The sequence below is a fragment of the Alosa pseudoharengus genome, unplaced genomic scaffold, assembly GCF_046254945.1.
Source record: "Alosa pseudoharengus isolate Yale_2024_CS ecotype anadromous, Long Island Sound unplaced genomic scaffold, YU_APseudo_1.1 YU_APseudo_1.1_scf_14, whole genome shotgun sequence".
NCBI classification, from domain to species: domain Eukaryota; kingdom Metazoa; phylum Chordata; class Actinopteri; order Clupeiformes; family Clupeidae; genus Alosa; species Alosa pseudoharengus.
Window position 1 is genome coordinate 33,090,948 of NW_027468609.1, and position 70,644 is coordinate 33,161,591.

The window sequence follows — 70,644 nt, forward strand, 5'->3', positions numbered from 1 at the left end:
GCTATCGGCATTATGGACACAGAATCTGCTCATTTAGGGAAAATGGACACAGAGCTATGCTATTTTGAGAATATGTGAATGTGCACCGCACACTGTGTGTGTGTGTGTTTGTGTGTGTGTGTGTTGGTGTGTTGATATGTGTGTGCGTGTGTGTGTGTGTGTGTGTGTGTGTGTGTGTGTGTGTGTGTGTGTGTGTGTGTGTGTGTACGAGGGTGTGTCAATGGGGACTATCATGCAGCTGGAATGCTAATCTGAGAGTCATCCTTTTCTCTTCCTGGTATGCATATCTTGGTATGTTCCCACTCCATTTCCCAGTTACCTCCCTATGTGCTGTGCATGGTCCTGTTCCAGTGTACACTGTGTGTAATTAACAATCCTCTTCAGCCAACAAAGTTTTGTTTTCTATTGGTAATAGTAATTTGTTTTAATAGTGATATTTAATCAGTCATTTGTGTATAAGCAAGGAAACATGATGTGTCAACTTATACTTATTTTTGAAATGTTTTTTTAAAACTATTTTTGGTATAATTTCCAAATTAATTTCAATGGGATATAGTCATTGGAAGGACTACATGTGACCCAATCTGACAAACTGAGTAACAAGTCGAAGTCGCACATTCTAATTTTGAGACAATTTAGAGGTTTTTGAGTTTATAAAGATGGTGGGGGGCCATAATTCAAAATGCTGTATTTTGACAACAATTCAAGATAGGACTTTGACCAAGATATCATTTTAAAGCTCACTGTGACTCATTTTGCCAGAACAGGTCACAAATGTTCTTAATGTCTTCATATCACCCATAATATTACCAAAAGATGACAATCTTTTGACAATTTATCTAATGGGCTTGTTGTTATTTCTTGCTTTTAGAGTGCTTGTTAGGCTTAGACCAAACCTGTATAATGCTCCTATAATGTCTAACTTTTGCACAATAGTTCATGAGCTGAATTCAGATTTGTAGTGATTAACCTCCTTAGAAAATGTTCTATGGCTATGTCTAATGAAAGATAAAGATATAGTTGTGTGCTGTTGCAGCTTAAAATCTGAATGGATTTATTTACACATATTGTGTACATTTAGCAAGTTCCAGGACCTATACCTAAATCGTAAACATTTGCAAAGAAATGCAATGCTTTGGAGAGAGCAATTGGGTGAGCTTGCCATTTTCAACATACTCAACAGAACCATGCAGTTTGGTCTGCGGCCTGCAGCGTGATGGTAAAGAGGATATGCTGCATCTGTGTGAACGTCCTCTCATGGCCGGCCTATCAGGGCATTTAGCATCTCTATGGCAGAGGAGACAGGGTGCTCCCGACCCAAACTGCCCCATTAGGGGATCAGAGTGGCCCTAAATGGCTCACCTGTGGTGGGGGTTATCCCAGATCACACACTCCCCCACTGCTGGAGGTACTTCTAACAGGCTGCTAAGTGTTGGGCCTCAGAGACCCCTCTCTCTGCCATAGGGAGTAAGGGCTGACGAGATTAAAGAGACCATCTCCCCCCATTGTCAAGGCTAGACACACAGATATATCCTCCAATACACACAGGGAGAAGTAGGTCCAGCCTTGGGCTATGGGCCATTTAAACAAACAGGGCACTCGGAGAACAAAAGGTGTGTGTGTGTGGGGAGGGGGGGGGGGGGGGGTCATGCATGGAGGAAACCACTGCTGTATTTCCTTTTTAAAAATTCAATTGTATGGCATTGTATGCACACAGCCTATGGCAGTGCCTATTAAATCTGTTCTGAAATATCACATGATCCATAAAGGTAGACTAGATGAAAGATACTGGTTGCTGATTTTCACAAGCATCATAAATGCAGCTTAACCAGAGCATAAAATATGGCTGCATGAAAGCATTGGTATTTGTAAAGGTCAACATGACTGAAACTGATATAGCTTTACCCTGGATTACCATAACATGTATGGCGTCCAAATTTGAGGTATAACCTAAAAAATCAAGTATAAATCAGAAAGATAACTTTTACTGTAACTTGAACTTCTGGCAGTATTTTTGTCTGTTATTGGTGTAAAAACATATACCCAGGATTACAAAGCATGAATTGCATGTAAAACAGTGAGACAAATGTGTTAAATCCTTTACTGATTCCACAGATGGTGGCGGAAGGCCTACATAAAACTACATTAGAATTTTCCCTTTGTATGGATTGTGTGCATAAGTCCAACCTCGCAATTCCTACCATTCATTTGCAATAACAATGACACCATTGGGCCTTCCTGTTGGAGACAGTGATCAGGAGACATGTGCCCATCCCTATACTAATTCCATACCATGGCAGACATGGACCCCTCCTCCCTAATTCCACTAGCCATATACACAAATGGGATGGGGGTGTCAATGGGCCACTTCAAAGGGTGCTTATGGGACTCCTGGTTCCTTTCACTTTTAATGAAATCCACCCCACCCACCGGGCCACAGGCCCCACCTCCTCACAGTTTTTTACCTTGACTTCCTGAAACTGCAGTGAAATTCCAGACCCTTATGTCTCAGACTCAGCCAGGGTCTCAAGTCACCTCAGCTTTCTCAAAGGAGTAGCAGCAAGGACAAGTCAGGAAACGTACCGGTACATCTGTTCACAGAGGGTGGAGAGACATTACTGGACCAAACCAATGGAGTAGCAGTTGAACCTGAACATCACTTCCTCTAGTCCACTTCAACAGGAAATAATCTGCTGAAGAGGTTTTGAACACACACACCTTCTCTTCAGAGTCTGCAGCAAACGCTGTGAATACAACTGAGATCACTGGGCCCAAGGGAATGCAATATATCACTGGTAAGTGACAGTATGTACATGACACATAAAGGTACCAACATACCACGTGTTGCCTGCATTTTGTGGCTATAGTTAAAAGTCTGTGTGCTTAAGATGTGATCACTGGTCTTTATAGGCTGTATTGAACATGACACAAACCCATACTCAAGATATTGTACTTGTAAAATCGTATTGAACCTAACTTAGTTACCTTCCAGTTTAGTTCACATTTTAAACCTGTGTCCCTCTCTCTCTGTTTGTCCAGACCTCAGGCACTCATCCAGCATGACCTCGTCCTCCTCATCCTCCACAGCCAGAGCAGCTGAGCCTTATCACCAAGGCAACATCAGAATGACCCTGGAGAACTCCGACCTGTGGAAGTCCTTCCATAACCTGGGGACGGAGATGATTATTACGAAACCTGGCAGGTGAGGAACAAGAGGCTGAGGGAGAAACACCTCTTTTTCTGACCTTTACACAAAAATGTGGAAAGGGACATTATTGATGAATGTGTGTGTGGATAAGATGCTTAGACTGAGTCATTGTGAAATAAAACAAAATGTAGTCTAGAACAGAGGTTGCTTTTATTAGCACACAGTTAATAGTTAATAGAGTTAATAATCATATAAAATTGATTATCATGTTTGAACCAGTGTTGAGTGCTGTTACATGTTTTAATCATGTTGTTTCTGTTGTTTTAGGAGAATGTTCCCACACTGCAACATTAGTGTATCAGGATTGTCTCCTTACACAAACTATTTAATTATAGTGGATATGGTTCCTGTGGACAACTTTAGGTATAAGGTAAGTTCATCAGAGTTAATTGGTTTCTTCAGAATGGGCCTTTTTTTTGGGGGGGGGGGGCAGAGGCTACTTCTCCCAAGTCCTGTCCAGGCAGACAATGCATATCAAAGGCAATTATCACTTCCTGTTTTTCTGCCAGGGGTCTTTATCACACACAACCCCCATATGCTAACCCCCCTCCAACAAAAGCAACTGCTGGGAAATCACTGTAGATCACTCGACTGCCCCAGCCCATGGCAGACGCTTGTATTTCAGCCATATGTTCTGTTCCAAAGGAAGGTCTTGAGATAAAACAGAATTTAATTTCATTGAGGGAGAGAAAAAAATCTTTCTTGAAATCACAAAATTCTGCTGCATAAAAAGAATATACGAATCCATGTGATATACACGGAACCTTAATCATCTGGACTCTCTTTCTCTCTGCAGTGGAATAAAGATCAGTGGGAGGTGGCAGGTAAGGCAGAGCCGCAGCCCCCCTGCAGGACTTATGTGCACCCAGACTCCCCTGCACCAGGAAGCCACTGGATGAAGCAGTCCATCTCCCTCCTCAAGCTCAAGCTTACCAACAACACACTGGACCCTAATGGCCATGTAAGCCCCCTTTTCATTTTTTGTTTGTTCCTAATTATGATCTTCCCCGAAGCAACTCATCAACTCATTGGGTCTCCACAGTTATTTTCAATTTTATTTTAAACACTTGGTGCAATAACCGTAGGCTGTACTTTTGAGAAGGATGTTATTGGATACAGCTGTACGGTTTTAAATAATTATGACCATGCTGGTATTAAAATATGTAGCCCAGTGTCCACTATACTGTATCCCACAGATTTTGTGTATGGATTTAACAACACCACATGGGGCAAGTCAAACCAGGTCTCAGAGGCTATTTCATGCCATGAAGCTGGAGTTAATTTTATCCAGACACGGGCTAGACCTACTTCAGAGAAGTTATATATGACCTAGATTTATGTTTTCTTTCCCATGCACAGTTGAAGTAACATTTCTCACTGTCTGTTTCTCCTCAGATTATCTTGCACTCCATGCATCAGTACCAGCCACGCTTCCACGTGGTGCAGGCAGATGACCTGTACAGTGTCCACTGGGCGCCGTTCCAGACCTTCAGCTTCACAGAGACCTGCTTCACTGCCGTCACTGCCTACCAGAATAGCAAGGTCAGTCACTGCAGACGTTCTCAAACACGAACCACCATGTTTTCCAACAATATGTGTCATTTCTGTCCCAGTGAAACAGTAGGGTAATGGCCTTTTTGCTGGTATTTATTTACAGATCACAAAGCTGAAGATCGACCATAACCCCTTTGCCAAAGGATTCAGAGAGGAGGGGACCCATGGAAAAAGGTGATTAAAGACATGAAGGCAAAGACGGATGTATGATGAAAGACATGCAGGAATGATTGTGTGTGTTTTCTAAAGGGGGTTAAAGTGAGGCTCACCTTTTTGGTTTTCTTCCTCTTTTCAATGTGCAGATTCCGTGCTCACAAGGGTCAAACCTGTCCAGAGAATCCAGCCAAGAAACTGAGAACTGAAGCAGAGAAGGATCCGGAATACCAAAGCTGCACAGGTAAGGACCCCTTCTCCCTAAGTTTATGCCCTGTTATGTGTGAACACACTTGGGCAATAAAACCTGATTCTGATTCTGTTCAGTTGTCACCAAGTCACCAGAGGCCTGTCGTGGTCTGAGGTCTGAGGTCTGTTCTGTGCCCTCTGTTCACACTGACACACCTTTATGTTATTCTACAGACTTCCCACGCCTGCCATACGATCCCCAGAGAGAGGATGATGAGGTACCCATGGGGCTCAAGCATGGTCCAGGCCTTCAGGACGGCCACATGTCCCCCTGGGACTCGGAGCAGGACCCAAGCCACAGCCTTCATGGGGACGCCCCCATGGACTTCAGCAGCTCAGAGCAGCTTGTGCCTGGTCAGGCCACCTACCTCCTCTACAGGTATGAACACCAACCCACACTGTCAACTTTCAAGTTGGAAAACTGAATAATGTGAGATGCTCAAAGAAATTTCTCAGAAGTAGCATTCCAATTTTTTTAAGCATGTTCTTTCAACTTCTCGTTCTAGATCACAAGATTTTAGGCGCTTGCCATCGCCTCCAAGTATAGAGTCCAACGTGGACCGCCGCCATTACGAGTCCTCCGTCGATGTGGCCACAGTTCCTGACAGGGAGGTCACCGGACCCCGTATTTCAACTAACGTGGGAGGCCCTCAGGGTCGGCCTCTGAACGGCTCAGTGTCCACCAGCCACATGCCACTGGCCTCCAAGAACAAGCCTGGACTTGCCACTCCACCTCTGTATGGCCACCACATGGAGCAGCCGTGTGGACAGTGGAATGCACCGATCCCCACACAATACCCCACTTCCAGCTACAACCATCCACATCGTCTGATGGTGGAACATGGCCACAGCCATCACCATGGTAATGTCACAGAGTGGAGCCAGTACCCACTGTTTTCATACTCCTGTTGGTGACACAAGAGATGGATAGGACAATCGACCAATCAAATATGGAGCCAGGATTTAGCCCTCAAGACTCTTTAAGACCCCATTACCTTTTAGGTTTCAAACCGAAATGTTAACTGTAAAGAAGAGACATTGGCCTTAATGGAACCAATAGGCTGGAAAAATAGAAAACGCACATATGGGAAGTTTAATGGTGCTGCTGGTGGGAAGCTCTTGCTGCTTCTCTGAACCACTTCAGAATGGAAAACTGCATATTTCTTTTATCAGTCCTCTTAACAAGAACACTTGAGTGAGATTGTGAGTAGATGGGTACCTAACAATTTGCATGCAGTGCATGAAGTGTCATAGTTAGACAATGTGACTTGACTTCAGTTTTTTTTTTTTTAAAGTTTGCAGTTGTTGATACTAAAAACAAATGATGAAAACATTTACCATCTGTGTAAAAAAAAAATCTAATTAAATATTGCATTTTTAATGCTTGCACTGAAAATCTTTCTATACCTCATAAGACATATTTCAATAAAACAGGAACTTTTGACCTGAAACTAGGTGAAAGTGTATTTGTCCTGCCCATGTTTCTCTGAGTGTGAATTGTGCCTGCCTTGTTAGAGTAATTAGGACTCTGGTGTTAGATCCTTAATAAGCTCTGAAGTCAAGGCTCTCTTTGGGGGGTAATTGTGAGTTTGCCCTGCTCAGTCAAGTTTACCTCCTGTGTATTAGGCACTCCAGGCAGTAAAATCTCTAGTGGTGTTGGATGAAATCATGAAAATGTCAACTTTATTTACTTATAAATATAGCATATGAGGCTGGGGAATGAGCTACTAAAGACAAGAGAGACAGACAGACGAAACCCAGGCCAAGGTACAGAGAATACATGAAACTGGGCAGTGAAGAAGAATAGAGAGCTGATGAGTTAATCCTGCAAATGGATAAAAAAGGAAATCAGAGATGGAGAGAGAGAAAGATGGAGTGTGAGGGCAGATGAGTCAGGCTGCTGGCACTGGTGGGCAGCGAGAGAGAGAGAGAGAGAGAGAGGGAGGTAGGGAGGGAGCAGATGACTCAGGTACAGGTTGGCACCAATGAGCAGAAACATAAAAGTAAAGAGAGAAAGAGAGAGAGAGAGAGAAAGAGAGAGGGGGAGAAAGCAGGAGGGAGGGAGAGATAGAGAGAGAGAAAGGTGAGAGAGAGATGAGGGTCATTGGTTGGTTTCATTCCGTTCCTCCTCTGAGACAGTCTGCTCCTGAACCCGCTCCACACCTGACCCACATCCCAGTGCGAGTGAAGCGGTGCGGTGCGGTGCGGCGGGGATGGGATGGGATGGGATGGGGGGCAAGCGTGCGAGCAAGAGAGCGGGCGACCGTGCCGTGGCCTGGCCTGCTTTCCCCAGCAGAAGGCTGCAGCGTCTGTGCTGTAAATGTTTAATCGTGGGCGCTCACAAATGGGCCATGATGAGGCTGGCTGCAGTGGGAGTGTGCTGAGAGGAGCCATCTCTCCACCAGTGTGAACCCAAGACCCAATCAGCATAATGCGCAAAAAAAATACTCCTCTCACTGAGCAGATGGAGATGACAAATGTAGTGTATGGGGGTCTGCAGATCATGCACGAGTCAGTCACAGAAAGATAGACAACTTGCTGATTGTTGTATGAATAAACTTTTTGTACAATACTGAAGAGCATTTCAACATAAAAATGGAACAAATGCTTAACTCCAAAATGCTGAGTGACATTTGTCTGGTGACTGTGCTGCATGACGACTGTAGTCAGCCAACTCAGCAGCAGGCAAAGTCAGTTACAAAAAGCTCCTTCAGTAATACCTTGGCCAAATGTGGCCTGGGTTCACCTGACCGAAACTAATGAAAACTGGCTAAAAATAGTCATCCATGATTGTGCCTTTATGAGCAAGTAATTGAAGGAGAAAATCAGGGTCTTCTCTAGGGATGAGGGACATGGACAGACTGGCGATGAGGTTGAGTGAGAGGAAAAGAGACGGATGATGAAAAGACTCTGAATGAGATGGAGAGTAGTTTGATTTGTATGGACAACCGGAATAAGTGGTGGTTCAACAAACACTCTTCTATAAGACATAGATAACAAATCAAAGCTAAAATTTGATGTCACTGTCATGAGATATAAATGTGATGATATTGACATGTATTTTCATTTTAAATTACCACTTCTACATAAAAGCACTCAGGATCAGTACTCAGTACTGTATCTCTTCACCTGAATTCAGTGACTAAAATGTATCCTTCCTCCTTCCCATAAAACGGAAAAGGATATGTATCAGTTGAACTAGTCTGGTGACTAGAACATTCATTCAGTTCCATTCACAACTAGCCTGTAGGCACCTCCCCTAATGGAGTGGAAACAACAGGCTGACCTGACTCACTCCATAGTAGTCACTAGCCAGGAGCACAGGCCTTGACCAGATGATTCCATTAATTTCACTAGCTACTAGCAGCTAACATACTCTAATAGAAAGCATTGATGGACATGCATATACTGTATACAGTTAATGAATAGCACACGAGCCCCGAGGAATGACCAGAAAATAAATAGTTTCCACTTTGTAGCAGTTTCCACTAAGATGCCTCTAGAATAATAATAATACCATGCTGAAATAAACCTTTGATCGCGTGATCATATGATGTATTAATCTATAACTATAAACCTGTTTTCACTTTGTATATTCTGTTTTCTTTTTGATCGAACTTAACATCAGCCTAAATCAGACATGAGTTATATGCAATCAATGACCAGAAACATTGAGTTCTACGCGCTGATGAGCAGATTGTGATCTGGTATTAAATGAAATACAAATCTATATCTTCACTGGCTTATATAAGCTAGGATGAGGAGAGGTTAAAGGTTCAAACCCCCCCCCAATCACTATATTAATGTCAAAGCGACTCCACTTACTGGTCCTGAGTACCAAATGGCAAGAAGTGACCAGGGACAATCCAGAAGTCCTGTGGGATCACGTTGGGAGATAGGGGTTGAGAAATGGTCCTCTCACTGGTGGTCTTTTGATCAGACTCAGTCAGACTTCTTCCTGGTCTACGCCACAGCCATTTGGCCACCCCGTCCTGGGGCTACTTTATGAGGCAGTGCACAGGAGGGGAGCTTCTGCAGATCTGATAATGGTCTCTAGGCTTGGCCATGAAACCATTCTACATTTATTTTGGATCAAAATGAAATTCAATTAAAACAAAGTGGACAGATGAAACAAATCAACTAATTTCTCATTTGAAGCTCCATTTCTGTGCAGTGTCGTGGTGTAGTGACTCTGTGGTGTAGAGTGAGTAGGAGATGTCCTCGAAGTGTGAAAAATGGAGTGGAGGTGAGAGAGTGAGTGAGCAGACCGAACTCTCTGAGGGCCAAACTTGAGTGGGAGAGAAAGTCAACCATTTATAACAATGTTGACATTTTTTTTAAAAAAGACAAGAGCTTGTCTGCCATATGGCGAGAACTCAACTTTAGAATGGCTCACTCAGTGAAGAAAGTTCTAGTTTGATGTTACACATCACATATGTCCAGTCATGACTTAACTAGTATAAGCCAAATGCACAGAGGGATCTGGACACCTCAATGATCTTAGTAGCATAAAGAACACAAAGAAGCAGAAGCAGCAGTAGCCTTTGTATGAGATTTTAAGCACCTCTCAAGAATTGAGCAATTGTCTGCCCTCCTCTGGTCAGATCAGAGAACAAGTCTGGCTGAACAGAAGGTGTGAAATACTTGTTGTGGTGGTGTACATTTCTAGAAGGAAACAAGTTATTCCATTACCGAGTCGATGTTTGCCGTTCTCTTGTCAAAATGAAAACAACTGTTCTAATCTGGTTCTTATACACTCTGTGCTGTTACCACTCTATAACACACAACAGAATTGGCAGTGCTATGAAAAACTGGAAAAAAAAACAACCCTAACCTAACCATTGCATAACTGCACAATATTTATAGAGTGACCAAAGCGATTGGTCAGTGCGCCATGAGTCGTTGCGCGCCAGTGGTCTCTGTCCCCGACAGCTCGGCTTTTGATGCTAGCCTGCACCTGTTCACACAGATCACCCACACACATCCATATCACCATCTGCAGGCCATACGTGTGCAAACTATCAACACCCTCAACGCTTCTCCCTCTCTCTCCTTATCCACCTTCTTAGATGCAGCTGAGCAATATACTAGAGATCCTATGAAAACATAAAATAAGCCGCCAGTGACAAGACAGACCACATAAAATGACCGCAACCTGTTAAATCACATTTCCAGTCCACCGGCATTTTTTCTGCTGCAAATTTCTTTCATATCCAGTTGATCTCATACAGAACCATTGATTGGTGAAGTCTCCACCACATCCTGGTCTGAGTTACTTTGCAGTTATTTCAGTTCCCTATTGTGATAGTTCTTCCTTGTTTACTAAAGACAGTGCCAGGAAGGTTTCAGTATGACTATCAGCCTGAGTATTCACAGTATGCAAATGTGACTGTTTGTGTCCACAGAGTATTTCCAACCCAACCATGGGGGACGAGCCAAAAAGCAGTGCCAACATAGCATGTCTCCTTTTCAGGTTTCCAGTTGCTAGTCAAAGTTTTCTCAAGAGGTAGAGATAGGCTGTCTACCTTGTAACCATGCCAAAAAAGCTGAGCACAGAGGCAGAGGGCAGACTGATGCTACCCCTTTCTGTACGTCCCACAAAATATGCCCCATATCACCTTGAGGTTGGATATGTTGACCTCAAATTTGAATCACAAGTCAAAAACAGTTTGAATGTGATATTGCACATTTATACATGGCACTACTGAATTATGAACAACACACAGCTATTAATGAAAAGCCATGCCTCTGACCAGTGGCCTGATTGGCAGATAAGTCAAGCTGTCCACAACACCAAACAAATCAGGCTTTACTGATTTCCTATCAAATATCAGCAATGCATGTGTATAAACCTCCAAAGAAAACAGTAGTTTAACCTTGAGAAGTTTCTGTGTCTGGGTCATGTTCCGTGCATGTGGTTTTCTTTTCTTTTCTTAGCACTTCATTAAGATTCGCTAATTGCTTTCCTCTCTCCTGGGTTCTGTCTCAATCGCAACTTGAGCTACTGGAAATTCATCAAGGGACTCAACAGCTTTCCCCTGCTCCAGATCCACACTACATGACTCAAACCAAACAGACGCACCCCTGTTCTGACCAATAGATGACACCACAGTCACTTACAGATTTGCAAATGGGAGAGAAGCACAATTTGCTGCAATACCATCAACTGTTAACAGAAAGCAAGCCAGGGCCACTTAGAAAGTACTTGTAAATTTTATTTACGTTCTGTACATTATGCATTATACCAGCACGGGTGTTAACCATGAGAATTAATACCACAATGGTATATGAACAAAACATAAAAAGGCACAATTTTTGTTTCAATCTAAGGAAAGATCAAATGGAAAAGGCTTGTCTAGGGAGAGCAAGAGAGAGAGAGAAACAAAAAGCACAGTAATACTGTTAATGCCTTTTGGGGAAATTAAAATGTCACTTTTTAAAATTAAATTAGAGCGTTAGAGCAAAAAGCCTGTGTATTGCTTAATGTGGTGGTGGTGGGGGGGTAATGGAGGTAAGGGTTGTGGGTGCCACATCGTACATTTGGACTGAATCAGCTACTGGGGAAGATGTACAGTTCCACATCACGTCAATAAGGAAAGGATGACATGAAGCAGCATTTGACCAGTGGGAGGATGTGGACCTCCATCACTGGCCAGGAGGTCATGCACAGAGGCCACGAACAGGCATTTGAATCCCTTTTGTGTTTTTTTAAATTTCTTTTTTAGAAAGTCACCTACCGTCAACACAGTTTTTTTTACAACTGTTTTATTTTCAAACACACATTAAATGCTTGATTCAACAGCTGACCGAAGAACGAAAACAAAGAGACAAAAAGTGGAAAGAGAAAACCCCCCCCCCCCCCCCCCCCAATCTTCTGCACAGCGGTGTTACTTAAGCAAATTACAAAAAATAGCTAGCTCCTGGTGGCAAGGACTGCCTTTGTCTTTTTCTCCATCACAGTAAAAAGTTAATTGTGTGTCGTCTGCCAGACAGCTAGCAGCTAGTGGGGACGAAGCACGCAATTAGGCAAGTTCTGGTACTGCAGGAGATGTGGCAAAGTGTGCCTGATCCAGGTCTACGATCCATGATGCAGGGGATCTTGTCCGTGCTAGTAAAGGGAAAGAAGCTGGAAGATTGACCCACATTTCCCCAAGAGTCACAAAGGAGAAGAGAGAGGTTGTCAAAACAACGACTAATCGGAGATAAAGGCATGGATCATGTGATGTGATGGCTGTAAGAGTCCAGTTTTGGCTAACCTACTAGACTACTTTGACTATTTTTGCTACTGTACCGAGTTTCCTGTTCCTGTACTGAGTAGTGCTTGCTCTTCGCTGACCTTAAATTAGAAGCCCTCAAAGTGCATGTGAAATCCATCCAGCTGATCAGCACACCTGCAATTGACAGGCTTTGTGTTATGGCACAAATTAAAAAAAAAAAAAGGCTACAATGGCAGACCAGTTAACACACAAAACTCTACTGAAGCTGGACACATGAATTGGTGACTCCCCACCAAATTGTCTCTTTCCTTCCAACTCCTACCACTGGCAGGTCCATTTCCTCTTTCGCTTGTGTTCCCTCGCTTGTTCAGTAACACACCACTTGAATTCCATTTCTCTATGGAGGCAGCAGGCAGCCGTCTGAGTAAAGTTAATATACAATGTGAATGATTTGGACAGCTTGGGTAAAGGGCTTGGCAAGACGGCCTCAAAACAGGGCAGCTGCTGCTGCTGCTTCTGCATCTTCTGACAATGACTAAGCAATATGCTCTTCCTTCCCTTCTTTCTGTCGTTGTCATTAATCCATTAATGTCCACAAAGGTGCTCACAAATGTACTTTTGGCCTGTGGGTGACCAGTCCATGCTTCAGTTAGATTTCATAAGCCACATTTTTTGTTTCTGGAGGAAAAGGGTGTAAGGAAAAAAGGAATGGGGACATGGAAGATGGGGCACGGGCGCACACACACACACACACACACGCACGCACGCACACACATCACTGTGGGTGCTACAGCACACTTATAGCTCATGTCATTGTCTACAAGATCAATATGTCGAGGCCCTTGAAATATCCAGACAGGGAAAAATAAAAACAAAAACAAAACAAACAAAACAAAAAAATCAACCATACAAATCAACCCAAAAATACTGATTCACTTGTGAGCATGTCGGGGAGGGAGATGGGTTAGGAACCGTACGGAGATGGCTGTAAACAATCAGAAGCCGCACAACGCTTTTAATGTCTCCGAATAGAGGCTCTGCAGGTAGCGCAGGACTAGGGCAGAGGAGGGGGTCAATGCACATGTACTTGGGGAAGGCGGGCGAGCAGAGGGGTGGCTGAAAGGCAGGGCAGGCTGGAGAGGTGCTCCCATGTCATTCGCTTTCGTCCGGGTTCTGGCCGTCCAACAATTTGACATGGGTGAAGGGGAAGAGACCCCTCCGGCCATTTACCTCCCCTTCCCACTGGCCGCTTATGTTCATCCGAGTCACCTTCACAATGTCCCCAACCTAAACAGAACAGAGGGGGGAAGAGAGAGGGGGGGGGGGATTAATCAGATAGATAGGATAAGAACAGTAACAGTTTGACCAATCCAATCTCAAAGAGCAAAAAAGAGGGATATAATCTTTAGCTTTTTTTAAACAAAAGTGGGTCACGCAGAGGCTCTGTAACACTGCACTTCCCTCTTTCCCCCTCAGACACACACAAAAAAAGAATAGCCAGGTGTGTCGTACGCAATACGTAAGTATTTCTGGAAATGAGGAGGCATGTCAAACCTCAGGCAATCTATCGCTCTGACATGACCTTAATCTGTCAGCATTGAGGTCTGGTCCATATTGCACAGACTGACGGCAATATGTCCACACTGTAAAACTGCATATTAACTACATACGCTACAGAAGGTGAGCCAGGGAAACGGTCACAGATGAAATGGAAAAGGAGGAAAAAAAAGAAAATGAGGTTTTAAGGACACGGTCAAGCTGCTTCCCCAACCCCCACCACAGTCCGACTCACCACAATGCTTCAGCTAGTCAGTATGCAGTGTGCTATGCTTTGCACATCACTACTGAAGCAGAGGGGCTTTCATTGGGGATCAAGTACCATTCCAATTCAGAAAATGTTGCAAAATGTCACAACTTTATCCATTGCAAATGGTGCATACTCAGAAGGCAGCGGAAAACTGTTCTTTGCAACTGTGTGTACAATCGTCTATACAATCACAGCAAGAGGGGAGTTTAAATCAGTGAATAGACAAGAGACCCGCAACGTAACTTATGCAGCATTGGAGATGTCCCTTAAGAGCCAGCCTAAGCAGGAATTGGTGGCAGTTGGTACAGCTAGTGATTGATTGACTTAGACAAATGAGGAACAATGTCACCGGCCATTTTGAAGAAGCAGATGCTAATGCATAACTGTAATTTTCATCAGATGGCTATACAATGCTCAGAATCCAATTTGTAGCCAAGAGGCTTCTGAGAGGAGCCAGGTATAACTGGTATCATCAGTAGCTCTGAGATTATGGAAAAAGGAACTGTAATGCCACCGTCTTGAAGCAAACACTTTAGTTTTCTTTTGCTCCAATGCTCAAACACAAAATCCATTATTATACATCAACAATCCTTTGCCCACAGTCTTGTGTTGTTCTTAACTATATTCAAACATCCTTCCTTGATTACAAATCACAGATCTTTCAAGACCAAGCGGATTGAAAATGTAGAAGTGGCACTTTCTTACTTGCTCTGTTAGAGATGGATACTAAAGTGTTATGTTGTGCGGTGCACTGTGTGCGTCTGAATGCGCCTGTAGGTGTGTGTGTGTGTGTGCGTGTGTGTGTGCGTGTGTACACAGGAGCCAGCCGGACGGACAGTTTGATTTACGGCAAGGCATTCCAGTGGGTGTGCTTCGGAGGCCAGCAAGGACCGTCCTGAACCCTATACTGCAGAGAGGCATCACCTTCCTGCGCACGCAAAAATAGAGCTGCACTCTCGCCACAGGCCTAACAACAACTCAGGTCACAGAGCGAGGGACAGGGGACATAATGGCTGGCACAAAGGCCACGGCAAAAAAACAGACACTTCATAAACTCTTGCGTGAATAAAGACACACACATCTACACACACAATAATGAGGAAACTAATTTCTTCCAAAAAAACGTACAACATTGCAAACCATTTGTTTGTTCTTTGCAAACCACAACAGTGCACAACCATGACTATTCTAGAGACTAACTTGGTTTCACAGTGACGAATGTGTCCAAGCGAGTAGGTGTCAAAAGCACCCTTGACGGGAGTCAGCAGCATAGCAATGCAATTAACAATCGGTGACAATCGGTTCTTGGGTTCTCAAAGCAAACCACCGAGCCATCTCCTGTGGATGAGTAGCCTATAGATGTAGGCTGACAATGTCAGAGTGGAGAAAAGAGGAGACAGGAGCACATACACAAAAGCCCCCTCACACACGCACTTATTTACAGAAGGATGCCTGCAGCCTGCCGATGATTAGTCAGGCATGGTGAGTGGGTGTGAGTAATGCTGTGAGGAAAGTCCCTCGGCGACCTCACGCACACAAACTTCTAGGCTACACCGGCTTGGGCAACGTTCTTGCCCAGATGCAGAAGAGCACCACCGTGTAGCGAGACGACTGCGCAGCTCATTGCTCACCCTTCCGCACACCCTTACCATCCCCACCACCACCACCACACTGTGGTCCCTTTAGTGACAAAACCGCTGTCCCATCCTGCATCTACAAAGGCCACATCTTGGGGGTTGAGACGGGAGGGGAGAGGCAGTAGTGGTTGACATCCACCTACTAAGAACTGTGGTTGCTCGCCATTTTGACATGGCGGACAAGAACGCGATACAAAACACACTAAAGTGGCTCTGCTGCTGCCATGGGAAAAGCCAAATACCATGACTACTTTCATGATTAAATTGACATTTCATCCCCCCACTTGACTAAAAATCCAATTTGGTCAAAACATCTTATATGATATTCCAAGGTATTGAGGAAATGGTGTTACTCTAATGGTGTTAGCAGTTAAGGTCCCTTAATCTCACTCTTCTCCCCTCCCTTCTCTTATGAAATTAAAACACATGTGGTGTGTGTGTGTGTGTCATACATAACAATCATAGTCTTACTGTCAACCACTAGTATCAATTTATGTAGCCTGGTGCTTAAAACCAAGTGCTCCAACGCCCATGAAGAGAGGCTTGATTACAATGTAATCTCAGTCAGGATTTGGATTAATTTTACTTTACTGGCCAGGAGAGTTATGCTGGCTGATATAACTCTCTACTTCACCCTAGTGGCCTCTGCAGCAGCGCAGTAGAAAACACACCCCCGGACTTAATAAAGAGGCTCAGTGGACAGATGGGCAAAGTTGTTGGTAAGAGGCCGTGCCACCAAACCCATTTCCACGCCACAGACAGCCAACAACTCAACACGTCCCTGACATAAGTCAACAGAGACAGATGGTTAAAGAACCCCCCCTCCAAAAAAAATACAAACAGCTTACGCTGCCTTCCAGCAGGCTAAGATGATGGATGCGGAGCCACAAGCTTTGGGATGTGTGTGCCTCTGGCCTGGTCAGTCTGAGAAACCCACTCAATGAGGAGAAATCAGAACTTATCAAACGAGGCCACTCCGACCTACATTCTCATTGCTCGCCTGTCGCTATGAATACATGTCCATCAAACATTAATGTGCCGTCAAATTACACTCCCGTTGCTGTCTCTCTGGAAAATAACTCCCTGACCATCGGCAAAAGCAATTAAGTCAGTCAGAGAGAGAGAGACAGAGTTGGGCATAAAAGAATGTTGGCCAAAATATACTGCATATGAGAGAGAGAGAGAGAGAGAGAGAGATAGATAGATAGATAGATAGATAGAGAGAGAGAGAGAGAGAGCCCCTTACTTCTAGTGCCAAGGCGGTCTTGTCGTAGGCGCAGGGCACCCGCTTCTGGATAGCCTTGGCCATGACTGGGCCGTTCTGCATGTTGGGAAGTGGGGTAATGACGGCTCCAGGTGTGCCCGGAGGCAGTGGCGAGGGTGTCTGAGGCTGCGCATAGGCATGTGCGGGCTCTGGGATGCCGTAGCTGTTGGAGTTGCGGGTGGAGTGCCCAGGCTGACCAGGGTGGGGCCGCACCAGCTTCTCCACGTAGGGCACAGGGATCATGCCAACGCGACCCTCCTTGCTCTTAGCGCTCCACCACTGCTCTTCTGGCTTGTCCAGGATGATGAGAATCTCGCCCCTTTTGAAGGGCAGATCCTCCATATCACTCCCTGTGAAGTCATACAGAGTCCGCACATACTCCAGGTTCTCTTCGTCGGGCAGGCCTGGAGGCTGAATGGGGCCACTGCCAAGGACTGTTGTATGGAACCTAGAAGAGGAAAGGAAGACCCGTAACTAATTATGGAACAGCTTTCAACCACCTGGAGGCCTCTGACAAAAGTCATGACAAAAGCTGCACTGACAGGGGGAGCAATATGAATAGGAACTTGACATAGGACATCCTTTAGATACCATGGTTAAACGCACGCAAAGTTCTGTGCATTCCACCAGTGACAGCCCCCTTTGAACAAGCATTCTATTGGGTAAAATCTCAAGTCTTATGCAACCTTCATACATCACCTATGAGGACTTCAGCCTTGAGTCTGCACTTGCAACAGAAAAAGGTTCAACAAGCAAGCTGCTTATGAAACCACAATGTCCATCATGAAAACTGAGTACACATTTTGAATTGAGCGGCATGCGCTGACCACATTACTTAAGCAACGTATAGTCTGTCAAACAGCCGATACACAGGATATATTTTCATTTTGACTAAATATTCTAATATAGTATGTTCTGCAAATTATGTTGTTTGAGCAAGAAGGTGTAACGGAACCATTTCAGCGCTAAATGGTGCATAGCCTATCAAGTTTGAAAAGCGGAAGAAAGCAGTTAGCCTAAGCATTCAAGAAAGACCACACACATCGTAGTCAGTGCCGGGGTCTTACCTGGGGGCAGGTTCTATCAAAGTAGTCGTGTCCAAATAATGGATCTTGTAGAACTCCAAAAGCGCAGGGAGGTGCTCGAACTCCTGATCTCCAATTTTGAACCTCTTGCTTGGTAAAGAATTTATGATATAGTGCGAAACTTTTGAGTTTTCCGATACCGACAACACATAGTCGCCTGGGCAAGTGGATGAATCCCGAACTAAAAACATTCCATGCCTCTGTCCTTGTAACCTATTTTGTGCCTCCTGCCGCGACACCGGCCCAAAATACCAACTGGAACGGTCTGAAGAATCGAACCTTGCAGATGACATGTTTAAAACGATATAAATTAACTATCAAAAATAATGGCTAAAATACAATGTACTACTAAATAATAAATAGGAGATGGAGATTCTACGACAATTTCCCTGTTATTCCAAAGAACAGCTAGAGCTTTCTCCAGTGAATTCTCCAGAACACTGGATTCGCAACCTGACGTCTCACAGACAGGCTGGGACTAGCATGAGCCAACTTTGATGCATTGTGTTGGTTTTTAGCTCTCGCGACTGCTGCAAGATTTGTTCTTTCTGTAAAAAACACCAGTACGTCAGTCGAGTAGAAAAGGCTTCATGCAACAATAACCCATATAGGTTCCCCTTTCCGTTCCCTCTTCCGAAAAAGTAACGTTAGCTAGCTTATGAAACAATATAGCTACTATATCCAGTCACTGTCAGTTCACACTACGGAAAAGGTCGCCTCACTTACAATTGCTAACTGGTCTACATGTCGATTCAACGCAACTGAAGTCTGGCGATTTCGTCCACGATTATTTGATACGACGTTCTTCTTTATATGCTCAAGGCACGGATTGGGGATATTTGTTCTAACCCCTTTTTGACTCCAGACAGACTTTTGAGGCAGTAACAAAAATGGCGGCCTGCAACACGTCTTCAGACAAAAAATACATTCACTATCAAGTGAATGTGCTCCCGGTCGGCATCCTACACCGTATACAATCTTGGAGCCTGGACCCCCCGTTATCGTTTACTTCTGAATTATCTTCTTTCAAAATAAGTTCGTTTAGTATTTCTAAAAAATCGTTCCTCTTAATGGTATACGGCTCCAACCCTCCAGCCGAGTGTGTTACTGAGAAATGGCGTCCAGAGGGCGGGTCTGCGCGCTCCCAGTCTGCCTGAACGTCATTGACGCCTTGAGCGGTTGTTGCTCAAACCTCATGTCAGTGGCTTAAACTAGGGTAAACAAAATTATTAGCCTAATGTTGATTAAGCACGTGATCCATAAACAATACATATTGGACATTTTATGTCCCTCAACCTGAGCCTATTATACTGTTCAGGCTATCAATATGGGGTATAATACGTGTTTAATCAGTTTATTCTTTATTCCTTGTCAGTGTGTTCTTTTATCTATTGTGTTTCATTTTGTTTATATGCATTCAAACATAATTATAGCCTATATCAATGTATGTTTTTGTTGAACATACCTACAGTAGCCTACATTCCATAGGCATACATGGCTATAGCATATATAGGCAGGCTACAGTCTTACTGCCAATTCATGCAACTCACTAGCGTAAAAGACAGAACCAGAGAGAATAATTGAACAGCAAAACCATGCATCTTCCTTTCTACTCAAATTTATCTCTGTTTTCAATGTTAGACTAACTTTTTATTCACTGTGTATGTAAACAAGCCTATCATACAATTAGTGTTTTCTTTGTCTGAATCAAAAGGAATCATCATGAACAGCCTGAATGGTCAATGATTTCAGTCCACCATGACTTGAAAGAGGCAGTAAACATTGACAAAGAGCTTCTTTGAACTTCCTCCTCTCCTTTGAGATTAGACATGCCATCTATGACAATACCCTATGAGGGGAGGCTGGCAGCACGCCTGGTCACCTCATCTCTGTGATACTGTCTTGAATGTTAATAGATCTGCATCTATTTCTGCCTTGTCTCGGTTGCTTAAAGCCTGCCAGTTCCCACAAGTCATCTCTGCTTCAGTGGTGCAACAAATTGAAGACAATTAAGAGAAAGCCCTTTGCCTTTTCTCTTTCATTCTTCCTGCTGTGCATTCACAATTAGGCAATGACAGTATCAAAACACACAAACCAAATTAAACTAGCACAAATGGTCCTAGTCTCTGGACTGACACTGAGCACAAATCCACCATCGCTTTTGCAAATGTTAGGGCTAGCCTGCTGATGTGCTTTTATTTTAATGGTCACCTTAATAAATATTTGGTAAACATAACACATACAAGAATGCTTAATATTATAATTAAAGTCAATGTAAAATGGGCTCATGGTGTGAAGGGAGGTGAAATAATGCGTTGCGCAATTCAGTGTTTATTTGTCAAGAAGCATTACAATTCTGTAAGGATCCTAAATGACACCAAATTTTACAACCATGCTGGAATTATATGAGAGGCATGAGGGAGACGAGGGTTTGGTAACTGCACTAACCAGGACTGGCTACTGTATGAGCTTGGTACTCTGGTGCTGAGTAATTTCTTCTTTAAGCAGGAAACAGTTTGATCAGCACAGGGCAATTCCGAGCAAGGCGGAAGGAAGTTCCCCTCAGAGGTGTCACTGTTACACAGGAAGGAAGAAGGCTGTCAAGTAGAGCCTAAATGAGTTAAGGTACTACAGTGGTCTTGTTGTGTTCCTTTCCTAATGTATTCATTCAATGTAACAAACCTGCTGACACGTTTACCTTCGATTTAAGGAGGAACTGGATATTAAACATGCAGTTCCTCTAAAATCAAGTAGCGTAACATTAGATAGATAGATAGATAGATAGATAGATAGATAGATAGATAGATAGATAGATAGATACTTTATTGATCCTCAAGAGGAAATTCAAGGGTCTCAGTAGCATACAGACATAACACACAACATGCACTTACAACAGATAGATAGATGGATAGATAGATAGATAGATAGATAGATATTCCTTATTTATCCCGAGGGAAATGTAGGCATCCAGTAGCTTATAACACATACACACAGAGCACAAGAAATAGTGTGGATGGAAATACAATGGAGATACAATTGTGACATGATAGTCTCTCCACCATATTCACATTTCAGGCAGGGAACTGACACTGTGATGTAGTATGCATAAGTGGAAGTGATGCAGTTAGATGTTGTGGTAGAGTGTGTGCCATGGAGGCAGTGTAAAAAGTAAACAGTGCAAAGATATTACCAGCGCAATAATACTGTGTCTGATATGAAACACAAAAAGGTAAACAAAATGAATAAACAAATATCAAAAAAAGAATAATACAAAAAAACAAATGTTTGAGTGTAGCTTGGCATGATATGGAAGGGGCCTAGAGAGAGGCAGACTCGTGCCCAATGGGGGGCGTCCTTTTCTCCACCACTGATGTTATAGACTCCAGCTCAGTGCCAGTCACAAAGCTAGTTTTCCTCACCAGCCTGTCTATTCGTAGCCTGGAAACATCCAAACTCATTCACGAAGTGAATAGAGTCTAGTGACTCATGATTGGGATTAGTTTCCAACACTTGCATCAGAACGGGCACTAACTTTGAAATCATTGGTCCAGCCTTAGGCTACCGATCACATTTACCAGTTATTTCCTACTTCGCCTAAACTTTACAAGCTGACAATAAACAGCATCAACAGTCAGGAAACAATGTATGTGGGTCTACCTTTGCTGTAAATACATTTCTGCATTTTGCCAACTTATCACAATAATTTTCGGTTTTGTCTTCCCCTCTCGTTGCTGATTGGCCTGACATTTTTCTTGTCTGTAGGAAACGTATGGTGTCCAGACTAGATTTGCCTGAAAGAAGATCTAGGTGGGTGGGGCCAGGCTAGTCTATATTCGCCCATCATCATCCCTCTTCTGAATGCTGCCCCAACATCACACCACAGCATTGGAGAGAACTCTGAGTTTTCTTCACATTTTAAAGCACCGCAGACTCCTCAAGAAATGGATCCTGCTCTGCCACCCCCTTCCTTAGTCTGTAAAGGGCATGTTTGTTGTCTAGGTACAGCTCCAGCTTGTAGGTCTTTACTTTCATGAACCACCTTGATGGCGACTGGTAGCAGACCTCCTGAACTCCACCCACCACTGCCTTGGTTTGGCCTTTGACCTTGGTGTTTCACAAAATCCTCAACCAGGCCCCTGTACTCCCTCCTGTCCATCCCTAATGCATCCCGCAAAACTACATGCCATGATTCACAGTGTAAAGGTGAAAGCACATTTCCCTGTGGCGTACCACTGCAGTACGAATTTGTTTACGTATTTGTGTTGAAGAAAAAGACCGCCCTATTTATTTATTTACTTATTTTTGATGAAGCTTTAGTGTTTCTGGGTAATCTAAATGAAGTCAATTTCGGGTTTTGCGACCGGATGTTTCTTCTGACGTCACAAAAAACACGGACATAGATATGCGCTTAGTAGATTACGCATAGCAATGCCTGCAGAGCAGTGGGGCCACTCTATTATGTGTAGATCTCTGCTCGTGCTACAGTCAGTTGTTTGCACGGGTTACTCAGATAGCCATAGTTCTGAAACCGATGTCAGGCATGGATGTTCCAGGACCAGACAGTGATTGGAGGAGTCAAGGATTCCGACAGAAAGTTGTTGCTCAAATGTAAGACATTAACAGCTTTAACGTAAACATATAGCGCATGTAAATGGAAGCTAACCAGTGTGTTTTAGAAATACTTTATAATGTTGTAGTCTAGCTAACTCAGGCCTCTTCGAGATCCCCACCATGAACTGCTGTTAACGTAACGTTACGGGAGAAGCATCCTGTCTGGCGAGTCTTGCATGCTACACACAGTTTGCTTAACTACACCGTTCACTGTGGGGTAGCACAGAAGTCTAGTACATCATCCCACACACTGGCATTTCTTTCAGTTTTAGCTCTTTAATATTGATACTTAGCCAGAGGTCTTCATGTCATTTGTGAACTGTATCAACTAGCTTGGTAACGTTAGCTGAGCTAGCTAGCTACGTTAGATCATAGTTGTCTGTATGACTAACCCCATGCACCCTTAGAACCATGTTGGAAAATATAAATTAAATTATACTATTATCCCAAATGTGTACGTATTACACTTTAACCATAAGGTCAGTAATTCCTGAGGACTTTCTGTGATGCTATTGCCTAGCTAACCTAGCTGGCTACTCAAGTTAGCTGTAGCTACGTAGCTAACAGACTGAATGAAACTTGAATGCACTTGAGCAGACTTCACGTCAACTATTTGAGTTCTTGCTGTGGCTTGTTAGGCCAACGTGCTAACCCTAACATTTTCATTGGGACAGCAGCTCTACCACTGAACAAACAAATAAGCAAAGAAACTAATGCATTATTGCCATGATATGATCATTACCATAAAGCCTCAATTACTGTATCTTTTGCACTGATGATCCTCTTCACAGTGAGGATGCAATGCGAAAAGCTGGAACCCCTCACACCAAGAGCAGTCAGGACATGGAGAATCATGTTTACGTAAAAGCAAAAACGAGGGTGAGTAAAAACCTGCTTTGTAATTTCTGAAAGAAAAAAAATCCCTTTTCTAATATGCAAATCTAAATTGTGTATTTTTTACCTGTTGGACAGGAGGAATATTTGTCTCTGGTTGCAAGGCTCATTATTCACTTTAGGGACATTCGTAAGTTTCCAAACATATGCAATCTTTCTATTACTGTGCTGGGAATTTGTTTAAAACTATTGAAATTGTAACCAAATTGTTCATTTTGTGTTTTAGATAAGAAGCAACAAGGTGGCCCAGGTATAAGAATCAAAGCATCCTCAATCAGTTTTGAAGACGGAGACTCTTAGCATCTTTCATGATAACTATTGTGTATTTTTTTTTCTTTTACTTTAGACCCTATGAATGCCCTGCAGACCCTAACAGGAGGCCCTGGCATCGGCATGGGCCCTCGCCCCACGGGAGCCCCTATGGCCATGGGTGCTATGGGTCAGATGCAAATGGGACAGCACACAATGCAAGCCGGAAATCAGCAGCCCAGTAAGGCTATCCCTTTTAAGTGTTTGATGCTATATTAATAAAAGAGTAGTGTTTTATGTTGCATTACTTGCTGGCATGCTTTTGTTGTGTATCTGACTGCGGAGGTGAACGCTGTAATGACTTTCCACCAGGTATCTAAAGCACTGTTTGTAGGCCACATCCAATATATTTCATTTGTTGTGCATGCTAGTCCAGCCACACTGAATGGTCCACTACTAGTTACTTCCTCTGTGGTAATGACTGCAATGACCAAGTCTTTTAGATGTATAAATCTGTTGAGGTAGTTATTGCATGTCATTGGTCTCTAGAAAGAGGGTCGGATTACTGTTACAAGTTCAAACATTTCTTACACTAGTAAATATGGCACAATTCCTTCCCTTTTCCCCTATCCCTCCTTTCCCCACCTACCCCCACCGGTACCCTGTATTACTGCAGTAGGGGGTCCAGGGCAGCTCCAGCTCCAGCAGCAGATGGCTCAGCAGCAGCAGCAGCAGCAACAGCAGCAGCAGCAGCAGCAGCAGTCTATCCAGTTCCAGCACTTCCAGGCAGCGCAGCAGCAGCAGCAACAGCAGCAGCAGCAGCAACAACAACAGCAACAGCAGTCAGCCCTACAGCAGCAACAGTTCCAGGTGCTGAAACTGCAGCAGCTGCAGCAACAACAGCAGCAGCAGCAGCAACAACAGCAACAGCAACAGCAACACCACCAGAACCAGCAGCTCCAGCATCAGAACCAGCAGCAGCAGGCACAAAACCAACAGCAGCAGAATCAGGCAAGCACTCTGGGCATCACTGACAGTGGTTTAAACAATAACATTTAAGGATACAGCATCGGTATGTGCAGTGGTGAATCCTGCCTCTGTGTGTATTATCAGCAGACATATGATATTGCCTCAAGTATACAATAGAATTAAAAAACATACTTGGCATTGCACCAGTTTACATTCCTTAATTCTCCTTTGCAGATGCATCAGTCCCGACTCCAGCAGCAGCAGATGCTCCAGCTAGCTCAAGCCCAAGCACAGGCCCAGGCTCAAGCCCAAGCACAGGCCCAGGCCCAGTCCATTCAGCACATGGTACAGCAGCAGCAACAGCAACAACAACAGCAGCAGCAGCAGCAGCAAGCTCAGCCTCAGCCCACCCAAATGCCGTCGCACCCCCAGCAGCAGTCTATGGTGCCCCAGTCCCTGGCCGGGCAGATGCCCCCAGGACAGCACCAGCCTATCAGCACGCTCAGCCTGCAGCAGCAACAGCAACAGCAACAGCAGCAACAACAGCAACAGCAGCAGCAGCAGCAACAGCAGCTTAAGATTCAGGCCATGCAGGTAAACATCAGCATTGGCCTGTGCTGGATGAGGATTGTATCCTAGCCACAAGCTACTTTTAAGTTGAACTGTAGGTGTGTGTGAATGAAGAGGGGGTAGAAATAGATTAAAGAATTGTACGCTTCATTTGCATGCTATTGCATATTCCTTTTTACTGTGTATATTGATTTGCAAAGACACTTAGCTGCTTGCATCATGCTCCTTTTGTGTGTGTGTGTGTGTGTGTGTGTGTGTGTGTGTGTGTGTGTGTGTGTGTGTGTGTGTGTGTGTGTGTGTGTGTGTGTGTGTGTGTGTGTGTGTGTGTTTGTGCGTGAACTTCAGCAGGCCAGAGTGTTGGCACAGGCGCAGCAGGTCCAGCAGGCCCAAGCTCAGGCACAGCTGTCTGGTCAGGTAAGACCCCATGAGTTGCCAGATGTGATATAAAAATGCACCCAGAGCTTATGCATGCGCTCCAGGTGAACAGTGCAGTAGCCCAACAGTGTTTTTTGTGTATTGCAGTTTATATGGGCTTATATGGGCTTGTGTTAGAAAATAAACAGCTTCTCTAGGATAGAAGCACAAAGATGTATTACCTATTGCCGAAAAACACCTGCCCACCCCAATGGCATTATCTCTGCTTCATGAGATTTTTGTCTTTTGATTTTGTCCTTTTCTTTTTGCATCGTTTGTTTGTGTCAACAAAAGTAGCACTGCATGCTAGCTCTGCATTGCATTATTGATGCATCTTACACGTGCACTTTTGAGAGACGCTACATTTTTATTTCGCTCTAAAAGGCGGTTTTCTTTCTGAAAGCTGCTTAGAAGTGCTAATATGGCCAGGCTCTCAAGCCATAAATGATTGAATACTGCTGCCACTGTAGTAGTGCTACAAGGGGAATATGAGGCACTCAAGGAAACTTTCTTTATATACTAACTAAATCAGCAGAATGAATGCCTAACTGCAGGGATGTTGATCTAGCATAGCCCTTGAGAGCAAGGTACCTTACCACAGGGTGTTCCTCATTTTGCCCTGTACTTGCTACGTGAAGTTAGGATAAGCATGCATACATTGGCTAATTTATTAACATTTCTATTAAGAAACACCATTTGTGTAGTTTAGTTTAGTTTTGTTTCTCCTTTTCACTCTTGATGCCTTTGATATTTGTCTATATACATTAGGGCTGCAACAATTAATAGATTAATCGATTAGTGGCCAGCTATTACATTAATCGCCAACTATTTTGGTAATTGATTAATCTGTTTGGGTTATTTTTTGAAGGAAAATGTTTCAAAATGTGCTGATTACAGCTTCTTACACTTAGATATTTTCTGCTTACCTTGCTCTTCTATGATTCTTCTAAAATGTATCAATTAAACAACTAATCAATAAACCATGAAAATAATTGACAGATTAATCCACTATCAAAATAATCATTAATTGCAGCCCTAATATACATGTGTTTGCTGAATGAATTAATTTGCTTGGGTGTGAATCTGCATGCGTGTGTGTCTGCTGTGATGATATAGCATAGCTTTGTGTGTGTGTGTGTGTGTGTGTATGTTTGTGTGTGTGTGCATGGTTTTCTCTCTCATTCCTGCTAATGGTGCTGCGTTTATGTTTTGGCTAGTGACATGTCTGTTGTCCCCTCTTGTTGTCCTCCAAGATGATGCCCCGTACTGGGATGCAAATTCCACGGTTGCCTCGTGCTCCGGCCCCAGCCATCCCACAGGCCTCCGCACCAATGGGAGGACCGCAGATGCCACAGGTACTTCACGCTCAGGTGCACTGGCACAGTCCGTGCCAGGGCTCCTATGAGATGCCACCTTGTTCTCTGGCCCTGCTGTGTAGCGGGGCCACTGCCCTTGAGGGAGCTTGGCTGTCTCCGCCTTTCTCCAATCCAACAGTGTTACGTTAATGCCAATGTGAAGGTTTCATGTAGGCGGTAGGCATGTATCGGTTCAGCAGTCTGGTAGTTTGTCGTACATTAAACGCTTAACAAAAATCAGCTAAAAGGCCTGGTACAAGCAAACCCAATTCCAGATGGTCTTGCAAATAAGCAGAGGCATATGCTAATAGGATAATTGTACAGCTTGGTGAGCTAATGTGTACTTGTTTTCCTGACAGATTAAGTAGTTTGCCAGTTGGTTTTGGTGGGCACACGCAGAGTGGTAAGAGACGATGGTTACATTAACGACTACATCATATCCTGTCCCTGTCCCTCAGGGTTTCAGCTATGGAGTCTCCTGTCAACTCTGCCAAGGTCCCTTCTGAGTTTGAAAGACCAACACCCTGAAAACATCTCGAGCACTGTGATCTCTCATCCGCTCCCTCTCTCCCTTTGCAGCCCCAACAGCAGATGATGTCGTCCCCCTCCCCGGTCCAGGTGCAGACGCCTCAGTCCATGCCCCCTCCCCCCCAGCCACAGCCCTCACCACAGCCGCCGTCCTCCCAGCCCAACTCCGTCAGGTGAAGACCAACCTCCAGCGGACGTCAGAAAGCCACACACAACACAACGGCAAAATGTGGCAACAGTTAACTGAAGTGACATCACTTTCAGATTCTTTCTGTGAAGAACTGTTTTTCTCTGTTCAATATGTATTTGTTTAGTTAGTTATTTCCATTGAATCATTTCTTTATTAGTAAAGGGCATTTGATGATCAGTGGCAGTCTACTAATTTGAGTCTTGCTTCACCCCCTTCAGTTCGGGTCCCACACCCTCTCCTGGGGGATTCCAGCCTAGTCCCTCTCCCCAACCTTCCCCAAGCCCTGTTCCAGGACGAACCCCTCAGAGCTACCCCCTCCAAGTACCCTCTCCTGGACCGCTCAACACGCCAGGTGAGCCACATTCCAGAACCTATCCTGAACTAAAGTATATTTACAGTGGGGTATAGTGTGATGTAAATCTGTATATATCTACTGTCTTGCCCTGTCCTTACTTCTGCTAAATCTGCACAAATAATGAGGACCTTGTGTGAAGCATTTCATTTTGTTTCCGTTTGCCGTATCCCAGGCAACCCCAACTCTGTCATGAGTCCAGCTGGAGCCAACCAGTCAGAGGACCAGCTGTACATGGACAAGCTGAAGCAGTTGTCCAAATACATAGAGCCCCTGCGCAGGATGATTAACAAAATCGACAAAAATGAAGGTAAGGCTCCACGGTGTCCTCCACTTTTTGATTGATCAGAGATAATGAATGTCACACCTTTACTGTGAGCCTCTCGTGTCTATCTATCTATCTCTCTCTCTCTCTCTCTTTACAGATCGCAAAAAAGATCTGAGCAAGATGAAAAGCCTGCTAAACATCCTGACTGACCCCAACACAAGGTGAAACTGTGTTCATTCATATTCAGCAGTTTTGGGTGTCTGCTGGCATAGCAGACATTTCTCGCATTTGTTCCGTGATCTCTTATCCAGTGCTTAATTTTCCAGATGTCCCCTGAAGACATTACAGAAGTGTGAAATTGCCTTGGAAAAGCTGAAGAATGACATGGCTGTGGTAAGGCCGTGGCCGTAATATTTGATAGCCACTGTCTGCCGACTACTTTTTACTTTTCGCAGTCTTAACGTGATCAGAATGTTTTAAGAACTGTTTTAATGGAGTTCACGGGAGTCTTTGCATACTCAGGACTTTTCTTTGTCTCTATTTCCCAGCCTACCCCTCCTCCTCCTCCAGTGCCTACCACAAAAAAGCAGTACCTTTGCCAGCCTTTGCTCGATGCTGTCCTTGCAAACATCCGCTCTCCAGTGTTCAACCACTCCCTTTATAGGACATTCGCCCCAGCAATGACTGCAATCCATGGTCCACCAATTACGTAAGTAGTCAGTCACAAGCTTGAAAGTACCACTTTTCTAAAATATGAATTTATTCATCATGAATGTTTCACCACATTCCTGCATTTGTCACAAGCTCTTATATCTTTGAGTTTTGTCCTCTGTCTTTTCCTCTCATAGAGGGCCCTCAATTCCCTCACGGAAACGCAAACATGAAGATGATGAGCGTCAGACAATTCCCAGCATCCTCCAGGGAGAAGTGGCCCGCCTCAACTCCAAGTTCCTGGTCAACCTCGATCCGTCCTACTGCAGTAACAATGGCACTGTGCACCTAATCTGCAAACTAGGCGAGTTCTCAACAGCTCTGCGTCCTTTGCTTTAGTTTTGAGTTTCTGGTGGTGCTACAAGGACATTTGCATTGAATCTAATGTTATGTCTAGCTGATATGATGGCGGTTATAGTGTCTTTGGTGGTGAGCTTTGGTTTTATCCTGTTCTAATTTTGCCCTGGATCCTCCTAGATGACAAGAACCTCCCAAGTGTACCTCCTCTTCAGCTTAGCATACCAGCAGACTACCCTGATCAGAGTCCACAGTGGGCAGACGATAGCCAACAATATGGTAAGAAAAATGACTGTCTCCTCCGGCATGGTCAATGGTGGACCAACAATGAGTGATTAGGTAAACTGAGTAGGTCACCATTCCATCCAAATGATTCCTTATCACTTGGAAGAAGGCTATAGAAGGAAGTTGAATTGTATTGAATCATCTTTGCATTTCTGTCACCAGGAGCCAACCCTTTCCTGCAGAAGGTCCACAGGAATATGACCACCAAACTCCTGCAGCTGCCTGACAAACACTCGGTGACGGCGGTGCTGAATACGTGGGCCCAGAGTGTGAGACAAGCGTGCTTAACTGTGGCCTGAGAGAAGCAGACACCCTCCGGCCTGTCTCCCCGTAGTTTAGCAAGTCCACCTCCAGTCTCCAGTGAGCACCCCACATCACCAGGGCCTACATCCATAAAACAGCTCGACGTGACTGATTAAACGAATAATGTATCAGGCTCACTTTCTCCTCATCTGCACCGTGTCATCATGAATTAAATATGGACGTTATTCCTACAGTCACCGCAGCTTCTCTAAGATGTTCTATTAAGCCAGATCTGGGTTAGCCTTTAAGGCCTCAGGACTGGATAATATTGAATTTCAGCCACAGTCGGTTCCATTGCCTTTAGCGTTCTGCTATCCTCAGGCATCGGTTTCATTCTGCACAAGAAAAGGATTCTGTTTCACTTCAGAGGAGTGGTGCAGATCACATTTTAATGTCTGTAGGTAAACCCACATCAACTCTCTTCCCAGTGCCTACTACAACTGACACAAAATGCTCTCATATAGTCAACTCAACCCACAAATATACAATAGCAGTGCCCGGCACTATGTGAGACTGAAGGTTCCTGAACAGGTGATTCACAAGGGAATTGTGATGAAAAATATGTATAACTCTTTGGGTCCATTTTGCTGTGTAAACCTTGGAGTGTAAAAAAATATTAATTTTCCTCTCCGTTTTTTTTATTTGCATAAATAAATACTTTTATGTTCACTTGAGGTAAATTTCAGTCACAAAGTCACTGTCGTTCATTCATAACATAACATTTAATATGAATATGAAACCAGACCTCTATAAGGATCTGTAACGGTGCCCTGAGATGTCCCTTAGCCTGTGTTGAAGTTTTGGTATAGGTGCTTTAACGCAGCTGTTGCCCTCTGGGTGCTGTCTTTGTGTACAGTCCTCTTCAGATGTCCCCTGACGGCTTGCGCTCTCCTCTGTCTCTCTGCCACACTGGTGCCCTGGCTTTGCCTCAGGGCAGGAAGGATCACTCTCTTAGCCACACTTGCCTGGGAAACAGGGCTACCCAGGGAGAGATGGAGAGAGCATGGTGCATTAGAGGGGAATTTAGTGGCATATTCAGTCATGTAACACTCATGAAAATGCCACAAGATTAGTGTGTGTATGAAGCTTGTTTTGTTGATCTGCTTTACCAACATAAGTGATTTTCCCACACAATTCGGGATTACAGTAAATGCAACCTTTTAGTCTCTCCCAAGTCGTATACGTGACCATTAAATGTATGTGTACTAAAAGGATGATGCTGTATGGAAAGAATACCATATTACAGGCTAAGTAGTTTATTCAGAGAAGATGCACTGAAATTACAAAACGGTGTGTCATTTTTAACAATGGTGAAAGCAACTCCCTGATAACTATAGTTGGTTGGTGATGTCTGGAACACTTGAGAAATTGCTTACAGTCTCTTTTGGAGTTGACGGAAAGGTAGATTTGGAAACCTCGCTGTATCCCCAGCTCTGCTGGAAGAGATATTGAAATGACTCCCCATTACATGGATGCAACAGGAGGGAAACAAAACGGTGGTGTTAATTACAATACCTGTCTCCACTGCTCAGGTAGGCTTTTGTTATGATGTAGTTCTCGGGGGTGATTTTTCTACTGAAGATGATATCTCTTAGGACTGCCTTAATGTGCAAAATCTAAGAGCAGGGCACAAACCACAGAACAGGTACGACAGTGAGTTATGGGATCATTTCTGTACTGGCATTCAATGAAGAGGACATAAGAGATTTATCCTGTAAGAGAACCCTCACTTGTCAGTGTACTTACTGCAGCATTTATGGGATTTCTCTTTTAATTACGATGCAAGACTGGCTTTTGAGAAGACTATAATAGCCACAACTCTGGTGTCAGTGAGTTCAGTGTAAACAATCTATCTGACCTTTATCATACCTAGACATGTGCTGTGGATAAATATTATGCAAAAAGGTTATTGTTGGACTAACCTAACCTTGCACTGGCCCTCATCCCTGCCTACAGAGAGCTATTGTTCAACAGTGTTAAGTTACAAATGTCACTGATCAAGCCTTTCTGTGGTATCTCCTTTGTCTGGTGTGTTATGTCAGGTCACCAGAGGCAGGGTTTTGACATTGGGTTGAAAACTGCTAAACCTCTGACACCGCTAAACTCCCAATCTTATAGGGTGGAGTATATTCAGAGTAATCATATTTGAATCTGTATCTACTCCAAATCCTTCTGAAATACGAGTGCAACAGCTTAACAACAATCATTCCAACTTCCTTTGTATAAGCCAAAGTCTCTCCAAAGGCATAATACATTTCTCTGGCTTACTGAGACCAGTGTTGGGCAGATCTGGCACTGACCTCCTGTGACTGTAAGCTGTTGGCGTTGTAGAGCTGTCGTATGAGGACCTCACACTCCTGCAGGGTGGGGGGGCGTGGGGGCTGGGAGGGGCTGCACTGGATCATCAGGGGCTGCAGGGAGGTAATGAGACCCCCCATCAGCTCCGACCGGCTGCCCTGCTTGGACGGCTTGGGCCCTTCTGCGCTTTCAGAGGGGACTGCAGCTGGATTTTCAGTACCACTGACATGGACAAGAGTTGAGAGTATAATACAGAAGCACAGATGTACAGGCATGTCCACAAAAAAATGTAATCCTTAATGATACATGAGCACTCTCTGTATGTTATGATCTGTGTATGTTCTTATAATCCAGTGTTTTTCAACCACTGTGCCGGGGCACACTAGTGTGCCGTGAGAGATCATCAGGTGTGCCGCAGAAAATCACCCAAATGTCACTCACTGGTCCAGAAAAGCAACTGTTGCATCAAGGAATTTATAACCACATGCTCTAATTGATTGTATGATTGCACTATTTGTGGTATGCAGGCATTGTACGGGGGCCCCATATCCAGTATTCACAGAATCATCACATATCCAGTTCATAACAACAATTAAATTAGATATAGTCACCTACAAATGAAACAGAGGGCGCTTGTTTTATTAAGCAGGTCTTGCATAGAAGCCATAATAAGGCCATATCTGTGTATTATTTGAAATTTTAGGCTATGGTATGTTTATTTTTTCTTCACACAGGATGTTAGTGTGCCGTGGGACATTTTAAGTGTCAAAAGTGTGCCGTGGCACAAAAAAGGTTGAAAAACACTGTTATAATCTATATCTGTCCCAAGCACACTTGGAAGATCAGAGCCACTGATATGTAATGACAGAGACTTTCAAATGAGGAGATACAGCACTCTCCAATAGAAATGTATGGGGTTAGTTTGTAATACAAATATATGGCAGTAGTCTACACATATTCCTCCCCTTCCGCCGCCAAAAGTTGACATGTGAATACATCGTGCCAATCATGTGTTGTGATCTCGCAGCTGGGGCGAGGTTGGCGCATGCACAGTTCTTCCCGAAATAGATGCCCGATAAGTGCCCAAAATTCGTTGCAATATGGCCACCGAGTGGAGGGACTTGCCTAACAGGCCTATCTTTGATCTTTTATCTATCTTTCTAAAAATGTTTAACACATGAAGGTGTTTGGCTAATTTAGAGTGCCGCCAACTAAATGTATGTAGAGCAGAGAAATGATAGACAACTTGCACAGAAGAAGGGTTATATGAGTTGTAAGAATCACTGGTAAACAAAGTACAGCACAGAAAAAGACAACCATCACACACAGCACCCTGGTGGTACCTGACACCAGTCTTTTCTTGTGGAGTACTGGGATCTTGCTCCAGGATGATTCCTCTCTCTGGCAGGAACCTCTGGCCCTCTGGCTGAGGCCTTTGACCTCTGTAGCTCGAGCCTGTAGAGAACGCATCCATCAGCACTGGCAACAGTACTGTTATTTAAGACTTGCATGAGTTTATTATGTATGGATCTCATGGTCCACGAGAATGTCATATATGACCACTTTTCACAAACTGCACCAGAAAAAGATTAGAAGTACAAAAGTCTGCAAACAGCTATGAAGCCATATTTAACATGGATATTTTATTACCACCCACACATGACCTCTTGGATTAGTACATTCTTAGTAGGCCTATATTCCAGTCATGTCAATGTGGGAGGGTAACCTAAGTGGACTTCTATCCAGTGTGGGACAGTGATTAAAATTCAGAAAAGTCTGACAAGGGGGATGCGTCATCACTTACCTTTTCTGTATGACTTCAGTGGCTCCATGATCAGCTTGAACTGCAGTTCTGGCCCGTTGTTAGTAACAGGAGAGACATGTCATTGTGGCTTGGTGTATAAAACACACAACAGCATTTAATCTCTTGTAAAAGCACTCTTGCTGAACAACGGTATCATGTATGCCTATTAATGCTTCATCAGGGTCCTCGGAAGATAATCCTTTTGCTTCTTTTAAACTGGATTGAAAAAAATCTCCTGATGGATCTGAAAGCTGAAGCCATACTGAGAGAGAGGGCTGGCCTGCTTAGTAACGTGATACCACGCTTTGCCACCCACAGTGCTTACATGGGGGCTTACAGACACAATTGACTGCATTCACCCTCCTTCAATAACTTCTTGTCACCAGGCAACCCATCGTGAACAGCAAATATAAGGTGTCACATCATTCAGCGTCTGTCTCATCCGCAGTTCACTTTGGGAACTATCCATCATTAAGAATGTATGGGAAATTAAATGACTTAAACAGTTATTTTCTCTCAAACTACCAGTGCACAACCATACAACACCTCAATCTGACATTCTTTCATTTCCATTGGATAACACGTGATTTCAATAACTAGTTACACGAGCTCGCGCGCGCACAAGAACCTCTGCAAAGCCAGGAACTCCAACTTTTAGTAACATTAGGCGAAATTCAGTGTAAGAGCTCACCACTATTTAAACGTACCTCACCTTTGTTTTGACTTTTGAGACTATCGATTTCAGCATGAAGTTGATGCAGGGTGTGTCTGTGCTGCTGTTGTAAGAACTGAATATCCCTCTCCAGTGATGCAACTCTCATATCCGCGTCGCTGAATGCAGGACCAGGCGGAACGCCCGCGTCTTCGCCGCGTGGACTCAACTTTGGCAGCTGAGTGCAGGAGAGCCGAGTTGGTGTCGATGGTAATATTGTATGGCATGGCCCGTCTAATACCATCACAGTAGCAGACAACTTGACATGGCAAGCGCCTTTTCCCAGTGGCGGCACCTTGGTGTTCAGCATTTCTTGAACTAAGGCAGAGACGTGAATAGACAAATCAATCACCTTGACTATTACTTCATAATAGTGTCACTCCATCATTCAAGTGCTAGACACAATGTTCTTTTCAGGCATGTTCACAGATCGTTTCAAATCCATATCGAGGTTTGCTTTTCGACTTGACTAGAGTCGTTACCTAAGATTACATTTTCGTGGACATCTTCACTATTTCAACTATGCGTAGTATTACTCTTCCCGTTTATTCATGTTGCCATGACGGCCAACATTTAAACCTGTTGTCCCTTGCAACCGGATGGTGTAGGGCAGGCTGAAGATGTCAATTTACCTGCGACATTATTGTTGTTACCTCGCTCAACACACAAAAACAAAGAAAAAGGGAACGCTCCCCTGGGTCATTTAAGTTCCAGATTTCCATAAATAGTCCAGTGGACCGAAAGGTGAACCTGGAAATGTTGAGTACACCAAAGTTTTATGATGGAAATATATAGCAAAGATCCTTAATATACATGCTTTATCAACCGTCTCTGTATATAGTATGGGTTCCCAGCATGCAGAAACTGCCGGATGCTAATTTGCATATGTTGGGCTATTTGTGTAATTGAGCTAATTAGCATAAATTAGGATAATCACCTATATTGATCATATTATAAGAGCTGCTTGGCCAAAATGGACCATGTTAGTATGTTTTTAGGGGTTACTGGAGATGCTGAGTCCATATCTGACATTTTCAAGATTCAAAATCACTATTTAAACTTGGTTTGGTCACGTTTTTACTCTCATTAAGCTGATTTTGCTGAGTTTTTGGGGGCGATTTAGATGGATTTTTGGAGGATAAAAATGTTCAGTGTTGAGGAATAATTTGGATCCTCAAGTTTGAAAGTTTGAAGTCTGAATTCCACAATCATTTTGGAAATAGCTATTCACTGGCCCTCTGCTGTTACTCACAATTGAGTAACAAAGGGAAGAACTAGCCTCTACTACTCCTCACTGTCCTCATCCGTTGTCCTGTTGCCATCTTCTCCAGACTCTTCATCCCTGTCCTTCTGCTATTTTTGCTGTGTAAATATATTGCCACATGTAACATCACTGCCTTTGCAGAAACAATAATTAGTACAGGCCAGGCCTGCAGCTGCACTTTCCAGATACATGTATACACAGTTTTAACCCAGCTTTGCAGTTACAGCTGATAACATCTAACAAATCAGGAGGAGCAACAGGACTTGAATCGAGGGTGGGCAAGTTCCTCTCCTTTCTTCAAATCTGTCTTCTAACTCCCTCCAAACGTGGTTATCCACAGCCGGTGGATCAGGACGGTCTGCTGCTTTCCAAAGCAGCACCTGTAGATGGGCACGTTTTCCATGGAGGAGCAAGTTGCGTTCTGTAGGAGACAGTGTCTTCAGTGCTGGAGGAGCCAGGAGTGGGAGACCTCACCGCCAGGGATGAATTACTGCACGGGCCTACCGGGCCCGGCCCAGGGGCCCTGAAGCCCAAGCCTTTGCATGAAATCATTGCCTCAATATCAACACATCAGAATGTAGGCTATGAATCTGATTGAATTTAGTATTGGCCATCCCCAAAATGCACCAGAATACAGGAAATCACATCAAACAAATTTGGAGGAAGGACCTCCAAACCCCCTTTCCACATATGCGACAATTAATGGGGGGCCCTTAATACATCTGGGCCCAGGGGCCCGAAAGTTCATAATCCGTCCATGCTCACCGCTAGGTGGAGGCCCAAGCAAAAGGATCCGAAGAGAACCCTTGTAAGGGGTACTAAAAAGCTTACAGAGGCCTTCAGTAGAAGCCGCAGGAGGAGGCCAGCCGTCGCCTGGGCTACGGGAGAAATGCTTGCCTGAAGAGGGTTTTGATGCAGTGGCCACGGCGGAGAAAGACTTCACGCTACTGGGAGAGCGGTCTGAGGAAGCGGCCTTGGAAAATAAGGTAGTGACGCTGGCCTGGGCACTGACTTCACCGAGAGAAGACCTTGAGCCCCTGCCCCCGCCGGACAGCTTTAGGCTGGAGTTGGCGGTGGCCCTGGCTGCAGAGCAGAGGTGGAGCGGCAAGGAGGTGGTGCCTTGAGGACGGACATTTGGCGGAGCCTGTTCGAGTTGGCCTGTTCGCCGGTGCTCTTTAGAAAAATAAGGGGGGGAAAAGTTTGTTGTGTGAAATCCGATGGCACGAGCCACAGAGAAGGTCTAGGCCTTGGTGCGATCGTGGTGGTGTGGAGTGGCCGGAACAGCAGAGGACAGCTCTGCGACAAGGCAGCAGAGGAGGGACGCCAACGTCGGTAGCTGTAGCTGTGTGCAGCGTGGTCCGGCTGCGATGGAACTGGAGTCTGCTGCCCCGACTGGTGAGACGACGGAGTGGAGCATCTGAGGTGCAGTGCCAGTTACGGTGCTCAGCGTCGGGGAGTCTGTGGCAGTGGAGGCTAGGCCCCGCCAGGTGTTGGAGGAATGTTGCAGTGGTGCACACTGCGAAAGTGCGACCTGAGGGCATTCTCTGAAGGGAGCTGGGGACGAGAGGCGACAGACCAGGTGACTGCTAGCACGCCCCGCATTGGGCCGCTGGTGGTTGTGGTTCCCCAGAGTGAGTAGGGCTCTTGCGGTGTGTGCACCCCACCTGCTGTGTGGCAGTGCCAGAGACTAATTGCTGGACTGAATGTGGGAACGCCCGCGCCGAGGATGGCAATGGCTTGTTGGGGGAGCTGTGCAACGCCAGCGTGCTGGACTGTGCTTGAGATTCCCACGATGTTTCGCGCTGGGGATTCTGGGAGAACTGAATGATCATCTCAATACCAACGTTCCCAAAAGGCTTGTCCCAAGGAGAACAGTATTACCTTAAACACACATGAGGAAACTGAACAGTCCAATCAGTAGACTAGGATAAGCTAGCCAACTATGCTACTTTGTTTACAATATTTCCAGGCTTCAACCAGACAGCTGAATGTGGTAGAGTTGTAATTGAAATAGTAGGCCTAAGCTATAGGCTAATCTGCATAAAGTGTGCTGTCATAAATATCAGACATTCAGTATTCTCTCTTTTTATATCAAGATATAAAATAATACAGATATATTACATTGTAATCCTCTGGTATTCTAAGGTAGGCTATTGAAATCTCTAGCCCCCCCATCCAAAAAAAGAAAAATCGAGGTTTGTATCAAACCATGGGTCAAAAATCGTGATACGAATCGAATTGTTAGGTTGGTGTATCGTTACAGCCCTACTGTATATCGCTACAGCCCTATCCTCCAAAAATCTGTCTAAATTGTACCAAAAAACTCAGTGTGACCAAACTAAGTTTAAATAGTGATTTTGAATCTTGAAAATGTCAGATATGGACTCAGCATCTCCAGTAACCCCTAAAAACATACTAACATTGTCCATTTTGGCCAAGCAGCTCTTATAATATGATCAATATAGGCTATTATGCTAATTTATGCTAATTAGCTCAATTACACAAATTGCCCAACATATGCAAATTAGCATCCGGCAGTCTCTGCATGCTGGGAACCAATACTATATATTTCCATCATAAAACTTTGGTGTACTCAACATTTCCGGGTCCACAATGGGGCTCTATGGGCTGTCCACCAGACTAAAAACTACAGGGTGCTACACAAGTTAGGCAGGAGTGCCACAATTCTTTTGTTTTAACAAACACTCACAAAAACAAACATTCACAAAAAGTTCTTTCACTTTGTTTATAAAAATCGAGAGTGCAAATTTTGGCAGTCAACAGTCAAGGCTTTAGAATATAGCAACAAATGCAACTAGAACTGATACTGGGACTTAAATTTACATCAATTAGCCATGAGCTCCTTTGTGCAAAACTGATTTACACTCTTTACTTGATTAAAAAACTAACTAAAATGACCAGAACTACTTATTTGGTTTTATTATAAGAGGTGGTTTATAAAGGCCTTCACTGACTTTCCTTTTAACTAAAATAAACTGTACAAGACCAAAGTTTCGGTACATCTCACATTATCCCTCTGGTAGATCTAAATCCCAGCCCAATAAATTACAACTCTAGATTCTCATACTGGTCTAGACCCTGACACTCACGGTAGTGCAGGGTATGGCAGTCCAGTTAATGTCTCAAACTCTATTTACATACAAAAAAACACTTTGCCGTTTATTGGGACTTCAGTTTCTGCCCCAGCAGATGAGTGAGCAGTTCATAGATCAGGCCAACCACGAGGATGAGGGCTGTGCTGGAGAGTGGGCCGAAGGCGAACAGGGCAGCCAGCAGATAGAGGAGCAGGGCCGAGAGCAGTGTGCGGTAGCTGCCCAGTCCGCGCAGGCTGAGCCGCGGCCGCGTGTGGCGCTCCAGGCTACGCCGCGTCGTTGGGCTGCGGCGTGAGACTGGGGCGCTGGTCAGGTAGTGACGTCCGACACAGCCCAGGAAATCGGGCCGCGAGCACAACGCTGCCATGTGGTCGCCAAACTGCAGTTCATAAAGAATGTGGACAAAAGTTAAAACTACATCCGATTTCGGTTCTATTCCTTTCAAATGATCATCAAATCACTTTCCACAAGAGAGTGAGCTCAAGTCTCTGTATGTATTAAACATAAACTCTGGTAGCTTTTGATAAACATATGATATCCAGTTCATCTAATTCAGCAATAAAACACTGCAGACAGACACACACATGGCCTTTAGAGTGAGCAGGAAATATTGTTCAGCTATCACACAAAACTAGAACCTATCAGTTTCAACACATTCCATGACCTTGACACAATATATCCAGTGGAATACCTACCCTATTGTTTATAAAAGAGGACACCTGGTAGAGGACGCGTACAAGAAAGGCATTTTCAAAGCTCCTGATTGGCTGAAGTTCTGGATCCCCATGGTATTCAATGTCAAATCTGCGGAGACCGTTGATTATCTGTGACAGAGAATGGGGGTTGGAATCACTGTACAAACAAAATATTCCTGCCCACAAAATTGTATGTCGAGTCATGACAAGTTTTCTGTTAAAAGAAAACTAACAATTCAAGAGGCAAGGTAAGGTTCAACATGGTTATATTTGTTACAGTACGCATGAGGCCAATTATTAAATAAAGCTAAATATTAATATAATAGTACTTAAGCCTCTTAGAATTATAATACATTCAAAATTATGTAAAACAGGCACTGAATCAGAAGAAATACATTGGGTGTGATTAATATGATGCCATAAATGCCAATGTGATGTGGCAGGCAGGACAGATGATAATCTATTCTATCGTGATATAGCAGCGCAAACAACTTTTAAAGGGAGCAGAAATGTGTGTAGTGAAGAGGGGGGATAATCTTTATTTACTACACGGCTCTTCAGAGTGCTGCAGAAAGTTCCATTCACATGAATGGGCCTTCCCAACGGTCGGGCCTATGTTAAATCTATATAAATCACCGGCAAAGTATATAATCACCGCTGTCAATGGCAACGGGTTGATTAACGTCTTTCATATCCCTCCGCAAGAATTCCGTTCGCTTATTGCAATGGAATTTCATTGAAAGGGAAAGTAAGCTAGTAAGACATTGCCACGCAACACCTGAAACTGTCAAGTTCTATCTGTGTGGCGGAAGACACGAAACGGTAGCAAAATCATTTTTAAAGATTCATTGTGTTAGGTTTCTTTTCTCGTTTTGGCAAATAGCCGTGTAATAAGCGGGATAATGTATTGTCCGCCGGTAATTATCAGAAAATAAGTCCCTTCAGGTCGAAGCAAAACCCCTCCGCTGCGCGTCAGGGTTCTCTTCTCCCTGTTGGGACTTATTTTCTGATAATTACCGGCGGACAATACATTGTCCCTTAATTAATGGCTCACCTGCATCCTGCCAGTGTCTGTCAGTATGGGTCCATTCTCTCCTAGAATGCAGTCAGGTATCTGTTTTGACCCCATGTCATCTTCTGTTGAAGCTACATTGGCCATAACCTGCGTCAGCTGCCCGGCATTCAGCTACAAGATGAAACACTACATCATTCATGTGAACATGCATCTCATCAACAACCCTTCAGAATGATATCCAATACAACACACACCATGATTACTGTACATCTACGCATATAATGGATCCTCTTTGTCCCTTTTCTTCCTCAGACCATCACCCATTATGGGATGCTCATAGTCTTTCCACCTCATCCACTTACAGAGACTATTTGTTTACAGCTGTCCTTTTTCCCATGTAAGAGTTATGCACGCTTTCTACTCTGATTATGATACATCTTAAATGCATATTGTGTGCTAGCCAATTGACAAGTATAAAAACGAATGGAATCATTAACATCTTCATGAAAGGGACTTTTTCCTAGCTCCCCGTCATGTTCGCTTAAGGGGGTTAAGGCTTTGTAAAGCACCGGGAATTGTAATTGGCGCTACATGAATAAGCGGGGGTGGGTGGACACACACACACACACCATTTGAATGGTCTACCTATGCTCTGTAAGAACTGGAGGACAACAACAAACAAACGTATAGCAGTTATCACACTGACTTACTCTGAAGATTTGGCACAGGGAGTCCAGTGCCTTGTCCAGGAATTCATGGGTCTTCTTGACGCACTCGCCACCCATGTCATCCAACGCGCTCCCACCAAGCGAGTTGTTGAGCTCAGATGAGCCCATGCCAAACCAGGACATGAACGAGTTGTTGGCAGCCACCTCGGCTGAGTGATCTGATATTCTCTTGGCCGTTTGCCGAGCTTGAGCGATGATCTGGACCAGCTTAAGCACCTGACGCAGGTATGAAAAAATAAAATGACTATGAGGCTCAGGACAAGAGGTCTTTGTGTTCAGAGTGTGGTCTTTTGTCATAGTCACACCATTCCCTTTGAAATTCAAAACGTCCATATATATATTATCCATCTATGTCCTAGTATCTTATTCCACAGAAGAAACTCATACCGACTTCAAAAATTTAGAATCTAATGGCTTCAATGAGAGCCTTCCAACTGATATGTCTGAAGCTGCCAGCCAATGGCACATCATCTCTCTGACACTCTTCACTCACCGTGCCCCGTAAGTCGTTGCCAAACATCTGCTTGTACTGGCAGTCCTGGCCCTCCAGGCTGTACACGTGGCTCTTCACCTTGAAGACGGCGTCGGTGGTGACGGGCTGGCGGGACGACAGGAAGCTGCCACCGTGCGACGGCGTGAGGAAGACCCGGTGTTGCCGGTGGTGGAGCAGTTCTGGCTCCAGGAACAGCTGCTCAGCTGAAGGGAGAAGAAGAATGAGAAGAACAGTCTGTTTGTACCAGTCAGAGAACAAGGCCTAAAAATAACGCAGCTTTATCTGTGTATATGCAGGAAAACTATTTGTTTTTTTCTTCCCAAAAATCAACTGAGGGGTAAGGCTACAGATTGCCTGGATGATAACACATGCTGTGGGAACTGTGCATCTTATAAGCCTCACATCCCAGTGGCTTGGTTAGATTTGCCTTTTACATGTCACATACTGTAGCATACTTGCAGATTCTGGTTTAGGGTCAGTCTAAAGTAACTCACACAATTTAAAAACACTTTGATGTGATATTTCGTAATGAATCTTTACAGACCTTTTTGGATCATGTCTGCCAAGTTTGGCTGAGAGAAAACTTTGGCCACCCTGAAGACCATCTGAGCATTCTTGGGGATGACCAGGTCTGTACGTACTGCTCGGTTCAGAAAGCCCTGGAAGAGCTTGGTGTACATCAGCAGATTCTCTTGCACGAAGGAAGCCCTGCCAAGGAGAGAGAAAGGTGAGGTGATTACATGCCTCACTGAGAGTTACATGACAGTAGATCCTAATCTGGCAGCTAGCTTTCACCTTGACCTTGAGGTCGATACACTGACTTCACACATTTGAGACATTGAAGAACTTCAACAAAAATGCCCAACCGGTAACAAACACTACGGCAGCCTTTTTCAGACTTCTTTGACCTGAGGCCTGGTCATGGCAGACTTTGGGGTCATAGGGCCAACAACCCACATTGACACGAAATTCAGAATTGTATGTCTCTTTATGTTTGATAACACAAAATTAGCAACAATTTCCTGATTGTGGAAACGTTTGCTTTCTTTTCCTGTCAGTCCGTGGTTCCACGATGAAGTGTACAGCAAAGTATCAGACAAGTGACAGAAGCACTGGGCATAATTTGACTCCACGGACCAGCAGTCTCTTCCTCCTCAGCCCAAAGTTTGAGAAACGGTGCACTAGGGCACCAGCGGGAGGGGGTAGCAGAAAGACAAGGCCATAGTCCAAACATTTTTCTTCTGGTCACTTTTGTTATATTGGTTTTCTGGGGAATTTCACCCATTGTTTGATTAAACCTTATCATCAATGTCTAATCATAAGGGAATTTATAAGAGTGAAACAAGTAAACCACTTCAACAATGGTTTCAACAATGACTCGGCTAAAAATGTTATTAAAGTGCCTTGGTAAAATGGAGAAGCTTTCAGTTTCTGTTTACCTCTGTAAGTGTAGAGACTTTATAGAATGACACTTTTGCACAGGCAAATGCCTTACCTCAGTACACTTTTTGACAAAAAAGCCATTTGAGTCTAGTCAGTGGCAAAAATAAGCAGTTTACTTCGATATTTCCCTCATGCTAAGTAGGCTTCCATTATATAGCTTTTGAGCGTGTTCTAACTCAACACTTGACTCAATTTGTCTATTTATGACTGGTGAAAATGGAAAAAATCTAAAAATAGAGCCCAGGCTGAACAGCCTTGGACTTTCCCTGTTAAGATCTTCCCCATAAGCTGGGTTTGAGGACAACCTTTAACACAAAGCATCTGAGGTTGTGTGATGCCACATTTTGCTTATGGTTCCAATGGTGTTTGTGATCACAATATATGTGTAATATATATGTAAGTATCTTTTGTAATGGTGGTGGTGATGACTTTCAGGGGAGGTTGAATACTTTTGAAAGCTACTGTATATCTACAATAATATAGGGGTGCCAAGCTAGTTGAAGTACCACTTGTCTGGAACACTTCTGATCTGTCCATCCGCTGGCTGGTTCTTCTCTCCTGTGTATCTCCAGGGCTGGATGTAGCTCAGCCACGTCTCTAATACCTTCTCAACAATGAGTGAAAGTGTGAAATACAGTACTTAACGTTTCTTACATACATTTCTTATTCACTGTACACCACAATTAACAAATCATATGCCTCACAAATATGGAATTAGCCCTTCCCTAAGCGTTTCAATTTGAACATAAAAAAAAAAAACACATCACATGATCAAAACAATACACTGAATGATCAGCATGAGGAAGAGGGATGACAAACCGCTCTGAAGGAGGCATCCAAAGGCCAATGGCCAAAGCAGTGCTGAAGAAAGACGTACAGCTTCTGCTGGACAAACCGCTGGACCACCACCCTGGTAATGAATGTGGTGAATGTTGTGTTGAATATTTGAGAACACCATTGACAGTGGACAACCATAACAGAATCAAGTGGACATTGTTAAAAACTTTATGATGGTTAAAAGTAAGCCAAAAAGTAATAACAGACAAGATAACATTACGCTGCTGAATTAGAAGTAAATCCTGTGGGAGTGCTGCGCTGCTCACCTCTTGAACTCCTCCAGAGGGCTGGCGTGGGAGTGAGTGGAAGGGGAGGAGGAGATCTGCTCAGGCTTCAGGCTGTTGGAAAAGGCGTGGAGGTGTTTGACCAGCAGCCGCACCACCAGCACGTGCTCCTCCGTGGGGCTGAAGGGCTCCTGCATCCACACACATGCACATGAGGGCCCATCCCAATACCTCCCCGTCCCCTAGATTTTTGCCCTAACCCTCGTTTTTGCGCGTGCACATGTAGGGGTAGGGTGTCCCATTACTTTAGGGAGCAAGGGGGACTGCTATTTTCCCCTTAAAATCAACCCTCAGAATATAGCCAGGGCCGATGCAGGCTTAAAACGAAGTCTGAGATGAAATTACCCAGGATACCGTGCAAGCTCAGCGAGCAAGCCAAATTGTTCATAGGGAAAGATCTTCACCCCCACTTCCCTAGTCGAGGGGACTTTACTGTCGAGGGCAATCAAAACCAAGTGGAAGTTTTAAGGGGGGAGAAATGGGACAGGCCCTAAGACTCATGTCTACAGGAGCACAAGTGTAATACATAAGCTTTTATATTTTTGATGTTCACTGCTGAGAGGATTTAACCTGGGTGATGTCTGCACATTGCCAAAGCAGTGCACAATCCTAACTTCATGTGTTGTGTGTTCAGTGTTTATATGAAGAAATTGCACATACAAACCAAAACATTTCTCACCAATGTTGAAAAATGTAAACCAACAACCATCATATCAGCATCACTTCTTTTCATAGTTCTATTCGACAGCTAACTACAAGAATTAGCAAAATCCACATTGACAGCACTTCTGACAGTATTCACGCCCCTAAGCCCTGTTTATACAGTGATTCACACATCGCCTCAAAAGTTGAAATTATTTAGTCTTTGTTGCACAACTTTTTTCGCCCCTAGTGATCATTTTGCCTGAAGTCGCTGAATTAATTATTCAAATTAGCATGGCCACTTGTTGATAGGCGCTTGCAGTCTGAACAGGGCTTTAGTGAGCAAGTTCATCAGTAGCACTTGAGCTGGATAATATGCTGAAGATGCATAATTTCAGAGCACAGTATCACTTGAGTCTTGGGCACCAGTGTACATTAAACTGGATCCATAAGCTTCATCTTACCAGTGTGCTTGCCCTTTTTACATCACAAACCAAAAAAAAAACAACTTCAAACTTATTGAACTTGGGACTGGCTAATAACAAGCTGACATAAGAACCTCGATTGATGGGCAGAAAAGGGCTTCATAATTGGCAATTTTGTGGCACTTTAAAAGTAAAAAAAAATGAAATGAAAGAAAATAATGGCCAAAAGAAAAAATCTGCTCTCATCTCTCTCAGAAAAAAAGCATGCTTTCAAAGAGAATGAAAAGAAAGAGTGTCTTAAAAGAACAGTAACTTCTTAGCAACAGAAACACACCTTGGCAACACAAACACACCTTGGCAACACTTCTGCACCATCTGAAATCTCCAAAACCAATTTACCCTCTAGGCTCAAACGCAAAAACCTATATTCCCCATGCGACGGTGTTGTAAACACAGCACTCCTCCCAAACCGCTCAATGGCAGAAATGTGGAGAGGGATGAAAAGGTTAAAGTACTTGGTAGGTGTGGCGGCTCCCAGGGCCTGGCGGGGCAGGGGGTTGGCACGGCATGCTGGACATACTGAGGCGATACTGCAGCAACGCCAACTGAAGGGGCACGCCCATCACAATAAGACGACGAAGAGGACAACAACACACAGGAGGGTGGGGACAGAGGTAAAGAAGTGGGGACACATGGAGGAAGAGGAAGGGGAAGGAGGAAAAGAGGAAGAGAGAAGAAGGGAGTGGGGGGGAAGAGGAGGAGGAGGATGAATATGAGAATAGAAAAGGAAAATAAGGATAGATCGATAATAAGAGTGCAAATCCACAAAAAGAGAAAAGAAACATTCAGAACTCGGACAAAAAAAAGTTAGCACACAACACACACACAAATACAATCCTGACCACACAAAATGCATGGGAACTGTTGTGTGATGCAGTAAGCCTTCTCCCCCATCTATGAGTGGGACTTGATAAGAGTACTTTGATCAATACTAATAAGACTAGGCAGAAATATCCTGCTCAATCAACTTTGTGACTAAAGCACTGCAATAAATGAATGCTAACACTAGTGTCCACGGCTGCTGTCCGCTGGCATTACTGTATGTTGTAGTTACGAAAGTCTCTAACTGGGAAGCTACACTAGGGCTGTGCACTTAATCTAATTTCAATTTTGGCTCCAAACTATCACAAAAATAGTATAATCGATAAAAAAACAATTATTTTGCCACATTCCATGAAGAAATAGGTTTTTTGGAAATACATACAATTTCAACTCATACAGAGCTCTGATTAACGCCGCTTCTTTAAGCCCCGCACTCGACATGCCCCTCCCTCTGTGCACAGGCCACTCAATCAGTTGTGAGATCCGTGGGTTTGTGCATGCTCCTGCAGTCGGTAGCATCATGAACCACGCCGAAATTGTAACTAGTGCATTCTCTGCTTGCTATTTTGCTATTATCACTGTCAATCGAGGCGACCAAATTACTTTTCAAATTAATTTGAAATCAGCATGTTACAGCTTGTCTATTAGCTTCTACTAGTGCACGAAGATAACATTACACTCTTGAAACGAATGTGTTGAAAACAACACAACTTCTGTGTATTTCTTACATGTTTTGAAAATACACCCCCCCCCCCAAATGAATAATCGTTAATCTGTAATTGTGATTACAATTTTGACCAAAATAATCGTGATAATCAAAGCCTTAAGCTACACCAGGCGCGTAACTGAAGCGTTCCGTCGGGTTGTGTCTGCTGCAACAATTAGCTTCCACTATAATCAATTGAAGTAGCTACACCAGATGCGGTGCGTACGTTCAAAAAAAATTAGACAGTCTTCTAAACTGGGAATTTCACACTCTGGTTGCCAAAGTACTGACAGGCAATGTTTGGGGAACTCTGTCCTATCATCTGCCAGTCAATCGCATTCTGCTGTAAATAAACTATAGAACATTGCAGTTTCTGCTGTACCTCACTATGCTCTCCTACTCTCAAGTAATATTATGGATAATCATTATAGTCATCATAGTTTCACATGAATCTTAGATAACTATGCTTGTCTTGACTATGAAACAGGGAAATTCATTTTGGGCCTGTATCTCAAAATTGTGTGCAACTTGTGACTCATTTTGTCTGATTGGGTCACAAATTTGGTTATGAGTGCTGAACATCCAAATATTCTGATGCCGTGGGGCAATCTGTTGTAGCTTTTGTAAAATTACCATCCTAATGTTGAAGCTTAGCTGTTCTAAAGTTCAATATGAACCAATAACCAGTTAATTAGGCCCAACCCCGAAAAATGTGTGTCACAGACCTACTTAATCAGAGGTAGATGTGCTACATATCAAAAAGGGGGTTACTGCATCTCACAGTCTCCATGGCAACACATCGCATCTTCAAGATGCTCAATGGAGATCAAGACATAGTTTGTCATATTCACTTAGGGAGCAGCAGAAGACAAGCAAGAAGCTAGGACTAGTACTTGTTGATGAGGGTGCTGGACAAGTCATGATGAACCAAAGCAGGAATGGGGTGGTCAAAAACGGCAGGAGCTTGTAAGCTGCAGAACCAGAGAGAGCCAGAGGAGAGTCTTCCTCAAGCAGGGGACCACAGCAGAGCAGACACAAAGCAGAACGTGGAGCCACGCAGACACAGCATGCATGATCAGAGAGCAGGATGAGAGAGAGACACACACACCAAGCGACAGATCGACCAGAAGATGGACGAGAGAGAGAGAGAGAGAGAGAGAGAGATGGAGACAACGAGCCACAGCATTACTAGCAAATTCACATGCCAAATTGGTGAAGTCCCTTCACTCTGCACTTTGCCCATAGATTCCAAAATCAAACGAGATCACAGAAAAGAAAAAAAAGACAGCCACTCTACTAATCAAAGCCAAGTTGTGTCGTGTGATTCCAAAACATCTTCAAACAAGTTCCCGTGTTCTAGTTTTGACTAGTTGGCTTGAATGTCACTGATATGAAGTCTAGAATCATGTGATTCATAGATGCATCGCCTTTCTAACATGACCCCATTTACCAAAAAGAAGAAATGGAGCAAGTAATCCAGAATATATACAAGAAGAAGGCAGTGTGCAAATACAGGGAGAAAGAAAATCAACAGTTCATGGAGTGTAAGCCAACTTGGTGCACATCAGTGGAGACTATGTGCATTTCACACATGTGGCTTTGCTGCATGAGCAGTTCACAGTGTATGTGTGTGTGTGTGTGTTCCTCAGAAAACAAAGGTGTGTTTGTAGAAGAGACATAAGTCAGTGCACATGTACTGCATGTGTATGTGTCAGTTAGAAGGCACTGGTCACTAACCCTAACAGCTCAAGTATACTCCAAAACGTCTGCGTTTGCACAACACTGTTATGTAGCCTCCATGTACGTTTGTGTCACCAAATTATGCTAGGGCTCTTCTAATCAATTCCACCAGATTAATCAATGTGATGGAAGTGGGTTACACCAGCTGGCCTATAGCCAGCCTTAAGCTAAAACGGTGCTAAAGGCTAACTGGATCAATCCACTTCCAGTGAAATATGCAAAGTAAACTATGTTAGACTAAAGGCCTATTCACACCGATAACGATAACTATAACCATAACGATAAAAGCGTTCACACTGAACAACGATAAACAAAGTCTCTCCTTGTGTTAATGAATGTGACAGTTAAAATTTGATGGGTTCTGATTAGCTATTAGCTTTTTATCGTTCTGAAAATCGTTCTGAAAGTGAACAAACGATATTGTTGTTCATGTCGTTATCATTATAGTTTATGTGTGAACGTCGTCATTCATTTTAACGAGAACGATATTTATTTATCGTTATTGTTCTTGGTGTGAATGGGCCTTAAGAGTGTCAGATTGAGTCACTGCACACAGAGAAAATATATGGGCTTGTACACTTTCTTACTCTGGGGTAGATGGTGAATAAGAATTTCCCCAAAAAGTTGGCGTGTTCCTTTAAACTACCACTGCTGGACATCTAATAAGCTATGATTCACTGAGGCATGGAATAAACAAAGCACTCATTTCATCAGCAGGCCTCCAGCAGCAGAGAGCAAATGCACTAATGGAAATGGGCATGGAAGAAGAGTGTTCACTAAATGCATAAAGAGCATACACTGCATTTGTTCTCTCTTGACCCTGAGCTACTGCTTTAAAACATTTGCTGCTGCATAGCTCACCCTAGTGATGCACACTGTGTGCGAAATGTGGCTGCGTTCGCAGGAGTATACTTAAAGCTTAAATGGGATAACAAGTATGTTTCTATGAACTCCATACTTGGTGAAAGTGTGTGTGCTTGATGTGTGTGGGGTGTCATCTAGTCAGCAGCAGGGCACAGTATTGGATTGGACGGGAGGCTTGTGCAGAGGTTTAAGGACAGCTTCGGGCAGTAAGGGGCTAAGGGTGTGTCTATGGAGTGCTCAGCCGATCAGCCGTGCAGTGGGGGTAATGCAGCAGGGTGGCAAGGGGGTAGGTTCTGGTGGTGAAGAATTTTTTCATGCTCTTACCTTCACCTGTGGAGACTGCAGCTTCTGATACATTTCAAGAGAGTAGTGGTGCAACCAAAGCTCTACAAACACCTGAAAATGACAAAGCCACCCACAACACACTCACACGTGAACTTTTTATGTGAACTGCATATACTTATAAATTGGAATTGGAACCATTAACACCACAAGGGAACTTGCTGAACATGAAAGAAACTCACCTGTAGAAGCGTCTCTGACCGCCATATTTCCTGGGCGGCAGGGTCAGCATTGACTGAAGGCTGATGGGAAATGTGCCGTTTCAGAAGGCTAGTGCTGTGTGCCCCATATCCGACAAATGGCACACTGGGTGACCTAAGGATTATTGGGTATCCTTCTCAATACACTGTACACAAATTACTCGGCTATAGGATAGGGATAGGAATCATTTTAACAGGGTTCTTGCAGGTTTCAGTAAGTCAAATTTAAGACCTTTTTAAGACATTTTAAGACCATAAAGATTAAAATTTAAGACCTACACGACGCATTACCAAAGAAATATTCAAATCAAAGAAATTCTGAAAAAATAATTTCATTTAAATGAATTCAGTCATTGAAAAAGCATTAATTGAATTTACTGATAAAGCAATCACATTAGTAACCTTCCACCCCCAACAACGTCTACAAACCAATTGCTCATTTGCAGTAACCTATGCTCAAGGAAAAACATCCGTGTCACGTGCCAAATGCCCAAAATGAAAATATGCTAAAAAAAAACTTGGCCTCAAATACAATAGATTTAATCTCATATTTATTTGCATTACAAAACAGAGAAGGACGTCTTCGCGATTACTGAATCAGGAAACATCACTTAAAAGAGATCACTATTAAATGACTGGTGTTTAATCACTGTGTGTAGTAGGTCGTTCAACGGAGGTGCGATGATATTGCGCTGGAGACTGGAGGGACCAGGCATTGAGGAGGACGTCGTCCCTAATTTAATATTTTTATTTATATTTTTTGCAAAGTTTGCAGCGGGCCTCGTACCAGGAGCTGGCTACCGATTGTAACCAAAAGCGGAAATCGCTGTGATCTAGCCATGTCTTGTTGAAAGTACACTTTCCCATTTTCCACACGTAGCCAAAGTTTAACAAACTCTGAGGAGACGCAGACGTATTTCGCAGGCAGGTATTGCATTTATCAAGGGATTTGTAGTTTTACCACCGCATACGTACCAACACCAACATCCCCCAGAAAGAACTACAACACCGAACCAACGTTCTGAGGGCAGCCTTCTGCTGGTTAGCAAAGACTCTTTTTTGCTCATTTGTAATAACTTTCTGCGGCAGGTGTTCCTGGAAATGAACGAGGGTAAAACCCTTTTTAGACCTGACTTGATGAAATGTAAGACCTCGGACGAAAATCTGGCTGTTTTTAAGGCGTTTTAAGGCCTTAAATTTAAAGTTCAGAATATTAGACTTTTTTAGACTTTTTAAGACCCTGCGGGAAACCTGTTTTAAAGAAAACAACAGGGAGATGGATAGAGATGTAATAAAGACCATGTCCAAAGGGTACCTTGGCGCAGGAGGCGACACAGTGCCTCTTGTATCTGAGAACGGTGATGGTGGCACATTGCCCTCTGTGGGAAGGAAGTATTTGAGGTAGGTGTCCACCAGCACAAAGTATGCATTGTCTGTGGGGGTGCCATTCGTTGAAAGATACGTCTGTGATAGAGAGGACATGAGAATCATGTGAAAACAAGTAACCATCTTAAGAGGGCCAGACAGCTTGAAAAGTTTAGCAAGACAGACAATATTGAGCTGAATATTGCACTGGCTTAGTGCAAGAGTGTGTGTAAATGTTGGCCTTCTTACCTTTGGTGCAAGTAAACTTGAGGCAAAATTGAACATGTAGTATTCAAAAGGATCTGGGGAAAGTTAAGAAAATCCAATGGACTAGCTGCTTTATCAACATGTGCATAAAATGTCATGTTCACATTAAAAAATAAACTAGACTCCAGTGAAACAGATTAAAAAATGATTATGGGACTTAAAACTCTGATTTCAGTGTTTGGGACGCTTTAAGGATACTGAGAGACATACTGAGTGTCAGCAGGCCAGACATGGGGAACTGGAGCTTGTTATGAAAGAGAGGGCTGTCTGGGAGGACGCCTTCTTGAATAGATGCTTTTACAGGGCCCTGCAAGGGTGGAGATGGGCATAGTGAAGCTCAAAGGCAGCACTAATTGAGACAACAATCCTATAGAATTAGATCTGGTAAATACACAAACACATAGTAACATAGTAAAAATCGTTTCACGAGGACTTACTGGCAGATAACTGATAGGCATTTCATACTTGTACTCCTCTGCTTGCAGTTTGTACACCAGTTTCATCATTGGGCCGCTGTGAATTAACATTCAGAGATATATAAATAATCTAAGTCTAAATGGGATGAGTTAGGAACCAATGGTTCCTAAAATCTTTTATTCATCATTACAAAATCATTACAAACTTGGGTTCCAGAAATTCCATGATAATCCCATATTCATTGGTGCGGCTCAGCAGAAAACGCAGATTCCAGCCAGCAATGACACCATCTAAGCTGCCAAAGATGCTCTCCACCAACCATGGGAAGATGAGATGCAGCTCCTAGATGGCACCAGACAAATATCCGTGAACATGCAACCACAATGTTGTAGTTGTCAGGACAAGCTAGAAACCTGACTCCCATCAATGATGATACTTCAAAAGCAGCAGATTTGGAGAAAACGAGACCACCATGAGCTCTGTCTCACTGTGTCAACACATACACAGAGAACATAATTTTGTAAAAAAAAAAGAAAAAAAAAGAGATCTAGATCATAGAACCTTAGATTAGGTTCTGCAATAACCAATCTAATGTTACTAATGCAAGTAACCAACACAATGGCTGGTGTTGACACAACAGTAAAGCAAAAGCGTGGAGAGCAGTCAGTCCGCACTAAGCCAGCTTAGCCAAGCATGAACACACACAGGCGTCTGCCGAACTTCTCAGCTGTTACTGTCTGGTATGTGTTGAAACAAAGTGACATTTAACATTCCTTGAAATCACTAATATATCTTCCAGTGATGAACCTGCCAGGGTGTTTTATTAAGAGCCGGAGATGGAAGTTGTGTCAGAAGTCAAGGGGGTTTGAAAGTCTGATATGAAATGTTTATGTTTAAAATGAAAACTATAAAGTGGTGAAACATGGAAGACATCACAACAAACTTAAAACTAGGACTAAGTTTTATAGTGACAAGGAACCACAGGCTAGCCACCCAATTCAACATCCCTGGACCATGACTATGGTGAAGGTTGTGTAAATTTGAGACAGAGGAATACGGTATTTGACAAGAGTGCTAAAAACATAGGATTATTTAAAAACTACTCACCTTTGCAGGGTAATCATTTATCACCTTCACCAGTTCTTGGCAACGCTGTAATAAAGGCTTTGTGGTCCAGTCAGCTTTCAAATTGGCCTGTGGAATCAGAGGCCATGAAAATAATATCAAAACACTGTTCTCATGGTAGTAACATCTAGGAATAAACCAACTTGATATTTCTAAGACATGACACATTTGTCAAGGGAAAAAACCCAACACATACCAGTAAGTAACTGGGCTGTTGCATTACTGGACCCGCCATTGAATCGCAGATGTCCACACACTCTCGGACACCTAGAAGGGCAATGGGCCAACATCTCAAAGAGTTATTAGCATGAATACAACAGTAGTGCAAAGTGTAATTGTCCATTCAGCCAGATGCCAGCACAATACAATCAAGGGTAGAATCCATAACATGCACATGACGGATAACGTTAACATTGTTTAACGAGATAAGTTAGCTAGCAAGTTACGGTTGATGGCCACATCGTTAGTTAGCGGATTAAAAAACTGAGTGACCAAATAAACTGAACTGACAGAAATACTAGAGACACACGTTAATAATGATAAGACTAATACGCTCTAACGTGTAGGCTAACTAATACACAGATCTATCAACTTTAACCCAGCTAACGTCAGCTAACTGACGTTAACACACCGTTACGATAGTTAACCTAACGTCTGAGTTTGTATTTGCTAATATCAACTCAGTTGTTGGCGATAGGTAACGTAAGTCGATTCCAAATTATATTTAGCTAGACGCCAGCAATCCCTTTATAGCTGCTAGCAGTTATCTAAAATAACCGGTGCATGTTACCGGTGACATTAGCTGATTCAAAACCCTAACGTTAAGTTGAAGACACCACGTTTACGTTAACTTACGTATACAAACCGTTCGCTAGCTAGCTAATCACAGCATCAACACTTGGTTTGTTCATACAGTAATTATTACGTTACGTTAGCAATTAGTTATATGCCATAATGTTATCAGAACTTGCCTTGGTTTTGCTAGGCTAACTAGCGAGCTAACTCACTTTCCAGTCACAACACCGTTACAAGCAGACCAAAACAGGCAATGCTAGCAGTAGAACGTAGCCCTCTTCAAATAACACTGTTAACGTTACTTGACTAGCACTACTAGTCTGCTAGATCTACGTCAGGTAATTTTAAGGATCTCGGTGGTCCTGCAACGTTATCCACATGCAAGTTACGCCTAGTCTGAAATTGCAACAATGCAGAGGTATATTTTATAAATAAGTAGTGTTAATAGTAGCTGTCTGTCTTACCACAAAGGTTACTTTACTTAAGAATGGGTTAGATGATCATTTATCTCAAAATAGATCACCAGTGTACCCTGAGCAAACCGCGGTTACATCCAAAAAGCATGCAATTGTACAAATTACGTCATTTCCTTTCAGCAAATGAGTGATGTTGAAACAGCGACGTTCCATTCAAGTAGCCTTATTAACATAATTTGCTAGTCTTGTGTTTCTTTAGTCGAAGACAGCGAAGAGGTAGGCCTAACATATGGATTTGAAATGCTAAAAATATATGCACTTTGTTAAGTTAGTGTTTCCCCCTAATAACTCTCAATACACCGTTTGACCTGCAACGCCATTTGAAGTAAGTGGGTGGCAGTATTGTCATGTCTCTGGCAGAGCCGCTCTCCCTGCATTGTCAGATAAGCAAATTGCAAGCCTGACTTCGCCTACTGCAGTAGTTTTTCTTTTTGGGTTTTAATCGAGATTGTAGGCTACTTGATCAAACACTTCTTTATCATGATAGGCGATCTTTCTCTTTTATAGCCAACAACAAGTAGCCTTAGCCCAGGAGAATCCAGACGAACCTGTTCACAAATTGAGATTAGAGAAGCTGGTGTTAACCAGGCTCAGTAGGCCTATACCTAGCCTTGAACCTAAACCCACTTCATGAGGGAAGTTGTTAAAGTAAATAGTCATACTCCACATTGTATGATGCCTCTGTGTACTTTCTGTGGTGTTTGTGAAAGAGTATCCTGCCACTGGCATGTTTCTTTTCTGCTCCCTGACCAGCTTTACTGTATGAGGAGAACACTGATAAAGTCCTCTTCAGAGAAGCCTCAATGTTATACACAACACATTACATCATTTTTAATTGAAGTGCATTCATCCCTCTCAAATACCCTTGGAACTCCTCCACTCCTCAGGGAAATTAGAGTGGGCTACATGTCAGGATGATTAATCAATGACTTTTTAATAATTCTAATTTCAATTCTTTAGGGCAGCATGTTATTACAGTCATGTCCTAGGCATTCAACAGTGCGTCACTGTCTCCTTCACCAGGGCACTGAAATGATGCCTGAGAGCTGATGTTGTCGGGGCTTAGTCTGTTGCGCATTATCAGCATCAGGATGAATGAGTTTTTAGTGATAGGGCTATTGGCATAATGGCATAAACATTATGGCTGTCATAACAAAAAAATGTAGGCCTATATTTCTTTTTACCTTTGCGACACAGTTAGGCATGCTTTATTTTGTGATATCCCTTTTTCTGACCCAGATATTATTTCTAAGACATTAGTTTGGGCAATGATTTGAACCATTAGCCTACACACGAAAGATGACAGACTCAATCGTGGTTGGGAGTCTGGGACAGTTCACTTCTTTGTTCCGCTGTCATTGAAAAAGTAGGTCGGTGGTGGTAATTTACTTTTTTTGTCAGTAGAGAGGGACAGACATTCAGAACAAGCCAACAAGGTGAGCAACTAACATGAAAAATCCAAGGGTGGCTCAGCTTCAACTTCTCTGTGGAAGACTATACCTCATGGATTGCAATTCCAACTAATCAGTGAAATCAACTAAATTATTTGGAGGTCCTTTATTTCCAATTAAACACAAAAGTACTAAACACGTTGACAGCCGAGCAAGCACAGTGAAATTTGAAGAATTCCAAAGAAACTTGAGAACAGAAAGAAGATTAAGTGAAAATAGAAGCTATGTATATTTTTCCAGGACATTATAGGCCAGAACATTTATTTTGTTTTTAACACTAGTGAGTGTAATTAATCAGGCCTCTGCCAGTTTTGAGTTATTTCTGGTTAATGATAAGACACAAGAGATGTTAATTTCGCCCTTTCTACCTGGGTGAACTCATTGTAGTATTTTAGAGGACACATAGGTTAATTCTCCTTTTTAATCATGACACATATTGCATGGTCTCCGGTGCATAAAGGGAAATAATTAAACTGTGGTCCGACAGGGCATGGCATTATGTAGGTTTCCATGGCCTTTTCCGATTCATTTGAAGTTTGAGTCATCAAAACCAATCTTTTGGAGTAATAGACTCTGTACTCCATTTCAAATCAAACCCCAAACTTTGAGCACACACAATGGCTTTGAACTTTAGATGTCTTTTTCTGAATGTGCACTGAATTCAACCACCCCCTTGAGCTGTGCCGATGTGCAATCATTTTTATTCTCTGCATCTCACAGAGCAGAAGTTTCATATCTATACATGGCTGTAAATCAAATTGGCCAGGAGCATAATATGGATTTATGACACGATTTGCATAAGATTATTTGTTTGCTTCCTATTGACAGGACATAATAGGAACCCTTTCAAGGTGAGTTATTATAGGCTGATGTCTCTGCTGACCTTGCCTCTGCCAAGCATGTAACTGTTACATCAATATTCTTCAGTATGTGAGGGAGAACTAGCTATGTCTGATTCTTGCCATCAGAAAAAAATTATGAATGAATATCTCATTTAATAAAAGGAGAATTCCGGTGTGATATTGACCTAAAGTGTGTTGAAACATGATACCGAGTGTGAACGCATGTCTCATAGCCCATCTCGGCTTGTCCCCTGCACTCCAAAATCTGGCGCTAGTTAGCCGATGCTACCAACAGCTTTTTCAATTGTGGTGCTTCGGCATCGGGCTAGCCATGCAAATAAATCACTGTTTTACACCATTTACGAGGCTCAATTCCAAAAATAATTCCGTAGAAATGCATGGATTCCAGTTGCTGCTACTGTAAGAAACTGGAATCCATGCATTTCCACTGAATTATTTTTGGAATCTGATCCCTTATCATACTAAATTCAAGATGGCTGCAAACGCTAAACTTCATGAAGATACTGTCTGTATAAATCGTCTTGTAAGTAAACTACCAGTGCTTTTTAAAAGTTCTCAATGTCTCGTTTTAAATGTCAGGGCCTTCGGTAGTCTACCAATGAAGTGTGGAGATACATTGAGCTTCGTAAATGGTTTAAAACAGTGATTTATTTGCATGGCTAGCCCGATGCCGAAGCACCACAATTGAAAAAGCTGTTGATAGCATCAGCTAACTAGCGCCAGATTTTGGAGTGCAGGGGACAAGCCGAGATGGGCTATGAGACATACGTTCGCACTCGGTATCATGTTTCAACACACTTTAGGTCAATATCACACCGGAATTCTCCTTTAATAAACTTGATCCCATAGATGCAAATTCGACCTTGCCCTCCATAAAGTCTATTTGAGATTCTGAGAGAAGGGGTCTGAAAAGTACCATTCTATTCTTTAGTTAGTATAAGAAATAGGGGGAAAATCATCTGTGGATCAGTGTCAGTTATTGCTATTGAAATAACGTTACTTTTCACCACTGATTGTCTTTATTATTGAAAGAGGTTGGTTTTATTGAATAATAAAACATATTTACTACATATGTTCTTATGTCCTAGCTGTCATTACTTTCAAAAGATTTGAACTTCATGTCCAAGTTTGATATTGCTTTTTAATGAGATGGGGAGATGCAATACTGAAAATAATTATTCATTGTGAGGCCCCAGACTACAGCAATCAAAGCTACCTTGGTCTCAAGCTGTTTGCCTAAATGCAGTCTGAATATGTGGCATAGCAAAAGGAGTGATGACTGCAGCAATTGCAATGATGACGATTAGTAACCTCTATTCAACCAGTCATGGGGAAGCTTTTGTCTATAGGGAGTTGAACACATCATTTAACTGTGTCTCTTTTGTAACTGTGCTCTGAAACTGACATCATTTGTGTACAGTAATCCTCTCAAGCATACAAACACAAGTAATAGACATGCACTAATAGCAGAACATACTTAATAAACACTCTTGTGATTCACACATACATTAGGTTATATAATCCATCCTGTATGTGAACTTTATGGCTGTAGACTGCCGAGGATGTTACACAGTCATTTCTAAATACTAAGCACAGTACAAAAACATATTTCCTTTACATTAAAACAGAATCAAGCTTGCCAATTAGAGAGCGATTCATTAATGTGTAATTCAGATTCAAACGGTGATGACCAATACTGACCACTCAACCTCTACCCTGCATTTTCTCCCCCATAGAAAACCAGCATACACAGTTGTTTGTAGCACTAGAGGATGTCCTCAGTGAAGAGTTGGAGAGATGCACATATTGGGCAATCCAGTTCTTCCAGTTTTGACGTCTTTGAAGCTGACCTGATGAGAAGACCTGACTGTGTGCAGGTAAGTTTCTCCCAAAACACTGGTTATAGGACATATGGTTCACACTTTATAGAGAATTGAACACACTCAAAGACCACGGTGTTAAATTTTAACTTTCATTGAAGAGTATTCCTTGGCGTCCATGTCAGTGTGTTATTCCTCTCTCTCAGAGTGTAGGAAATAAGGAATGAACTGTTATAAGATAGTTTTCCTAGTCTAATATGGCTATAGACTAAAATATTTAACAATATTGTATAATACAGTTAGTGGTCAACGCAAATATCTACTGAAAGATGTGCAGCAAACATCCTTTTCATAAAAATTCACAATCATTTTATAGGAATAAATTTATCTAACGTTATCATTCCATATTCCTCATTTTTATGCCTGTCCTACGATGAGGATAACTATATCTAGTAAAAACTTGTATATGAAATCTCATGGCTACTAATGAGTAAGGAAAAGGGAGCATTAGCCTTGTCATGGGTGAAAAACCTTTCTATACTTCACCTTGTCTTAGTGCGCTGGCGTGCTCTTAGTGTTGGTTTACTCCTCCCTCCATTTTTTCACTCTGAGCCGTGGAGCAGACAAAATAAAGGTGACTGCTGCAATTCCATCCCCGTTGCCCCAGTGGCAAATTGGCCCTTTATCAAACACGAGGCTCATCTATCAGCCTGCGGACGGGTATTGAAATTGCACGACTAGCCACAAATCAGGCCAACGGATCGGCCCTTATTTGGAACAAGGCCGCTGTCTGTGTGACGGTGGGGCGAGAGGAGGAGCCACATATTAGGACCATTTTGTTTTGGTGGTGATGGATTTGGCCCTCTTGACCCCTGGATGACCAGATCATCTTGCACAAGGCTGGATGATTGGTCTGGAGACATCACTCACTCTTTCTCCTCCTCCGGCCGCCACCACTTCCTCTTCCCCTATTGACTGGGAGACAAGGGAGAATGAAGGGAATGGTGTCGAGAAATTGGCCCGCCAGCCTGATAGATTCATCCTTAACTTTGACTCTGACGTGTTTTGTGTGGATTGACCTGTGCTGCATGGGGTTGTGTTGGTGAGGGTGGTAAGAGATTTTTTACACAGTCACACCAAGTCCTCACTACATGCAGTGCAAGGGAGCATTAGTGATGAAGTCAGTTTAATTACATTGCTTTCAAGTGGAATGTCTTGACAGTACGCAACACGAAGGAATGCTGTGCAGCAAGATACAATGCAACATTTTGAGCAGAACTTTTGTTGGATGCCCCGTTTCTATTTTCTTTCTGTCGCTCGCGTTGCTATTTTGAACGAGAAATATGACACAATAGAAGGGCATATTTAGCGGATTCATTGTGGACAGACAGCAAACAATGCTACACAACAATCGCTCGGATGCAGTCAGGATTCCCTGTCAGGCTTGACACACAGGCTGTTTTATTGGTTTTGTATTAATTTTCTTTTTATGTAAATGTGTGTAGATTTTATGTTATCTTTCATGGTAGACCCAATAAATTTAGCAAAATGTATCACATGTGTCACACCAACAAAAGTTGGTGTCTGGATTAATTCTGTGCTCACAGAATTTTTTTTGGAGGAAAACAAACAGCATATCTAGTGGTGCAGTAGCCTACTGTCTCCAATATGAGTGCAACGTTTGATTTATTTCTTCCACTTAATTGGATTGAGCTAAAATGTGGTTAATCTTTACAAAAATACTAATTTTACTTTTGGCAGAATAGACACATATGTCATAGGTTAGACAAATAACACACAAAGGAGGAAAGAACGTTACCCTTGATTTCCATGACAATAATACAGTCCGTAATCTCTTGACTACAAACACACTAACTTCAGAGCCCATCCTAAAACTATAAGAGACAAAACGGAATATTTGCCGATGTCATGTAAGCTGTGCGGGAGCTTCAAACAACACAACAACCACACAAGTAAACACATGCTCTTAATTTACATCCCTTTTTAGAAATAGTAATCCTGACTGAAGTCTGTGCTCTGACAGCTTCTGGAAGTGCCTAGTGCTTCGTAACTCTTGCCTGACACGCGGGAAGTTAAATCCTGAGGCACAGCACATATCAAGCCAGGCGCACAAAGGCAGTGGAACGTGACCAGTATGTGCCCTGCCCTTGGCATGATGGGCTGCGGGAAATTATAATAAAATCTATTTATTAAAAAGAGGAAAGAGAGAGAGAGAGAGAAAAAAATTATTAGTTCAGAGCCATCCATTTTCAGCCAACTTACAGTGTGTGTGTGTGTGTGTGTGTGTGTGTGTGTGTGTGTGTGTGTGTGTGTGTGTGTGTGTGTGTGTGTGTGTGTGTGTGTGTGTGTGTGTGTGTGTGTGTTTGTGTGTCTGTGTTTGTGTGTGTGTGTGTGTGTGTGTGTGTGTAGATGTGTGAGTGTGTGTTATCAGTTCCAGGGGGGTTAAGGATGAACACAGACTCTGTTCAGTATGAACGTTCCAGCCTGTGGAATCTTTGGGTCAAAACTTTTCACTAGCAATGACTGTCTGCCAGGAGCTAAGCAGGTCACCCCTCAGGCCACCTGATAAGGAGTGGGACTCATAAGTGAGAGGATGGACTGGAAATATTACTTTTTCCCTTTCCCCCTCCCTCCATCCTCCCTATCGGGATTACCTGGGCAGCCATTGAAATTATCAGTTGAGAGGCTGCCCCGATAATAGTCTATCACTTGCTCGTTTCAGTCTAGTTATTTTGCCCAGTGCAAGGGCAAAAGGGGCAGCAAAAATGGGAAGCACTTTGGTAACCTGCAGCGCTATGTTTAGAAGTAATTACAGTGAAATTAAAAGTAGCATGGTGAGGATGTTGTGTTTTTCCCCCATCACATCACCTACGGCAGAGTAATTGCAGCATCTGCAGGCATATCAGGGCTCTGTGAACGTTTGCCAGTGGTAATTAAAGATGTGTGGTTGTGTATAAAAACTGTACGCTTGCTAAGATGTTGCTGCTGCTCCTAATTCACTGAGATGGGTGTGCACTGTGCCTGCTGTTGTTGACTGCAGTACCACCGTTTTTTTTGTGCATGCTCAACATGTAATGCATACAGAATGCAATGACATTAAGATTTTTGTGTTTGGTGTTTTCTTGTTGATTCTTGCATGAGTCTATGATCATAATCTGAATCATGGCATGTTGTTAGAATATTTCAGCTTGTGATGTTACACACTGTAATGCAATTTGAAGATATGCCCTTCGTCTGTAGTACTCAAGACATTTGTTGCTATCTAATGAAAAGAATGGGCACAATTTCTCCTTTTTTGTGGGTAGAGGTCTCCTCTTCCCTGTTCTTTTTTGGCTCTTTCCAGAGTGGTAAGTGATTGATAATGCTGTTCTAATGGCATGGAGTGCGGCTGGTAGGCACCACACAGTCCATCTTCTCTTTTTAATGGTTATTTTAACTGACTGCTGTAATGGGGCTGGAGGCTTCTCATGCTGATGTGCAGAACCTTGCTCCTGTGCGGCAGATGGGCAAAGACTGATTTAGATCTCCTCCATTTTACCTGCTCCATCATACCCAAGATTTACTGTTAGTGTCCTCTGTATAGCGCACAGAGAGAAGTGTACACCAGTTGGAAACCCTGAATCCACATGATGTGGCTAATAAGCTGGGCTGGTAGTTGTTTTGCTCACATGGCCCATGGGGGTTAATGGACCTGCCTGTCTTACAGCCCTCAGAGTGGGCGTACAGAGGTGATTGTATTCTGCTGGGAAGATGCCTGCAATATATTTGTTCAATGAATGAATGCATTCATAAATTAATTTGTGCCTATACTACCCCCTTCATCAATATGTTCAAACCGAAAGGACCTTTGCATTCACTTCTGTTACAGTGCTTATTGCCACTCACACAGATGTACAAATTTACATACACCTGGCATGGAAGAGTGTTTCTTGTGTTTCTTTCCACTGTGAAATGGGGAACCTGTTATAGACCTGTAGCTCCCAGTAGGAGGCAAAGAGTTTTTTTAATGTGTGTAGTTTTTTTTTAGGCAACTTGTTTGACTTTGCGGTGGCTATTTGCAGACTCACTCTCGGTGTTGTGGAGCTAGCTGCCCTTGGTAAGAGAGTGATGGCACTTTGACTTTGCACAAGGTCGTCGTTTTCTCTTTAGAATGTTTTTTTTGTGACAGGCAAACAAAAACTGGGCCAGCCCAGGGGGAAACGAGGAGTAAATATGCTCTCTAATGGGCTCCTAATCAGAGACGGCAATCTGGAGAGAGGGACACCGGGCTGAGTGGATGGACCAGCAAGCCCGAGGTGACTGTGTGGTGGTTATTATTAGCGCTATCATTGATCAGACTGTGGGAGCGTCGTAGCTGAACTGTGATGATGGATTTCATGGCGGGAGCCCAGTCACGGCAGCTGTCAAGACCCAGAGGAAGCTGAAAAGAGACAGAGAAAAAAGAGGGGTGAAGAAAACATTCAGAGGTCCCCCCCAACCTCCCATATTTTTGGCCTTTGTTTGCAGTGGTAATCATTTTAGAATCATTTGAGCTCATGTTTATACAATTTTAGCAGCACATTCCTGTAAACAAAAACATTTATCTTGCTTTATAGATGAAATGCTATGCTTTTGGTGTATAAACAGAAAACCTTTTCATCTTTGAATAGCTTTCCTTTCAACACCGTGTTTGTTGTCTTGCTTATCACAAGGCTTTGCTTTGGCACCAACAAACTGACAAGTGGATAAACCTTAAATGGTTGTGATCAGAATTCTCTCCTTTTCTCCACACACTAGTGTGTTCTTTTCCTGTCCTGTCAGTCATCTTGATAGAGCAGGAGCTCATTGAGGTTAAATCCAAAGAGACTCGCAGAGGCATCAGACAGCTTAAACTAGCTGACCTGTCTGTTACCCCTACAGGTTCCCCGCTGCCTCGCAGGCTTTGTGGCAGCTTTCCTTAATAGCTTTCGCTGTTCGTGCAGGCTCTGGTCTGATTAAAGCCTAACAGGTATTTGTTCATTACAGCTGTCTACAGAGACCAACTATCCTTCTGTCAGAACTGCCAACTTTGACAAAATCTGCCTTTATCCCTGTCCAAAAAAGAGGAGGCAATCGCCTGTATTTTAATTAGCATTTTCATGAGCTTTCATGTTTGCAACCACATAAAAATGAATCACAAAAAAAATCTTTACAGACAAAGAAATACCTGCATTGATAGCTCTTCTTGGTATCCATAGCATGACAGAAAAACAGCCCATTTGAGATCTGGGTAACACATTGAAGTGTATAATGAGTTGATAATAGTTGATAATAATGTGCTCTACTTTATACTTCATTGCATTATCAATGTAGACAATATTCCACCTTGTAGTAAACTGGACCAGTAATATAAGAGTATGAAAAAGCCCTGAAAATGCCCGCTATTTTCCCCGTAATGATACACTCTTGAGTATCCCTTTCTCCTTTCCAAACTTTTTTTTGTCTTTGACCTTAGCACATGGTGTTTATTGATAAATAATTAAGTGGAGCCTCATGGACATTGACCTGGCCTCTGCATATACTGTAGGCCCTTGGGGTCTCTCTTTTGGTTTGAGACCATAACTGTATAGCTCCGCTGACTGACCCAGAATCCACTGATGGAGTGGAATATTGAGGACTGATGTCCATTAAACATTAAGGTCCTAAGGCCCTCTCTCGGAATCATTGTAGTGGCAAGTTTTTACTTCATCCCTGTGCAAGCCTTGCTCTTTTGAAAGCCACGCCTCAATTTGCATTACCATACTATATCACTAAAAAGATGCTCAATAAATCTCATTCCAGTTTTTGGAAAAGTTGTTTTGGTATAAACTGTAATATAATGAAATGAGATGATATTGAATTTAAAGAAAAGTATTAAGTACATTAAAATGAAGACATTGAATTAACATACATTTGCAGTGTTTGGCATCATATTACCATCAGACAAATTGAATTGTGAAAATGGTACAAAATTGATATTCCTAAACAGTTCTAGATTAACAACAAATTAAGTTTTTAATGGATGATCCTGTTAGACTAGAGCATCGCTCGACCCTTATGCGTATGGTCATGTCTGTAACACAGTGGATCCTCAGTGCATTCTGTCAGCTGACCACTGATGCAGTCAGGTAAACCTCTGGGACACAGTGTGGAGCAAGACTGTATAAGTTCAAGGTGTCATCACAAAGGCTCACTCTCACCTACGTCTGTCCAGCCTAGCCTCTCCTGTAACCACAGGTGCACTAACATAAAATTCACTTTGACAGATGTCTAAAATGTGTTGCTGATGTGGAACCCTTGGTTGCAGGGGAGTACTGCTGTACTAGCTCCCCCTTCTTCATTGACTGTCCAGAGCTGGTCTGCTTTGGGCAGATTTGCCTCCCCCAGAGATGCTTTTGTAGTCCACCAAGCTCATCTTTTGCAGGACCATGTTTGGTTTGGTTTGGTTTGGTTCATTTTCACACAGTATGAGCACTGTCAGATGGTGGAGATAATATCAGGACTTTTGTCACTTGGAGCAACTTGTGCTAGTGCGTCTGCTGGGAGTTTTGGTAGTGTTGTCAGAGATAGAGACTGTTGTTAACTTATGCCATGGAAAATATGTTATCACACTGATTATGTGGTGAATTTTATATATATATATATATATGGGCAGTTCCAGCGTTATGGATGTGACAATTGGACTCATATTGGTAAACAAAATGCCTTAGAGTGGGGGCAAAATTAGTATCAGTGAATTAATATGCATAACTTTTAATGTAACCTCTGTCCTCTGAATACTGAGAAATCCTCAAATTTCATATAATCAATTTCATCCTAAGAATACAAGGCATTTTATCAGCGTTATGGATGTGACATGAAATGGACACACTTTTGTGAGAGATTACAGGTTTTCTACAAACTCTGTGAATTTTGAAGGAAACTGCCGAAACTATGATATATGTAGCATGAAGGAGACTTGAATGAACACAAAAAGTGTGTTTTTGAAACTATGCGTCATTTTCGTAATGCATTATGTAGGAAAAACTGGCGTTATGGATGTGACGGTTTCACGTTATGGATGTGACGTGTCTGAACCAGTCCTCGACAAACTACATAAAACACATAATTAAGTAGTGAATTTTAATATGAAACAATTGAAATAGTAATCATGAAAAACTAGCGATGAAATTATTGCTTCCTAAGTGCCCACTAAAAGACACAGGAAGAATCAGGACAACAAGTCATTTAAAATATAAAAAATAAATTATTTTTTTTCTTTTACCGTCATCAATTTTGGTCAGTGATTCCCGGGTTACTGAAACACCAGGGAACTAGGGCTGTCAAAATAACTGATTAATTTCGATTAATTAATTTGAGAAAAAATAACTGATTAAAAAAATTAGTGCAGATTAATCGATTCCGTATGACCTTTGACCCCGAGCCGTTCTAGTCAGTAAAATTTAGACTGTAAAATGAAGGAGAGAGAAGAAAACGTGCTGCTTGGATCATTGATTGGAACATTTACTTTTAAAAAACAGCCTGATGGTGTTAAAAAATAAAGTGTTGAAAATAAAGTCCTCTGCAATGTCTGCAGCAAGGAATTTGCATATCACCGGAGTTCATCAACTCTATAGTCGCACATCAATGCAAAGAAATAAGTGTTGACATTGAGGGGAGTATTAATTTATTTTCATTGTGTCCCCTAGGTTATATCTGTGGCCTGAAATGCCTTGTATGTAAAAAAAACTTCTTCCCGAAGCACTTTATTTTGAATTTATTTGAATTTGAAGCACTTTGAATTTATTTCCTCAGCATATTAGGTCATATCATAGATTATTATGGCAATTATTTGAACAGTGAAAATAATAATAAAAGAGTTTTTGAACTTTAATGTCACTAATGCTGATTATTCAATGATTCATTTGAATTTAAATATTTAAAATACTTTCACAGCAAAAATTATATATGCGATTAATTTAGATTAATTAATCACAGAGTATGTAATTAATTAGATTAATTTTTTTAATCGATTGACAGCCCTACAGGGAACATGAAACTTGGTGGCCACTCCCCTAAATAACTAGCCCTACCTGAACCGTTGAACCCAAGATGACAAAATATTTATGGTATGTTAGTCTCAAGAGCCCGCATCAACCTAACCCATACCCACTCATTTGTGATTTGCACACATAAAGTACATGTGCACACACGCACATGCACGCACGCTCGCACAGTCGCACACATACAGACAGGGAAGCACACACACACACACACACACATGCACAAACACACACCCACATGAATGCAGACATATAAACACACACACACAGGCACGCATACGCATGTGCGCATGCAAACACACACACGCACACACACACACATAAACACACAAACACAGGCACGCATACGCACATGCGCACACACACACACAGACACACACACACACACACTTATAAACAAAAGCAAACTCACATATGCACACACTCATTTACATGCACATGAGCTGCAGGAGTAGGAAATGAAGACAAATTGACAAGCGTGATTTATTTTTGTGAAGAGAATATGCAGGACTGAGAGGCGGTCATATTTTGTACCGCTATGCGGTACATCTAGTTTATTGCTGTCGTTACTTATGTTACTTTGTGGGTATTAGCTACAGAGGACCTGACACTTCAAATGCTGGCATATCGCGTCACATTTAAAATTAAACTGTGTTAAGCAGACGTGAACGGCAGGCTGAACAGATCTGCAAACGATCGGAGGTTGCTATGTTAACTCCAGCTGCAAAGTCAGCCATCTTTACCAGCTAACACGATAATCCAGTTACTGTACAACAACAGTATGACAGTTACTGGAAGATAATCGCTCAGATTGTAGTTATTAGGCCACTTGAAAATAGGCTAGGGCTAGGCTAATCACTGGAGGTATTTTAATATTATGTTTGTTTTGCTAATGGTTAGGCAAGGCCTCCCTGTGGTTTTGATCACCCTAATAATCTTTGAAATGTCAATTGTAAACACTAAGGTGAAATGCGTTGAAACTGACATGCCACCAGAACAGACGTTTTATCGGCTTTGAGGTATAAAGTCTCCAGTCTTGTAAATTCACATTATGTAACATCCATAACGTCACATCCATAACGCACCATTAAAGGTTTTAAAAGCAAGAAAGTGGCACAATTTGGTCATCACACTTTACATTGATATAAATCAGCTTTGCACAGACACTATGGACATTGTCGCATCAACACTGTATGTGTAGCATACACTTTTCCTATAAAACGTTATGGATGTGACATGGCCATGAAACTTGCTGACTTAAAAACAAAAACCTTACAAATGTAAGGAGTTGTGCTCTTAAAGGCAAGCTGAGCATAGACATTGCTCTACCATTCCCTTGTCAATCTGGAATTTGTCAAATGGCACAATTTGTTTGAACCTTGGGTCCATTTATCCACGTTTTAAATATGTATAATATTTCCATGTGAAAAATGTTGTTTCTGTATGGTTGCACACCATATTTATGATGTATGAGTGTAATTCTCTATCAAATTCAATCAGATCAGTTACAAACAATAAAATATAGACCTAAATGAAGATTTTAACAACAGTTCTATTTGCGTATGCACAACTTTTTTTCAATGGTAAGGATGACCTTTGCATGGAATTGCCCATATATAAAACATATATATCCCATATGTTCTTTTTATACTACCTATACTATCCATACTATCCCATACTACCATACTATCTTATCTACCATATCTTGAATCTATCTATCTATCTATCTATCTATCTATCTATCTATCTATCTATCTTCATCTATCATATTCTGAATCCTATGCTATAAGCTAAAAAATACTGTATTTTTGCACCAAATGTGATGGAAAGTTTAACCCTTGGGAGTCGCAGCCCATTTTGACCATTTTAGCATAGGCTACCCTCGGTTTTAGTCATTTTTATCACTGCCATACATCTTTCTGCCCTAAGTGTTTGGTATCATTTTATTCTGCAGAATCTCTGCTTTCTTAATATGTAATTATATCTTAAAATATATATAATGTGTAGACATACCCTATCTAAAACCACCCCACACACCCAACCATGGTATCATTTGAAAGTGCTATGCTACGATCGCGGAGATATTCGCGTTGATTCGGACGGTGCGTTTTCATGTCGCCGGCAACATGATGACTTCGAAGGGTTAAAATTGAACAGGACACTCGGCATGGCTTTTAGTATTTTGTGCTGCTCTGACAGTCCACTTTTATTGACTGTTAGTCTACTGTTTTTAAGTTTGGAGATGTATTGTTTTGCGCTGCACATTTGCATGCAATGTCGACTCCACAACTGTTGCACTTCCCAGCCAGTTGGTGTAATAGATTGCCCACTATGAATCAGTGACAATAACTCAAAGACAAACAATCCAAATAGATGACTTATTTAGAAATGTATACTGTAGGTAGCATTTTCACCTTTTAAGTTATTTAACACCATCACTACCACACTTATGGTGAGTTTCATCACAGTTGAATACTTTTGTATACACCTGAAACTGGTGTGTGCACAACCTCTATCAATGTAAATACAAAAAAAGTAAAAATAAAATCAGGTTGTCACATTAATACCATCCAATCAGTTGAGCCAATTAGAAGCCAATTATTATGACATTATCAATCATTTCTTATTTAAAATGTGCAAAATTGGAAATATCCTTGTTTGAGATATCTTGTCAAGTTACCATTGCACTGAAATATTTCACAGGTCAGAGAACATAGACAAATTTAAAGTCTAGAAAAAAAAACTGTAAAACAGAAAAAAGAAAGAAAAATAGCAAACTCAAGTGTTGCAATATAAACTTGTGAACTCAAGTCCTTGTGCTGTCCTTGTGTGAGCAAAGGAGTGTGTGTAACCTTAGCTAGTCGTGTCTCCTCAGAAGACAAATTGACAAGCATGATTTATTTTTGCGAAGAGAATATGCAGGACTGAGAGGCGGTCATATTTTGTACCGCTATGCGGTACATCTAGTTTATTGCTGTCGTTACTTATGTTACTTTGTGGGTATTAGCTACAGAGGACCTGACACTTCAAATGCTGGCATATCGCGTCACATTTAAAATTAAACTGTGTTAAGCAGACGTGAACGGCAGGCTGAACAGATCTGCAACAGATCGGAGGTTGCTATGTTAACTCCAGCTGCAAAGTCAGCCATCTTTACCAGCTAACACGATAATCCAGTTACTGTACAACAACAGTATGACAGTTACTGGAAGATAATCGCTCAGATTGTAGTTATTAGGCCACTTGAAAATAGGCTAGGGCTAGGCTAATCACTGGAGGTATTTTAATATTATGTTTGTTTTGCTAATGGTTAGGCAAGGCCTCCCTGTGGTTTTGATCACCCTAATA

The 70,644-nt window shown here is 42.7% G+C and overlaps 5 protein-coding genes across 11 annotated transcripts; 2 read left to right on the top strand and 3 right to left on the bottom strand.

Annotated features, from left to right (window-relative positions):
• Positions 1–2,128: 2,128 nt before the first annotated feature.
• Positions 2,129–6,327, top strand: LOC143123378 (T-box-containing protein TBX6L-like). The gene is made up of 9 exons (XM_076284742.1): positions 2,129–2,795; positions 3,040–3,202; positions 3,476–3,578; positions 4,005–4,169; positions 4,604–4,750; positions 4,866–4,936; positions 5,065–5,159; positions 5,339–5,543; positions 5,671–6,327. Exons 1-9 carry the CDS (start codon positions 2,780–2,782, stop codon positions 6,077–6,079), a joined length of 1,374 nt encoding a protein of 457 aa, XP_076140857.1. The 5' UTR covers positions 2,129–2,779; the 3' UTR covers positions 6,080–6,327.
• A 5,684-nt stretch (positions 6,328–12,011) lies between these two features.
• crkl (v-crk avian sarcoma virus CT10 oncogene homolog-like) lies at positions 12,012–19,283 on the bottom strand. The gene is made up of 3 exons (XM_076284743.1): positions 18,157–19,283; positions 17,072–17,537; positions 12,012–13,668 (listed from the first exon to the last, which is right to left on the bottom strand). Exons 1-3 carry the CDS (start codon positions 18,465–18,467, stop codon positions 13,534–13,536), a joined length of 912 nt encoding a protein of 303 aa, XP_076140858.1. The 5' UTR covers positions 18,468–19,283; the 3' UTR covers positions 12,012–13,533.
• A 3,312-nt stretch (positions 19,284–22,595) lies between these two features.
• Positions 22,596–30,855, top strand: med15 (mediator complex subunit 15). 3 transcript variants are annotated; one of them, XM_076284746.1, is made up of 18 exons: positions 22,596–22,782; positions 23,577–23,664; positions 23,758–23,809; positions 23,906–23,929; positions 24,026–24,169; positions 24,605–24,939; positions 25,132–25,491; positions 25,816–25,881; positions 27,135–27,236; positions 27,816–27,937; positions 28,173–28,306; positions 28,482–28,616; positions 28,732–28,795; positions 28,901–28,967; positions 29,123–29,283; positions 29,423–29,589; positions 29,763–29,861; positions 30,030–30,855. In XM_076284746.1, exons 1-18 carry the CDS (start codon positions 22,706–22,708, stop codon positions 30,164–30,166), a joined length of 2,334 nt encoding a protein of 777 aa, XP_076140861.1. In that variant the 5' UTR covers positions 22,596–22,705; the 3' UTR covers positions 30,167–30,855. The 3 variants fall into 3 exon arrangements, with proteins under 3 accessions (XP_076140861.1, XP_076140859.1, XP_076140860.1); XM_076284744.1 differs by having other exon boundaries at positions 22,597–22,782; positions 25,813–25,881; XM_076284745.1 differs by having other exon boundaries at positions 22,597–22,782; positions 24,608–24,939; positions 25,813–25,881.
• Positions 30,856–30,951: 96 nt separating this feature from the next.
• Positions 30,952–35,093, bottom strand: ccdc74b (coiled-coil domain containing 74B). The gene is made up of 7 exons (XM_076283437.1): positions 34,985–35,093; positions 34,273–34,320; positions 33,812–33,923; positions 32,471–32,690; positions 31,686–31,786; positions 31,547–31,603; positions 30,952–31,148 (listed from the first exon to the last, which is right to left on the bottom strand). The coding sequence occupies exons 1-7, from the start codon at positions 35,091–35,093 to the stop codon at positions 30,953–30,955; spliced, it is 843 nt and encodes a 280-aa protein (XP_076139552.1). The 3' UTR covers position 30,952.
• Positions 35,094–38,986: 3,893 nt separating this feature from the next.
• smpd4 (sphingomyelin phosphodiesterase 4) lies at positions 38,987–55,180 on the bottom strand. Of its 5 annotated transcripts, none has more exons than XM_076284750.1 (20): positions 55,091–55,180; positions 54,028–54,098; positions 53,814–53,900; positions 52,912–53,048; positions 52,727–52,802; positions 52,500–52,596; positions 52,272–52,324; positions 51,973–52,121; positions 50,640–50,772; positions 50,440–50,511; positions 46,439–46,528; positions 44,839–44,987; positions 44,555–44,645; positions 44,242–44,339; positions 42,837–43,000; positions 42,293–42,495; positions 41,782–42,015; positions 41,111–41,242; positions 40,057–40,185; positions 38,987–39,740 (listed from the first exon to the last, which is right to left on the bottom strand). In XM_076284750.1, the coding sequence occupies exons 2-20, from the start codon at positions 54,064–54,066 to the stop codon at positions 39,429–39,431; spliced, it is 2,445 nt and encodes an 814-aa protein (XP_076140865.1). In that variant the 5' UTR covers positions 54,067–54,098; positions 55,091–55,180; the 3' UTR covers positions 38,987–39,428. The 5 variants fall into 5 exon arrangements, with proteins under 5 accessions (XP_076140865.1, XP_076140862.1, XP_076140864.1 ...); XM_076284747.1 differs by having other exon boundaries at positions 52,488–52,596; XM_076284749.1 differs by lacking the exon at positions 55,091–55,180 and adding an exon at positions 54,803–54,911 and having other exon boundaries at positions 52,488–52,596.
• Between the last annotated feature and the right edge of the window lie 15,464 nt (positions 55,181–70,644).

Bases quoted from the DNA above. Each gene is read 5' to 3' on its own strand.
- smpd4 (XM_076284747.1), bottom strand. From the start codon at position 54,066: ATGGCGGGTCCAGTAATGCAACAGCCCAGTTACTTACTG. The intron at 52,803-52,911 runs GTTTGTAATGAT...GTTAATTCACAG, and splicing joins ATGGAATTTCTGGAACCCAA to CGGCCCAATGATGAAACTGG. The intron at 46,529-50,439 runs GTAAGAGCATGA...GTGCCCCTTCAG, and splicing joins TGCAGTCTCCACAGGTGAAG to TTGGCGTTGCTGCAGTATCG.
- med15 (XM_076284744.1), top strand. From the start codon at position 22,706: ATGTCAGGCATGGATGTTCCAGGACCAGACAGTGATTGGAGGAGTCAA. The intron at 22,783-23,576 runs GTAAGACATTAA...TCCTCTTCACAG, and splicing joins CAGAAAGTTGTTGCTCAAAT to TGAGGATGCAATGCGAAAAG. The intron at 28,617-28,731 runs GTAAGGCTCCAC...CTCTCTTTACAG, and splicing joins CAAAATCGACAAAAATGAAG to ATCGCAAAAAAGATCTGAGC.
- crkl (XM_076284743.1), bottom strand. From the start codon at position 18,467: ATGTCATCTGCAAGGTTCGATTCTTCAGACCGTTCCAGTTGGTATTTT. The intron at 17,538-18,156 runs GTAAGACCCCGG...TTCCTCTTCTAG, and splicing joins TTGATAGAACCTGCCCCCAG to GTTCCATACAACAGTCCTTG. The intron at 13,669-17,071 runs GTAAGGGGCTCT...TGTTCTGTTTAG, and splicing joins AGACCGCCTTGGCACTAGAA to GTTGGGGACATTGTGAAGGT.
- ccdc74b (XM_076283437.1), bottom strand. From the start codon at position 35,093: ATGAGAGTTGCATCACTGGAGAGGGATATTCAGTTCTTACAACAGCAG. The intron at 34,321-34,984 runs GTGAGGTACGTT...ACAACGGGCCAG, and splicing joins TCTCAAAAGTCAAAACAAAG to AACTGCAGTTCAAGCTGATC. The intron at 31,787-32,470 runs GTCAGTGCCAGA...CCCTGCTCTTAG, and splicing joins ACAGCTTACAGTCACAGGAG to ATTTTGCACATTAAGGCAGT.
- LOC143123378 (XM_076284742.1), top strand. The intron at 3,579-4,004 runs GTAAGTTCATCA...TTCTCTCTGCAG, and splicing joins TGGACAACTTTAGGTATAAG to TGGAATAAAGATCAGTGGGA. The intron at 4,937-5,064 runs GTGATTAAAGAC...TTCAATGTGCAG, and splicing joins GAGGGGACCCATGGAAAAAG to ATTCCGTGCTCACAAGGGTC.